General features: G+C 34.8%; 1 protein-coding gene and 1 non-coding gene across 2 annotated transcripts; one reads left to right on the top strand and one right to left on the bottom strand.

The window, feature by feature from the left end:
* The first annotated feature begins 27702 nt into the window (after positions 1-27702).
* On the top strand, positions 27703-41684 carry LOC122299563 (mitochondrial adenine nucleotide transporter ADNT1). Its single transcript, XM_043109937.1, has 8 exons — positions 27703-28116; positions 28984-29032; positions 29492-29655; positions 30216-30253; positions 30970-31082; positions 38449-38562; positions 39953-40297; positions 41320-41684. The coding sequence occupies exons 1-8, from the start codon at positions 27962-27964 to the stop codon at positions 41401-41403; spliced, it is 1062 nt and encodes a 353-aa protein (XP_042965871.1). The 5' UTR covers positions 27703-27961; the 3' UTR covers positions 41404-41684.
* Positions 41685-57150: 15466 nt separating this feature from the next.
* LOC122302058 lies at positions 57151-57258 on the bottom strand. Its single transcript, XR_006240307.1, has one exon. It is a non-coding gene; the product is annotated as a small nucleolar RNA R71 (small nucleolar RNA).
* Positions 57259-72089: the final 14831 nt, after the last annotated feature.

Genomic DNA, 72089 nt, shown 5'->3' with positions numbered 1-72089 from the left:
TTGGGGGCTTATCAAGCAATACAATTTGTACTAAAAATTGGTATTAAGAAGATAATTCTTGAGGGTGATACCTTAAATGTTGTCAACTAAATAAAATAGAGAAAGGATTATTGCCATTACTCGAGGGCCATTATGTGAGACATCAAAAATTCTCTTGCTCGGTTAGATTATTGGGAATTGGTTCATATAAGAAGGGGGCAAACATTGTAGTAGATGCACTAGCTACAAGTGCTATAAGTATTTTTGAAGAGATAGTTGAGTTAGAGAGTTGTCCTCCTTGTATTGTTTCTCTCATTTGAGATTTATTGATCAATGAAGAGTTTATTCTTCTTTCAAAAAAGTTTTAACACTTGAGGAAACTCTTTCTCTCACTCTTAAATAAGGGTAATTAGTAAATTGGATTCGGAAACCATGACATATGTGGCACTTCGTTCCTCGGTAAAGGACTTGGGGAGGATTCGCAGTGCAGAGGATGCCAGCCGATCGACAACATCTTGGATTTAGATCAGGAATAAGCATGCAAATTTTATAAGGAAGTGCACATATAGATAAATAGACATCTAATCGTAGAGGAATAAGTGAATGCTTAATTAGACACTAAACACTGTTTGTACCAAAGTTCTAAATCATATATAGACTTATAGTCGTGCGTGGCGAGAAATCACTCTCTAAGCAAAACACATGTATGCATAGTCATGACGAGGAATCACCTTCTGAATAAAACAAAATTATATAAGTATGGTGATGAATCACACTATGAGGAATTATCCTCTATGCAAATCTCAAGTATACATATATATTACCTAGACGAGGAATCACTATCTTCTTAAGCACATGAAACTCATCAAATCTCATATAACGACCTGGCCTAATATTCCTAAGGTCGGAATATTGATAATCTTATTTGGGCCTAAATTAGGTTTAATTGACTAATTTTAAACAAGCATATGGGATTGACTAATTTTAAATAAGTATATGTGCTATTATTTATCTAGGTTTGTGTCATGTTGAACCTAAATTAGACTATATATTATTTACTTAATTAAATTTTAAAATATTATAAAAAAATATTTTATTTTAACATATATCACCATTATGAATTTTATGAAATTCTATAAATAACATGTAAAATTTTAATTGAAGTTATTATTATTATAAAAAACTCTATAGCCCATCCACTAAATTTAATAATAATAATTCAGTTCAGCCCCACACATGTACGTTCATCTCCGTGATCTCCTTGCACCTAGGATTTCTAGAATCAGTATATATATATAAGGAGCAATACTACATACAGTCGTGAAATTACAAACGCAGCGCAATCGCTTTGAAAAAGAGTGGGGTCCACGAATTAAAAAGTTAGTTTTTTTTCATGTAGATCCCATATTAATTCATTTTTTTTTCAAAGTGACTGCACGCCGTTTGCATAACCACGACTGCAAATATCATTTCTCATATATAAGAAACGTTGCGCAACAGTCCGGCTAATAAACCCGTATTAGAAGCCCTCCTATCACAAGTTGACACGTAGGCAAAAACATGCTAATCCAATTAGACCTCACCACACACAAGCCCTCTCTTCTCCATCACAAAATCGTGCTGCTTTTTTTTCAAACCTCACCATGTTGGGGCAAGGCATTTGCTTGATACTGGCGATGCATTTCACAAAATCGTCATCTTCATCATAATCAAACATGTTGCTTGTTATGGGCGAGACATTTACAATAACAATTAGACCTGTTCTTCGAGAGTGAAGTACTCGTAGTATTGGGCAAGACGGGTAGGAGGACTTTGGCAAGAATATGGTTTTCGCACCACCCTTGTTGGCAAGAACATGGTTTTTCATGGCTAAGAAAGGTGATTTTGATGTTGCTGAGATAATTTTCACCATTTCCAATACTCAATCGAGATGCTAATATATTACCTTACATACGTTTGATTAAATTTCAATGAGAAGATGAATATGATTGAAAGTGATATTCTACTACTGGTTTATTGTTAGCAAAGATTTATTTGCTTGAAAGTGATATTAAATTTCTTGGACTTTTGATTTTATTAAATTTTTTTGAAAGAGATGCCTATGTTAAAGGGGTTGATGAAAGAAGCCCCTCACCACATTCAACCTGCTTGAAAGTGATAGTAAATTTCTTGGGCTTTTGATTTTATTAAATTTTTCCGAGAGAGGTGCATGTGTTAAAGGGGTTGATAAAAAAGGCCCCTCACCACATTCAGCCAATCTTGGCTTTTAGCTTGTTTCAATCAAACCATAGAAATCCTACAAGAGCATGCTGAGAGGATGCATAGCAAATTTATATCTTCACCTTTCTTTTTGGTTGTTAAAAGTGGAGAAAAAAGAAAATCAATTTGCTAACAATTTTTGGGGTATGAATTAAGACCCAGTTGTAGGGTAGAGTCCAAAGTGTGTGAAATGACACGAAGGGACCACTTGGAGATTTTTGTTGTGAAATTATAAGACTTAGACTTGGACTTTTTTTAGTTATAGAATTGTCAAAATTATAAGATTTAGAGAAGAAGAAAATCGTAGACATATAAAGCTAGCTTTGTCACATTTATTCATGAGCATTTAATTATATTACTAGAAAAATTGAGACATGTTTTATGCATCTTGTACTTGTAATTAAATGAGCTTCCTTATACTTGTAATTAAGTGTTAAAATTCAGATGAGTTTAATATAGTTATTGTGGTTGTATTGAATAACTACTAAATTTATAATGTGGTGGTTTTGTATTGTAAGAACAAATTTCTTGGGTTAATAGTGATGAATTTGAGGCTGAAAGTGTATAGATTCTAGATGATGTGAATGTCGAAAATGAGGTGAATGTCGACGATGGAGTGGATGTGGATGGAGGAGTCTCTTCGAGTAGTGGTAGTTTGTAGCCATACATTAGTATGGAATTTGAGGATGTGAAAGACGCCCAAAAATTTTACAAGGCATATGCAAAACGAAAAGGTTTTGCAATTTGGACGAATCATACTCGGTTGTCGAAAGATGATAAAACTCTTTGTACAGTAGACTATGTTTGTACAAGGATAGGATTCCGACAGGTTAGTTGAAAAGAAAAAAATCAAACACTCCCTAAACCTGCCGAGACAAAGATTGGATGTAAAGCAAGTAATAATGAAAATAAAAAAAGATGACGAAAAGTGGATAGTTAAAAAGTTTGTGGTTGGACATAATAATATTTTATTTACACTGAGAAGTACTAGCTTGTTTCGTGGACATATGAGAGTTACTAAGTAAAAAAAAAAATGATTTTGATGTTGAATTAGTCTGGTGTACCAACAGGAAAAATTATGTCGATATTGAGTAAAGAATCAGGTAGTGACTTTAATGTTGGTTGTATTGGCAAAGATGTTGAAAATTACTTAGAAACTAAAAGGAGAAAAATATTTGAAGAATGGGATGCACAAAGGTTATATTCTTACTTTATTGATTGGCAACTCAAAAAACGTGGGTTTGTGTATTCCATGCAAGTTGATAAGAACGGGTATATGGAAAATTATTTTTGGGCTGATGCGCGATCAAGAGCTGCATACCAATATTTTGGAGATGTTATATTTGATACCACTTACTTGACCAATATTTATAAAATACCATTTGTGTCATTTTCTAGAGTTAACCATCATCATCAGACCATAATGTTTGGTTGTGATTTGTTAGTTAATAAAACGACTTAATCATATATATGGTTATTGAGAACATGACAAGAGGCTATACTTAGACATGCCTCAAACACCATAATTACCGATGATGACAAGGCGATAGCTAAGACCATTGCAGAGGTACTCCCAAATACAACTCATAGGTTGTGCTTGCGGCACATTTTACAAAAGTTTTCTAAACACTTGACCCATATATATAACAAATTTCTGGATTTTCAAAAGGAATTTTGTCATTGCATCTATAAGACAATTACAATTGATGAGTTTGAGCAAAAATGGATTTCGATAGTAGTGAAGTATGAGCTAGGAGAAAATACTTGGCTGCAAAATCTTTATAGGTGACAGGAGAAGTAGGTACCAGCTTACTTGCATTCGACATTCTGTGCCGGTATGTCAACAACTCAAAGAAGTGAAAGCATGAACAAATTTTTTAAAGATTATGTTCATTCAAGCACCATGGTTAGTGACTTCGTGCGCTAGTATGAAAAAGTTATAGACACATGCTACTTTAAAGAGAAAGATAAAAATGTCAGGACTAAATCTACGCAGGTAATATTGAAGACAAATCTTAAAATTGAAAAAGAGGTGACAAAGGTTTATATAAGAAAATCTTTCACGTTCTTCCAAGTTGAGATGTTCGATAGTCTACAATACCAAGCAAAAAAATTGTCGAAAGAGAGTGAGACAAAGATATATGGATTGACAGCTTATGATAAAGACATGGTAAAGAAACACCTCTTTACCATGTGACATTCGAGGGTGATGAAGGACATGCAACATGTACATGCCATATGTAGGAGTTCGTGGAGATTCTTTGTAGGCATATCTTGTGTGTTTTTGGCTAGAAAGCAAAGTTATATAGATTACCACAGTATTATATTCTAGATCGATGGACTATAAATGCTAAGAGTCAACCCATTCCCGACATACTATGTTTTGAAGGGCAAGTTCGGTAAGGACAAGATGATGCTACAATGAGAAAATTCAAGTCAATAATACAACTTTATGACATTGTTGAACTTGCATCACAATCAACTGAAAAATATAATCACTTCACACTTGCATTGGAGAAAGTTCACAAAAAGTTACTTGCAATGGAAGATCATATAGAATGTTCACAAAGAGGGGGAGGGAACCAATAATGATCAAATTTTAAGAAGTCAAGTTGTATTGAACTTTTAACAAACGGTGTAAGACCCACCACAAGTGTCCACGAAAGGGCACCTAAAGTCTTTGAGAGCAAAGAACCCAAAAGAGAGTCAACAAACCAAGAAAAAACATTGTACCGTTTGTAAAAATGAGGGACATACTAGAAACAACTGTCCTTCAGTAATGTATTGTAGATTTCACTACTTTTTATTAATTTGTTTTAATTAAAGTTTTACTTTTTTTTAATTGTATCTGTTGTCGTTTATGTAAGGATATTGAGCATACACCTGAGGTCGAGAGCACTAAATTGAACAGCTAATGGAGTGACTAATGGAGCTTTGCTTAAGTCATTTTTTTTTTTTTTAATTTGAACTTGTTTTTAGTGTGTAAGTCAGTTTGAACTTATGTCTTTAGCATCAATTTTAATTACTCATGTAGTTCATTGTATAAGTCAGTGTGCTTATGTATTGATGACCATAATGTTATGTATTTATGTAATTTAGTTTGAGATTGAACCTGGTTATTGTTTATAAATTGAGGCTTTGTTGGTCAGAAAATATATTGTAAACATATTGTTTTTATGCAAAAATATTGTAAACTTAACATAAACGAGAGCACTGCCAAATGAATATGATTTTCATTACAAATCAGTTGCTCAAAACTCTCATTTTAATGAGAGTACTGCTTGACTTACATTAATATTTTTGGGATACCTAAATATTACAGCAAAATTGCAAAAAACAACAACCACGATGTCTACAATACTTTTAAGGTTCCATTATACTTCTTTTCTATCGCTTTATATTTGGTTTATTTGATCAACTGATATTCATGTTGTCGCCTCTCATTCCTTCGTTGAGCTAACTCCAACGTCATTTTGCAACATGCGTTTTGTTCACGTTTCAGATCAATCCATTAAAAAAAAACTACATTATTTTCCTACTTTATAGTTTAGACAGTTGTAAAATGTTCTCCCAAAATTATTATCCTGTCCAGAGATTCGGCGTGCTGATGGAATGTCACAGTAACAAAGTGGCCTGTCCAAACTTACCTAGAATTAGAACTTGAACTTGCCATTTGCTACAAATTATGGAAGAAATAAGCATATTGGGACAAACACAAAAAATATCTAAATAATATGATGTCTGTACCTAGAATTAGGTTGTACTACTGCAATTTTCAATGGCAAAACAATAATGTCTAAATAATATGATTTGCTTGATTTAAGGCTTTTTTTACATTGCTAGTAATGGTAGTAATCATGCCACACAGATAAGTCTAACATTTTAACCTGCCCCCACCACTTAAACAATGAAAGTAAAGGGAAAAAAAAAAGAAAAAAAAAAAGCAAGGTTTAGACAACTTTAAAGGTCCCGATTAATCACATATCTTCCAAGGCATCAATATTCATTACTCAACCCTTGTCCCTTTGGTGGGACAAGCACAAAAAATTTTCAGGGTGTGGCAAAGAAAATTTTACATATATTGAGTAAAAACTAAAACAGTTTCATCAGTACTTGTTAATGATTTGGAAATTTGAGTTGCTTTCCCTTTCATTCAAAAGCTCTATTTTACAGAGGTTCATGATTATAGTAAATTCAACAAAGTAGCAGGAAAGTCCAATGGTTGTAAGGATGACTGCAGCAAGAGATTGACACATAGGCTGAAGAAAAAATCATAGTTATGACAAATAATAACCATGTCCAGATATTAGAGACAGACTAGTTTAAGGTGCTTTCGCAAATCCAACTCTCAGATTCCCATAGTCCAACTTTTACTATCTACTAATGGGAACTAGTGTTGAGTGATTTGCCAATTATCTAAGTGCGCCGCATTTTTTTGTGATGGTATTTCAAAACCAAGTTCATAATATAAGACAGCAACACAGGAGGATAATTAGTGGTGGGCAAAATTAAAAGGTAGTTAACGTGGTATAGTTTTGATAATTTGAAGATTGTAATGATATATAGAAAAGATTGAAAATGAAATAAGTTACTATCATTCCTTTTTTATGATAGATTCTAATATATATGACCTCATTTTGAGTTCAATTTAGTTTTAGTATATTATCTACCAAAAAAATTGTTTCAATTAAACATAAAACAAATGTAAAATGCCTTCTTAGTTTAAATTTGCATTGAGTAGCAGGAAAATTGGGCAAGGTCAAAGACACCAAGAATGCGAATGAAATCCTCGGTCTAACTGTTTCCCTTTGGAAATCCATCATACATGCATATGCAAAAGTAAATTGATCATTCTTTAAGGCTTTGTCCAAAGATAAATCCAAATTGGCAGTCCAAAACCAGCCACATCATTGTTTAAGGCCACAGTCCTTGTCCAAAGATAAATCAAAACTCTCAGTTTTAGATGTCAATTTGTGATGAAAATTAGAAGATAAATCCAAATTAAAAGTAAAAAATCAGCCATTCATATAGGGCTTCTCGTCACTCTAAGCTAGCCATTAAAAACATTCACAGCCACAGTCCTTGTCCAAAAAAAACACTAAATTGACATGCTAATTAGGGCTTCATGCTATTTAAGCTAACCATTCAAAACATTCACAAACCCCTTATGCCACAATATTTGTTTCAAAAAAACCTCAAATTGAATTAGGGCTTCATGCTAATCAGAGAGAGAGAGAGAGAGAGAGATTACTGAGAGAGAAAGATGACATTATATAGTTCGATTGGGAATAGTCACCATCGTTCGTCACTGCCTGGGTCTCTGTCATCATCTAGGTTGAGCTCCCCCATCATTTGGATCGAGATCTTCAATTGTCGGGGATGGACTACAAGAAGTGAGGGAAGAAAAATAAATCGAAGGAGTGAGGGCTGGTTTTGTAATCGGGTGGGAGCATAAACTCACTAAACTCATGTAACATCTCATGTGTCGCATTGTGATAGGAGGGCTGCAAATTTGGGTTTATCAGCCGAACCGCTGCACAGCTTATATATATATATATATATATGAGAAATGATATTTGCAGTCGTGGTTGTGCAAGCAGCGTGCAGTCGCTTTGAAAAAAATAAATTAATATGGGACCCACATGAAAAAAAAAACTAACTTTTTAATCGTGGACCCCACTCTTTTTCAAAGCGATTGCGCAGCGTTTGCAATTTCACGACTGTATGTAGTATTGCTCTCTATATATATATCCATAAGGTTTTAAATTCACACACAACAGCCCATTCTAGAACTAGGGTTACCCTATCCTTCACAAACCATGTGATGTAGAGAGACCTCCACTGCATGATCCTCCATTTCCAAACCAAGAAGCAAGTTACAGTCAGCCATCGAAACAAAAGCACCTCTCACGGCAGCACCACACCCTTATTCACAAACGGATTCCTCCCTTGCCACTCCACCCCTTGCACCGCCCATCTTGGTTGTATCACACGACATGAAGCCCAGCAACCTCACGAGACACCAATGAAACCTTTGTTCTTACACCACAAAAACATAGTACGGCGCTTCCACCAAGCGCGAAAAGCTAGAAGGCCACAACCCGCCACTACCGTTCGTTGCTTCTCCACGGCAACATGCCAACAACCTCTCTCCTCCACCACATGATGCTCATTCACGCAAACCTAAAGCCACTGTCATGCCAACTGCTCTACCACTGACAGTATAAAGCTGCAATGAACCAACGTGCCCATGGTTGTCGTGAACTAGCGAAACTCCACAGAAACTGCCGCAGGGAGCTTCCAGCCACCCTAGTTCTGTCGCATGACATTGCCTCTCTCACTAGGCCCACAACGACTCACATCTCTTCCTTTACTCCTTGCTTCTTGGTATGTTAGCACCCATTAGCTTCTCTCTCTCTCTCTCTCTCTCTCTCTCTCTCTGTCTCTCTCTCTCTCTCTCTCTCTCTCTCTCTCTCTCTCTCTCTCTCTCTCTCTCTCTCTCTCTCTCTCTCAGTGCTCTGCCATCGCGCTTGCCACCGTTGATCTCAACTCAGCCACCCACGTTGCCCCTGCCTTCTTCCGCATGGTGTCCTCTGTTTTCGTTGGGTAAGCTATGCCGCACATCCCTCTGGTTCTACGATCAATATTTGATGTTTTAGGAGTGCCCTGGCTAAAGTTGGGACAAAATTTGACTAAGATATAAATTTCACTGGTGACTTTTCAATACCATCAAATAATAAATACTTTAAATATATTACTATTATATTAAAATATCGATTTTAACTTTTTCACTTATTTTAATTTTAATTATAATTTGAATATTTATTCATTATTATTTCAACATATATAATTTTTTAACAATTTTTTTTTAACAACGATCATATTCTTCCAACTAAGATATTTTTACAAACGTCATATTCTTCTACTATAAAATATAACATCTCCTAATTATTAATTATATTTGATATAGAATAATCCACTTGAAAGAGTACCAAAAATTTTATATTTTTTATTTCTGTTTTTATTTTTTATTTCTTTTTTAATCTTTTAAAAAAAGCTAATTAATGAATCCCATTTTGGAAAAATACTCATTTTTCTTTTCAAGAAAACTACTAAAATTTTGCATAAGACCGTTTTGAAAGGTAGTGATTTATTTATTAGAAGCAAAATCAACTAATTGATATGACATAATTCATTATTAAAAGTAAAATCAGTAATTTTTTATGCGAAAAAAATTATTTAGCCAGTCATTTGGGTTGGTCAAATTTGACCAATGAAAAAGAAAAATGATAAATTTACTATATATTTATTAAGTTTAGTGTAAAAAATTTTAAATCAACTTAATTATAGTTTGGCCAAAATTTAAATTTAGCTAAGCCTGGCCAATGCTCTAAGTTGCTTTTAGGTCATTAGCTCTCAGTAAGTACATCCATATGTTGCTATATTTACAAGATTTGCCATTAACCCTTGCCGCGTAGCCATCAGATAAAAGTTTTGAACCGTTTTATGACCAAAATCACGCTGACCTTTTTAGGATGGGCTTGACTCTTGTGTTGGGCTTAATTTTATAATGGGCTTAGTTATTACAGAAAACAGTATGTTATTTTAAGTTGGACTGGGCTTAATATTTTAAATTAAGCTTAGTTTTAATTAAATAATTATGTTAACCCATAAATCTATGTTTTACAGAAAATATTAGAAATTATTTATATTATTAAATATTAATTTTTTTAACTAGATTTGAGTAGTAAATCCTAAATGGTTTAATTATATAATGAGTCTATTTTATGAAACCAGTTTCCATTGTTATTTAACACATTTAAATACAATACGATTTCCTACTAAATTATAAAATGTTATTAGTATTAAATTATTGTTAGATTATAATAGTAGTTTAACCAGGATTTGAATTTTAAATACGATTAAGTTTAATTAAAACAAATTTTCAATGTTATTTTGTCAGATTTGATAAAATTATTATATTACATTTATAACTAGAAAATAAAGAAATATGTTAAGAATATTTAAATGATATTAGTATTTATTAGATTTCTTGTAAGTGTTAATTATAAAAAGTAAACATATTTTAAGAGTTGAGGTTTTCACGACTTGTTTTAATAGAATTGAATACATCCCAAGTATTCTACTAAATTATAATTTGAAAATAAAAATATGTTATTAGTATTTAAATAATTTAATATATAAGCATTCATTGATTTTATATTAAACAGAATATTTATTCATTATTTTATACGGTATGAATTTAATTAAGTGGGATATTAGGACATGTTTTCCTAGACAGATTTAGTGATGTTTATTACTTCTTTTAGGTGACGAGCTACGAAATAAGATTCAAGAAGTAGCGCAACAAACAAAAGCTTGATAATAAATTAGGAGTAGCACATTAGTTAGTCAAATAGATTATTATTAAAGCCAATTATTGAAAACTAGTGTTTATGAATCTCGCATGTTATGATATATGCAAACAAGTAATTTTATAGTTATTTATATTAATATATAAGTCATGCATCTCATATCGCATAAAACATGTAACCTTTCTTAAATTCAAGTGCAAGATTAAAAATATATATAAAAAAAGATTAGATCAGTTTAATCTGATGACCATTCAGATGCATGGTACCAATGTAATTTCAAGGTGAATGTGCAAGCCATGAACTTAAGCGTGGTCTATTATAGTATACCAAAATACTACTCAACGGCTCCCCTTGCAGGCATGGGATGAGGGGCTGGTGCACAACCTCTCACACAGGGTTAAGTGTGTTGATAAGTCATATCAGATAAATAAATTAGATCAGTCAGTTAATTCGGATAAATCAATCATGTATATCAATCATGATTTTAAACTCTTAGAGTGAAACATTTTATAAAAACCTTACGTTGTTATGAGTTTCTTACAGAGTTTTCGACTCATTTTAGTTTTATTTTATGTTTTTAATCACCAAGTGAAGATGGTTAGTACAAGTAGGCGGGCTAAACTTAGAAGGAGCAGTTGAATTTGAATTTAGTTCTAGGATTTAATTATTTATTTTCGTATATTTATTTATTTAAGTTATGTAATGTCTTGCTAAGCTATTTCTACGTAAGTACATGACATCCCTAACCCTAGGGAAGGGGGTGTCTCATCATATAGAATCTCATTTCATAACCTCTTATCACATAGACAGTCAAGTAGTAGATTCATTTTGCAGTTTGACTTGAGAATCACTCCCACCCAACCAATGTACAAGTTGATTTTCCTTTCAAATCATCCAACACACACTAAGTATATATGTTGCAGTAGGGGCACATTCTACCCGGCCAACTAACTCAAAGATACCACACATGATACTGTTAAAGTTGTCCCACATCAGTTGTGGAAGGAACTGATAGTCAGATTATAAGTATGAGGAAAAGTATCACCTTTTGAACTAGCTTTTGGGATTGAGAGAGACCCATAATCACCCAAGACTGGTATCAAATTCCATGTTTACCAACAATTTTAGGCCCAATAATCAGCTGAAGAAACGAGTTGTTTACTCTGACCCAAGGCCCAATGTGTGAGGGGGAAATTATTAAAAATTTTCCACATTGGTTGTGGAAGTGGCTATTGGTCAGTTTATAAGTATGAGAAAAAATCTCATCTCTTGAATTAGTTTTTGTGATGGGTTTTCCCTCCTATATGAAGGGTGGTCAATGTGTGACCATTAAGCCCACATGGAGATAGCGTTTAGGCCTAAATTAATTAGGTTTTATAACCTAAATATTGCTCTTATCATAGAAGAGAGAATGAGAGAAAAACATGTGAGTGATATTGGGAGAGAAAAAGACAACAACCAAGATAGAGGAGCTTGCAGCTTTAGTCATACGCATTGATTGGACTCGTTTGTGGTCTGATTGAGTTGAGATTTTGTATGCACATTTACAGCTAAAGGTTTTACAATTTGAATGATAGAGATTAGATTTGGATCAATATTTCCAATGTCGAGGGCCATGAATAGTAACATGTTTTGGTAAGATCTCATCTAATCACACTGTTTGGTTGCCAAAAAAGTATTTCTTGAGATTATTGTTGATTGTTTGCTTCTGGTTCTATCTATAGAGGCTAATTGTATACCCATTATTTGTTAATAAGAAGATTTAGGTGTACTACGGTCTTGTGGTTTTTCCTTCAACACTGGGGAGGTTTTCCACATACAAATTACTTGTCTCTGTGTGTGTGATTTTAGTTTATACTATGCTCTATTTAATTACTCCTAATAGGTTCATACAAAATGGGAGAAAATTAGTTTCGTTGTTTAGTGATTGATTTGGTTAATTCAAGTCGGTATTATTTTTCCCAATAAAGTGGTATTAGAATGGAGTCATAACTATTGAATATTTTGTGTTAATTAATGGAATTTAATTTGAGTAGAATTGTTACTTGAAATGGTTCTAATTATCATACTTGAAAAGGAAAATTGAAGACCTTTTATTTAAAGATGAATGAACTTTGCAACATCAACAAATTTGAAGATACATCAGGCAATGGGTAGATGATAATGTTTTGAACCATATTAGTTGGGAGACACATGCATGTACACTCTCGAATAAACTTAAATAGCTATATGCTTAGAAGATTGGAAATAATAAAATGTATTTGATCAAGCATTTGATGACTTTGATACCTGGATGGAATTCCATTGATAGATCACTTGAACACATTTCAAGAAATAATTAATCAGTTGGCTAGAATGGGCATCAAGTTTGAATATTAGGTACAAGGATTGTGTTTGCTTGGTACATTGTCGGGCTCGTGGGAGACATTTAAAATGTCATTATCTAACTCAACCTAGGATGGTATACTCAATATGGATATGGCAAAAAGTAGTGTTTTGAATGAAGAGATGAGAAGAAAATTACAGAAATCCTCTTTGTAGTCAGAGGTCTTTGTTATAGAAAAAATGGGGATGAGTAAAAGTAGAGGTCTGAAGAACAAATATAAGGGTAGAAGAGTCAAACAAATTTGTTAATGTTGAGTGCTACATTGTGGCATGCATGGGCATATCAAGAAATACTGCAGAAAATTGAAGAGAAAATATAAGGAGAAAGGGAATGAGAAGAAAAACAATAATGGAAAAGATGATGATCAAGTTGCCACAACCACTGCTGGAGACTTCTTCATTGTTTATGATGATAATGATGTTGTAAATATTTCTTCTCATGAAACTAGCTGGGTGATTGGTAGTGGTGCCTCCATTCATGCTACACCTTGAAAGGATTTCTCCACAAATTATATACCTGATGATTTTGGCACAATAAAGATGGGCAATGATGACTTGGCTAAAATTATTGGCATTGGAGATGTGTGCTTGGAGACAAATAATGACACGATGTTCATTCTTAGATATGTAAAACACATTCATGATATCCGTTTGAACTTGACTTATACAAGTAAACTTGATGATGAAAGGTATTGCAACATCTTTAGTAATGACCAATAGAAGCTTACAAGGGTTGCTATGGTTATAGCTCAAGGTAAGAAGGTTTCATCCTTGTACTCTCCAATAGCATAACAAATATTATGGAGAAGGAACTCACAGTATAATTGTGGCATAAGAGGCTTGCTCACATGAGTGAGAAATGGTTAACTATATTGGCTAAAAATAATTTTCTATCTAGAATAAAGAGTGCACTATTAAAATAGTGTGTTCACTATTTGGCAGAGAAGCAGAATAGTGTTTCCTTCAAAAGTTCACCTCCTTCAAGAAAGTCGAGTTTACTTGATCTAGTGCATTCAAAAGTTTGTAAGTCCATAAAGACAAGAACACTTGTTGGCTTATTGTATTTTGTGACTTTCATCTATGATTATTCAAGAAATTTGTAGGCTTGTAGTTATATATTGAAAAGAATAGATCAAGTATTGGAAATGTTTAAATAGTTTCAGGCCTGAGTTGAGAGACATACTAGAAAGAAGCTAAAGTGCATCCGAACTAATAATAGGGGAGAGCATTCAGGCCCATCTGATGTTTATTGTAAATATAAAAATAGTAGCATCAAAAGACACCTCCAAATACTCTCAGTTGAATGGTTTAACTAAGAGGATGAACAAAACACTAATTGAGAGAGTGAGATGTTTGCTTTCACAGGCACAATTCTTGGGACCTTTTTGGGGTGAGGCTTTAAAGTATAGTTGTAAATGTTCTTAATCTCATACCATGCGTTCTTCTTCAGTTCGATGTACTAGAAATAGTTTGGATTGATAAGGATGTTACCTATGATCACTTACGTGTCTTTAGATATAAAGTGTTTATACATATTCCTAACGATGAGAGGTCTAATCCTGATGTGAAGACCCAACAGCGCATCTATCTAGGTTATGGTCTAGATGAGTTTGAATACAGATTATATGATCTAGTTGATAAGAAACTAGTGAAAAGCCGATGCATTGTGTTTATTGAAGATCAAACCATACAAGATATTAAAAAGATAGATAGAGCAGTGTTTTGGTGCAATGATGGTTCAATTAACCTGGAACCACTGCCATTGATAGATTTATCAACACAAGTTGAACATGCTGTTGAAGATGAGCAACAAATTCCAAGTGATGTAGATACTCCTTTACAGAATGAGACCCTTGATTACTTGCCATAACCAGAGATACCACCGAATGTTCCACTCAGGAGGTCAACCAAAGACCAACGTCCTTTCATTTTGTATTCTACAGATGAGTATGTGTTAATCATTGGTGGGGGAGAGCCCTAGTTTTATGCAGAAGCCATGGAAGACAAACATAAGGCAGATTGGGTTTTCTCTGTTTGTTGTTAGAACTTAAAAAAGCATTCACACTAATGATAATAGTTCTAACATATTAACGAAGACTGTAATAAGTGAGAAGTTTGAGTCTTGTTGCTCAATTGCTGAGATGGTAAGTCTTCTTACATAGTCAAGAAGGGGGAGATTGTTTGTATTAGGTTTTCTCTACTATATAGAGGATGGCCAATGTGGGACCATTAAGCCCACATGGAGAGAGGATTTAGGCTTAAATTAATTAGGTTTTATAACCTAAGTGTTATTGTTATTACAGGAGAGAATGAGAGAAAAACATATGAGTGATATTGGGAGAGAAAAATACAACATCCAAAATAGAGGAGTTCGTACAGCTTTAGTCATACACTTTGATCGGAGTCATTTGTAGTTCGATTGAGCTCAAATTTTGTAACACGGTTAAAACTCTAGGCGCTATAATCTGAATGGAGATTCGATTTGGAGTAGTATTTCTAGTGTCAAGGTCTGTGAACATTAACCCGTTTTGGTAGGTCTTTCCTAATCATCAAGGAGTTTTTTCACATAAAAATTGATTGTCTTTCTGTGTGTGATTTTGATTTATATTGTGCTCTATATAATTATTCCTAAAGGTACACACAAAGGGAGAGAAATTATTTTCTCTGTTTAGTGATTGATTTTATTCCAAATCGGTAATTGATTTCTCCCAACTAACATGCCTGGGAATCTGTTGACTTGTCTATCAAGTGAGGCCAATACAAAAAAAATTCCCCTCCAGTCATCACGACGACCATTACTCATTTGTATGGAACTTGTGGAAACGCCTTGTAGAAATGGCTTAGGGACTCCTCAACCCATCCATAATGATTGACACACGATAAGACTCAGCACTTAAAATCACCACATCACTAATCTAAATCATTCAAACTTAATATCACAAAATCTCAATGTAAAGATCATTGTAAACATAATGAGAGAATATATTAATTATTTCATGAGAAGAAGATGGAGGTTATAGAATATGCAATGCTAGATCTCACAATATACCCACAACATTTATCTCATATTTCCTAGTACATGGATCTCTAAGACAATAACAAAATTTGAGGTCTGCATTAGTCACATTGATGGCTCGAACAGTAGTTGACATGAGAGTACCAATGCTATACAGTAAAACAATTCTTATTACCACACGTTATAACTAATAGTGTAATCATCATAAGAGGCATTTTAATATGCATAACTACAAGAAAAACAGAATTTGAAGACTAAACTGACTCTTTTATCGTAAATATAGATATATTTAGGGATGAGGGCTTCTCATTTTTCTTTTCATCTCCATTACTCTTTTCCCTTTTTATGTCCCTCTGTTAAGTTTTCACTCTTCAACCATCCCCTCACTGTGAGCCACTCTACGGCCTATTGCCATTGTCATATGTTCTTGCTATTGTTATCCTATTAGTCTCTTAAAGCTTTGCTCTTCAAATCCTTAGCTTCTCCTCTCCTCTCTATAAAATTTTCTCTCATTTTTGCCCCCTTACTCTCTCACTTGCATAGTCTCTTCCTTTCTCTATGTCACTTTCTCCATTACTTTATTTGGATTTGGTTGTTGAATCTATAAGTTTTATTCGATTTTGGTGAATCTAAAATTTTATTTGGTTTTTGTTAATTTTATTTTAGATCGGTTTAACCAAACCAATTGAAACCAACTAACGACAGTTAAGATCAGTGCTGACTATAAGGTAAACACCATTTAATGTGATTTTGGTCTGCACTAAAAAGGCTTGGCATCTTTTGAACAATTTACGGATTGAGTAGGAAACTAAACCAAAGGGCGGCAAAACCCCTTTGCACTAAAAAACCATAAACTGAAGGGTCCCTCAATAGAACCGATGATGTGCACCAATATGCATTTTGTATTTTTCTAATATTAAAATAAACACAAACAAAATGCACTATCAATGCACATCATCGGTTGACTTAACATTTCCCTAAATTAAATTAAGGACAAGTTTGTACACCCCTAGATGGTATAGTACCATTTTGAGTAATTGGATTATAATTGTGATGTCTATGTTATAAACCATCTTGAATTGTATGACCACATTTAGCTAGCCGTCAAACGCATAGTGCTAGTCGTCAAAAGCATAGTTAGCTAGCCGTCAGACGCATAGTGCTAGTCGTCAAAAGCATAGTCTCCTTTGTACTCTTATATATATCGCTGTATCCTTTAAAGAATATATAAATTTCATAACACGTTATCAGCACGATGCCTGAAAAATCTTCCTTCGGCCGCATATTTGCCGGGATCCAAGACTAAAAAAAAAAAAATATGAAGAAATTGGTTCGGAGTTGAGATCCGAGGGTGGTGCTGTTCTTGATAGGCCTTCGAAGAATCATCTTCCAGGACCTCAATGACGTTGGAACCTGAGGAACCATCTTCCAAAACCTCTCCACCAGTCTGTTTTACAGGAACCTGAGGAAGCTCAAGTACCTAGACAATGACGATCAACGGCCTGGGCTGCTCGCAGGTTTTGGGTTGTTCGAATCGTTGGAACGACTCCCGCCGGAGCGACGCAGCACTACCCGGAGCCCAGATCTGCGATAACTGTTGCTCGGAGCCAGTCTCTGTTCGGTGCGAAACTAACAATCTGGTGCTGTGCCAGGAGTGCGATTGTGATGCCCACGGCTGTCTTCCTCAAGATCTATCCCACACGCTGAACCCACGCTACTCACTCCAGACCCACACCACCTCCTGAATCGGGCCCTGAACTCACCCACACCACCTCCTGAATCGGGCCCTGAACTCACCCACTCCAGCTCATCGTCTTGGAACCATAACACCTATGGGATAACAGCTCAATGCTTAGTGTTTCTTTTGGTGCCTGGAATTTTCTACTGGCTGTTGGTTCTTCATCAATGCACTCTCTGTGTTTGTTTATTGCTTACAGGTCTTGTGGGAAGCCTACCAAACGTCGATGAATTTCAGGTGGAACACGTGGTCATATTCCGGGATCAGACACAGCGTCTTTGGCTTATTCGACGATTTTCGGTCAGAAAGTGCTGGAGCTAACGTCGGCAAGGTCGATGGTGGAGATGCAGGGGATGTTGGTGAACGTGGAGGAAGCCAGTTGTGCAAATGATTCCGGATCTGAGGCTCCAAGCACATGGACCAAGTCCTCTCCCACCTTTTCACCAATTTTCCTCGCGCCCACTTCCACAGGGTTGCAGATCTGTTTTTCTTTCATTTAGAAAGACCCATACTGGATCTCCTCCTTTTGTCGGTAGCAGAAAAGGAACTTGGCATAAAAGCCAAAAGGTTGCTGGAATAAGCCGCCCATTATGACTTCTCTTCTCTTATATTATTATATTTTTCTATCTTATATTTTTATATCTTAAAAAAAAAAAAGTGAGAGGAAAGTCATGGAGATGACGCACTCTTCACTAACCATTTTGTCCTTGTCAATGGAGGTGGCTTTGTTGCTTGGTGCTATAGCACATTCTACCGACGAGATAAGCCCACGTTTTGTGATAAGACTTTATTTCAATTACGTCACTATCAAATTTTTTATTTTATTTTGTAGGTGCACGCATGCAAGTTGACATTGTGGTTGAGAGAGTCAATGGGTGTTGCTGTAAAGTTATTTTGGAGGAGAATTTCCAGTGAATTGGTAGTTGAGCATGTGAACCAGCATCTTTGTCCTTTTTGATTGTTGAGCACATGACAGAAGTAGAGCTGTGATCAGAATGAAAGCATGCAGCCGACCAACTATCTTTACAATAAAATAAATAAATAAAAAATTAGGTTGGTAGGTGCTTATGGAAGATGAATCTGATTTACGAGATTTTGGATTTGTGCACGAAAGGTCAGATGATACTGAAGATAGTAGTCTTCTATTTCAAGTAAGTTTTTCAATATATTATTTGAAATCTCTAAGATACAAGTTTTATTTACTTTTATACTTGTTATAAATTATTGATGATATGATTTATCTGACTATGGAAATGGAGTATCCCTGAAGGATTATCCTAAATCAATAATAGCTTTTGAGTATCTCATAGTTTAAATGAGTGATACGTGTACCAAAAGCTCATTATGATTTATGTACCTGAAGTTATATAATTGAAATTGTGGAAAGAATATATATTTGAATGAACGTCTCAAATGTGCTCCTGAAGTAGTAATATCGAGTATCCTCCTGAAGTAGCAATATGAAATGCAAACGTTCATAATATATTCTAAATTTATATCTGGTCTTTCAGTGACTGAGCAAAATAATGAGCTTTTAATAAAAATCATTAGTCACGTCTTACTAGATCTACATCATTCCCTAAAGTGAATGATAATGAATTTATATCATTCTATTCCCTGAAATGAAAATAATGATGCGTTTTATTCAAAGAAACTGAGAGATTAGACGTGATATGATTTCGGGCCAGAAGCTCGTATTGGAAAAGCTATAAGCTTTCTCTTTGAGATGATATTATACAATTATTGAATCAAATATTATGATACATCAAAAAGTGATATGATTCAAAATATTTGTATCTTTTCATGGTTATCTTGATCATCTAAAATCAATTACGATAAGTTGAATGATTTTCATATGGACGTCCATAAAAGAATCAGAAAATTTTTTTACTATAAAGTCTTACTACCAGAAGTGGAAAGAAAAATTTGCTTGAAGCAAATAAGATGAAATTATTCGACGTTATCTTAATTATCTTATGTGAACCAGAAGTTCAGATGATAATTAAATTTTGGATGCAATAAGATAAAAATGTCTCATATTCTAGCTGCTAAAATCCCAACGAAGATTGAAGTCTCTGTAGGACAATTAAGAAATTCAGCAGTCTAAAAATATGTCTAAAAGCATGTGAGACCTATTGATACAAAAGATACTGCATCTCAAAAGAGAAAGGCACAAATAATTGGTGCTCCTGAAGAGGCCATACCCACAAAACAAGCAATAAAGTCCATCCAAATTTTCTGTATAAAATTCTCCTATATAAATCTCCTGAAGAGTGCCTCCTGAAGAGATTTTTCATGAAAATGTCTTCCCTTGAAGAGTGACAGGTACATGAAAATAACGATATCTCGATACATTTAATGAGTAATGGAGAAATTATGGAGAGAAATAAAATCGTTGTCGATAACATATTTCCATATGAGATGGCAATTGACATTACTAGAAGTAATGGAGAAAGTGAATCAAGCACCGTCGAAGAATACGACGTAAAATATTGGCCAAATTTGAAAGAAACAATTCCTGCAGAATTGATTCACTAGTAAAATATGATACATCGGGACTTATAATCCAAACACCTAAAGAAGTGATGCTTATTGAATGTCAATGAGTATTTATAGAAAGGAAATAAAAATGTGATATATAAATCACAAGTCAGTTTCTCAATTCCTGCAGAATTGATATCACTAAGTAAAATGTGATAAATATGGACTTGAAGTCCAAACACCTAAAGAGGTAATTTTTGTTAAATATCAGTGGATATTTATATACATGATATAAAAAGTCTGAAACTTTTAATATGAAAATGTGATATAGAAATCACAAGTTAGTTTCTTGAAGAAACAATATTGATATGCTTTTAAAATAGTTGAAATCATGTTGAGATTTTTATTAACTTGAAAGTTACCGAGAGTTTGGATATGCATGATCAACTGCATATTTATGGATCATTGAATCATGATATATATATATATATGAAAATCCTTGAACGATAAAAAATACCCGAAACTTCTAATATGAATACATCTAGAAATATGTATTCTATCAAGTTTCAAAGATCTTTATATGATCTAAAGCAATTCAAATGCAAATGGAAACAAGCTATTATTGCAGTTTATATATATGATTTAAATGTCATTGAGGCTCCAGAAGAGCTCATGAAAACTGCACATATTTGAAATATAAATCTGAAATGCTTGCGGTTTCAAGAGGAAGATGGATGATATTATTAGTTCTGAAATACCATCTTTTAAATACAATTAGTATTTTAGATTCATATTATGGATTTGATAAGAAGTGTGTATTATTAAAAAAGAAATAAAAGGGAGCACACAGAATATCTACCAGAAGATAGAAATACAAATATGAATATTTGTGAAATATTATTTTATTATCTTGAAGAAAAAATTACAGAAATTTGAGGCACTTTGCCTCATTCTTCAAACGCTCTTGTTCTTCAAGAATCTGCATGACATCCCTATCTAAAGGGATGTGCAATCGAAAAGAAGATTTAAGCAAGAATTTTAAATTCTTATTCTCTTGTTTTATTGCTCCTATCTTCATGTTGGACTCCAGAAGAAGTCGCTGAAGGATAGCAATATTCTTGTGGAGTTTGTCAACTCCACAAGTTCTAGATTGCAGTTGCTGAGAAAATGCGACAATGGATGATGAGTATTGGGTACCGAAACTCACAAGCTCATAAATAGCTTCATTATCTGACTTATGAGTCAGATCATTATATTGCATGATAGCACCTGTGGTAGAAGTAGGAACAACTGATGAACGAGGTGCAGAATACCTCATATATTGACCCTGAGAAGATTGCTGAACCATTGCAGAGAGAGATTGCAGAGTAAAAATGCAGTATGATTACAGAAAAGTGAAGAAGATGAGATGCGAATGAAGATGAGATGAATATCTCTTTTATAGAGAAAATTATGATACAGCATCTCTTGTGAAGTAAGAGAAAAGAGACAAAATATAGCTTCATAGCTCTGCGGTGCCTGACACCTACAGAAGAGTTAAAAATCCGCAGTGCTTGTCTGATCTAAAAAGCTGGCTACTGTTTTTATTGAAAAAGGAGATTAGCGGTTTAATGTTGATGAATTCTCCACTAACTGTGTTATTTATAAGAACTCCAGAAGAGTACAACTCCAGAAGAGTAGTGATGAGCAGAAAGATCTAGTTGTGATTATTTTATCAACATGGATCAAGTCCACAGTTAGTTGGATGTACAGATGCGAGTTATCTTTCAGATCCACACAAGAAGATCATTGCAATTCATGAGAAGAAAATTAAAATTGATGTCAAGAAGATACGGTCAAGTAATAATCTGGCAGATTTATTCACTAAAGCATTACCAACTGCAACATTTAAGAAGAGTATGCAGAACATTAGAATGCGGAGGTTTGAAGACCTGTTATCATACACTTTTCAGGGGAAGTAATGTCTTGAAGACTTGTGCTGGTTGTACTCTTTTTCCTTAGTTAAGGTTTTATCCCACTGGGTTTTCATTTGCAAGGTTTTAATGAAGCAATCCTAAAGTACTCGACGGTACACATGAATACTGTACTCTTTTTCCTTCGCCATTGGTTTTTTCCCACAGGGTTTTTCCTTGGCAAGGTTTTAACGAGGCATATTCTTTAAATATGATCATCCAAAGGGAAAATGTTATAAACTATCTTGAATTCTATGACCACATTTAGCTAGCCGTCAAACGCATAGTGCTAGTCATCAAAAGCATAATTAGCTAGCCGTCAGACGCATATTGCTAGTCGTCAAAAGTATAGTCTCCTTTGTACTCCTATATATATCGCTGTATCCTTTAAAGAATATATAAGTTTCATAACAATCTAGACATATATGGACCATGTGATGTGAACCAGCGGGATCAGACTTGGTTCGCCTTTGGAGCCCATCATTATTTATCTTTTATAGCCTTGAACAATTGAGCGGGTCTCAATCTTAATTAAATGGTCTCCATCCCATAATCAAGAGTTGTTGTACATATTTATATTGTTACCTTTAAAACTCAATTCAAAATTATCAAAATATAAAAATAATAAAAAGTAGTAAACGATATGACGTCAACGTTTAATCGGATAAAAGACTTGCTACATTTGCACGATCTTCTACTATTGTTGTTTGAGATTGCTTGTTTAATCTTTCTTTATAAGAAAAGAGAAGGCATTTTAGCATTTGATGGACACAAAATGCCCCTCTTTTGGTTGATGTTGAACAGTGCATGCTTTGCTTTCATAGATGAATATTGAATTTGTCCTTGGGTCTTTAGCCATCTTCTAATTTTGTGAAGCCTCCTTTTAACTCCTTATATTTTATTCTAAACGCTTACTGCATTTATGTTCATGTCGATTCATGATTCTCGTCCATTACCTGTATATTGTACTATAAAGAGACATTTCGAATTTCATTTAAGGTGTATTTTGGTTATACATTTAATATGAGATGAGATGATATATTTTATTGAAAGTTAAATAAAATATTGTTATATTATAATTTTTTAATATTAATTTTATTTTTAAGAGTTGAAAAAATTAAATTTTGTGTGAGAATTTAAAAAAATTATAATGATTATATAAGATAAAAATAAAATAATTTAATTTTTTGTACCAAACTATTGTTTTTCTTCATGATGAGGCAACTAATTAATTAAATACGGAGTATTAAATAATTAGGAGCCACTTCTCATACATGGCTATGCATATGATTCGGTAGAGAGTCAAACAAAATTATCAAGATTTTATTAAATGATCAATATTTAATTTATAGATCATGCTAGAGCCACCGCCAAGTTTAAGAATTATTATTATTTTTTTCAAATCAATTTTTATTACTTTTCAATATTTTAAAAAAATATAAAAAATTTATAATAATATTAAACAATTTTTTCTTAATCATTAAGACAAAGAAAAAAAAAGCCAGCAATGACTTAAGCATTTCTCTTAATTTATTTTCAAGTCTTCATTGTACTTTGACATACTAAATAGATTTTTTTTATATATAAATAAAATTTTATTGATCATGATGATATATTAAAGCTCAAATACACACAGCATATTAAATAAATTTTAATTAAAATTTATTAATTATTAGACTAGTAGGATTAATGATGTCATTGGCGTGCCTTCCAACTAGTTAAATTAATAAGGCTGAAAATGATGGGAGTAGGTACTGCAAACGAAAAATTCTCTCCATCATCTTTATATTATATATAATTTTTTTATTAAATATTTAATATATAAATAATGAGTAAAAAAAACTTAATAAATTAAAAAAAATTAAATTAATTTTTTAAAAAATATTTACTAAATAAATAAATAAAAATAAGTACAAAAATTAGTATGTAGTGAGAATGAGTAATTTTTTATTTTATATTTTAAGATATCATTTTATTCTATATATATTTGTTATTTTTTTAATAAATTACTAATATTACATAAATAATATGAGACAAAACAAACAGAATAACATAAGTCCATAATAAGAACACTCACAATGGACATTGTAAAATACATATTTATTTAAAATATAAAGAAATGCCCTCAAAAAACACCTCCATTGGATCTTCTATTTTAAAAATGTTTTACATTTTACTATAGTGTTCACTCTACATGTAGAAGAAGCTGTTCAGAAATGTAAATATTTTAAATTTATTTCTCTTTTCTCTGTGGGTTGGTTTTCATCATTGATAATTAGATAAAATAATTGAAATGAATAAAAAAAATAAAAAGTATAATATTTAAATGATATAAAAAAATAATAAATAAGTTAATATATGGTATATTGTAAAAGTTAATATATAAAATAAAAAAAATAAATTTTAATAATATATTTTAAAAAATAAAATAGATAAAATATTGGGAGTGCTCTGTCGAGTCAAATTTGCGTGGCTTATCGGGGGGACCAGGGGCCACGCCATCATGACTTGACGAAAAAGGAAAGCACAAGACGGGTCCACCCAGCCAATGCGCATTATGCAACGCCGTCGAAATCTATTTTTAGGTTTCCGTTAGTGTTGCAACAAACAAGTCTGAAACCGTACAAACCTTAAAGTCACGCGTCCTAGGTTAATCTACTTTGTAGATGCCTCCTGTCCAAAGTGCTCACTCTTGCCCAACACACGTACGTACGTACGTGTGTGTTTATATTTATGTTTTATTTTTCTGATGTACTAATAACTAAAATGAATTATAATAGCTCGTAGAATTTATTTGAAAAGTAATTGAATTATGTTATATATAATTATTTTTATATATTTTATTAATATGATTAGTTAAAATAATTATTTTATATTAAAAAAATGAGCCAACCAATCATATAATTAGAATAACAAAAAGTATAAAAAATAACTGCATATAATTTTTTTATAAAAAAATAACGTCAAATCTATTATAAATTATATTACCAGAACATGTTTTATTTTCTTTTATTTTCATACAGACTCAAATTTATAATTTCATATTCAATTAATTATGTGAAGGTAAAGATCTTAATCTTGAGATTTGAAGGTTTTGTTTGTAAATATAAATATTTTTGATATTCTCATACTATTTATAAATTATTTAGTATTATTTCAATATTATTTATAAATTATTTACCAATTATTTGAATTACTCTTAATATCCAAATAGAGCCTTAATTTCAGTATTGATGATATCAATAGTTTTACTTTCTTTTTTATTGTTTTATATTTTTGTGATCTAATGAATTATTTTTATCATCTCAAGTTGTATTATATTTTATAACTACACTAGAGAGAAAAACCCTAGAGAGAGAAGCTCCTCCATCTCTCTAGAAACCAGGTAGCTTTTTCCGTACGAGGGAGGTGGGAGCTTAGGCTTCCCCTCCTTCCAACTCTGTTTTTCGTTTATTTTAGTTTTCCTTTTCCGGTTCCTTCTCTCTGTTTTGCTTTTGGTTTTTCCGTTTACAATAAGGCGTTGGTTTGGCGGTGGTATGGTGGTCGAAAGTTCCACCTCCCGGTCAAGGAGCCCGAAGTCATCCTCCAATATAAATCTCGCGGTTGGCGGTGTGATGGTTGCACGGTGGAGGAGGAGAGTTCGACTCCAGTTTTGGCTGTGGAATGGTGTGGTCTGAAGGTCCTTTGAGTTTGACCACCGTATCTAAACTACGTAGCTGGGCGTGGTGGAAAACAGAGGACCTCTGGTGTGGGCGGAGTCCGGGCGATTTGCCGTTAGAAGTGATTGGTTTGCTTGCAGGCTTGGAGGTAATACCGTGGGGTCTAATGTGCTCTGTTTTACCATGGAAAACAGAGTTATTTTCGGGATTCATGCTAAGGTGCAAGAGGGGATAATTAGATCTTCTAGGGTGGAATTCGAACGCTGTTCACGGTGGAGATTCTCTTGGGTGGAGGCCGGAGAGGGGGTGATGCAGTTATTTGAGGTTTTGTTCGTTTCGGTTATGGTGTTTTGTCTCTGAAAATAAGCTCTCAGTGCGTTTGGTCTCTGGTTTTGTTTCTGGTTTTTCGTCTATTCTAGCCGATGTGGAGAATGGCTTGTTTTGGTTATGGGCTGGCGACGGTGAAGGTGACGGAGACGGCTTGTTTTGCCCAAGCACTCTGCGAAGTGGTCACGTTTGTTGGTTGGTTTGCTGTCAAAAGACCATACGTAGAAAGAGAGTGACGGTGTAGTGCATGACGGTAAATTAGTTTGCTGTGCTGCAGGTTACCGTGAAGATTGTGGGGTACTGTCAGAAAATCATGTGTAAAAGTGGTTGGGCAAAAGGCTAGTGGGCATACAGCCTAGAAGAGCATATAGTGTTTTCAGTGGTTTGTTAAGTTTGTTTTTTATATTTTGATAAATTTTTTTAAATAGGCAAGTACCTCTCCTCTTTTGAGGATGAGGGTTGTGAGTCTTCTCCTCTTTTAGAAGGTGAAGGTTGGGTAGTTCTTCTCCTCTCATGGAGGGTGAGGATGTTTTGTGTTTCTCGTAGACAAGTCGAGATGGACACTTCTGTTTAACAGAGTCTCGCTTCTCAGTATGGTGTTGTCATTAGAGAGTTTAGAAGTTTTAGACATTGTCCGGCGCAATGAAAGTTGTGTGCGGGGGAGCATTCATCCGATGGATAGTTGGCTTGTAAGCGGGGCTTGTTATCTGTTATTATTGGTCACAGCTGTAACTTCCTTCATTCTATATTGAATTGAAGTCTATTTCAAAAAAAAAAAAAAAAGTTGTATTATATTTTAAGTAGTATTTTACTTAGAGTCATTTTATTTTTAAATTGAAATATTAAGTATACTATTTACATAACTTAAATAATAATATTTTAAAAAAAATGATAGGTACACCGACGAAGTGTGTAGCGATTATGTTTCTTTTTTGTATAATTTGTTTTGTTTATTTTTAGTATTGTGTTTGTTTATTTTTTTATTTTAAAAAAATGCATAAAAATGCTTTAGAAAAAGAAACAAAAAAAATTTACACTGTCGGTAAAATTCCTCGATGGGTTTTCTTGACTCTACCATTGTTTAATATTTAATTTGTAGAATTAAAATTTTTAAAATATTATCTTTTAAATCATTTTTTATTTTAAAAGAAAATCAAATTATATTATACAAACACTTATAATAAAGTTTGTTTAAATAGTAGTTTAAGAGGCCATTAGACCAAAAAAACACTTTCAATCTATTTTATTTTATTATTATAATTTTTTAAAATTTTTATATAAAATATAATAAATAATTTACTTTTTTAAATTTTAAAATAATAATAATATTAAAAATAATATATTAATAATATTTTATTTAATTTTTAATTTTTATCTAAAATTATTTTAAACCATTTCATTTTATCTCATGATTAAATAACTTGGAATTATTAATTTATTAGTGCTCCTTTCTCAACAACCCCCGTAGACGACACTTCCCTAGGCCCCACGCAAACGGCGTCACAATCGCACGGTTAAAACCTCACTCTGCACTCCTGAACCGTCACTACCACACCTGCGACTGCACAGTGAACTCTGAACCGCGGAGAGGCTCGAGCCTTTCAATATCATATCACCGGACATCTGATCCGTGTGATCACCGGAAAAATAACGAAGACGTAAAGAGCCGATTTCGTCAGCGAAACGAAGACGTTAGGACTCTGTCTGTTTTCGCTGTTCTATCCTCCCTGAGAGCCTTTTTTTTTTTTTCTTTAACTATATATATATATATACACACATATTTTCTTCCAATGGCTTCGGAGGATGTGAAGAGCGAATCAGCGGTGTCAACGATCGTGAATTTGGCGGAGGAGGCGAAACTGGCTAGAGAGGGTGTGAGGGCTCCGAGCTATGCTGTTCTCAGTATTTGCAAGTCTCTGGTCGCTGGTGGGGTCGCTGGAGGCGTGTGAGTTGCATTTTAATTCTTTTGTTTTTCTTTTATACGAGTTTTTCTTATGAAGGAAATGGAAACGGAACTCCTGGGGCGGGGGGCGGAATCTTTTGTGGTCTGTTATTTATTTAATTTTGCCTGACTATTGGAAAATCTGGAAAAGAGGATGGAAGGATTGAATCTTATTAGCTATGTAGTCAAATGCCTTTTGCATATTTGGATTGCTGAGGAAAAATGGGTGATCAAGACTGAAAAACTGATTCTTTTGTGTTTCTGGTTGTTTACTGGTGAAAACAAAAGGAAACGAAATCTCCCGCACATGTGAAAAACTCCTTGAGGGCCTGTGCACACCTGGGATTAGTTGGGATGCCGTTCCCGGACGGTACCAATTAAAAAAAAAAAAAACCAACCTAATCTCTAACCTCTCCAAGACTCAAATGCTTGGTTGTGAAAATAAAGTAGGATAATCAACTGAAACTGAGATTTTTATTAGTTGTTGGGAGAAGAAAGAAATTTAAGATTGTTACTTATCAAAAAAAAAAAAAAAAAAAAAAAAAGAAATTTAAGATTGTTAATATTTAGTTGCTATTCCCATATGGGACCTGAGAGAAAAGAATCATCCCATTTTCATAAGAAGTGACTAGAAAAACTTGGAAATTACTTTATTTCCTCCAGAAATTTCCAAGTTTTATAAAATGTAGCTGCCTTGGCAAACTATGGTATCACTAACTTCTAACTTGCTGTGGTGGAAATATTTATTAACCAGTTCATGTTTGCACCTAAGCATTGCTGAATGATGGCTGAGACAGCATGTTGCACATTTCTTTCCCATTCTCACGGTACTGCCATTCCATAGAATGACCAGTTTTCATGTCTATGCAGGTCACGCACAGCTGTTGCTCCCTTGGAAAGATTGAAAATACTGCTCCAGGTTGGTTTATATTCAGTTATTCTTTCTTTTAGTTGCAATTCATAGTTATGCTTGTTTATATATGCAGTCACTTTGACAGGACATTTCCCCTTCTTTACATTATTTCATGTCATATGGATAGAAAGGATCTATGGGGAACTATTTAGAAATAGATATTGTGAAAGAGCCATTGAGACCTGATAGAAAAATTCTATGATCATGCACCGATCTTTCTTAGGATCATGAATCCCAAATTTTTTAATGAAGAGGAGAGATCTAATTATTTTAGTGTCTATAATTAATTTCTTCAGTGTAAAGGCCCCATTAGTAAGTGCTACAAGATCTTGCAATTTGGAATATATGTTTATGGACCCAAATTCATTAGTATGGAAAATTTTCTTTTCCAAGTGAAATTTTTTTGATAAGTGAAATTCTGAGGGAAATATTTATGATATGTTAATTAGCTCAGGCAATATGCAGGTTCAGAATCCCCATAACATAAAATACAATGGAACAATTCAAGGGTTGAAATATATATGGAGAACTGAGGGTTTTCGTGGACTGTTCAAAGGAAATGGTACTAATTGTGCACGTATTGTTCCAAATTCTGCAGTCAAGTTCTTCAGCTATGAACAGGCTTCAAAGTAAGGTTTTCTGCTCAGAACCTATGTTAAGTTCTGCGTTTTGTTATCCATTATATGCTTTTAATTTGTCTTTGTGGATTTTATTTTGGGGTCCAATATATGAATTTTAATCTCCTATTGTTAGCAAATTCAGTGAAACATGAACTTTTTTTGATTGGTAATTCAGTGAAACATGAACTTGAGCCAAACTATGTTTGTTGGTTGTGTTGTTAATTTTAAAGATTTAGCTGTCATGTATGAATTTAGTGATTGTATTTATAATGCTGAATCACATAAAACTTTCTTAAGGAGATGAAAACTATTATATATTATATACCCTTAAGATACTTTCTACATTATGTGCTTGTCTGGGTCATATCAATATGAAGTAATGATATTGTGTGATGACCTAAACTTGAATGTTTTCGCCATTAACTCCCATAAAGTAGTATAGCTATGCATTCTATGATATTGCATAGGCGTATTAGTAATTGTATGGTTAGAAAGAGAATATCCATTGATTAGTGAGGACAACTGATTATGTTTATTTTATTTTATTTTATTTTTTAATTTCTATGTAGGGGAATCTTGCGTCTATATCAGCAGAAAACTGGCAATGGTATGTCCATCTTGACCATAATATTTTCACATTAATGGGTTGTGTAATTTTTTTTGCATTAGTAAGACTCATTGGGAGACTTGGTTGAAACATAATAATTTGCTTTGATTTGAGAAGAATGAAGAGACGCAGGGGGGGGGGGGGGGGGGGGGTTGGGGGGCGCTATACTTGATACAAGAACAATGGGATGGGCTGTCATACCCCATTCTGATAAGGGTAGGTAGTGTATGCGACCTCACATTGCTTGGGAAGAAGAAGTTTTTACTCTTTAAAATGGTTCCAATGTGGCTCCAATTGTATCATTGACTAGTTCTTTTAGAGTATAAACCATGTGGCTTGGGCCTTCCATTGGGGCGTTACAAATGGTATCAGAGCCATATCAACCATAAATGTGGGACTTTAGCCTTGCCACCTACGACAGACTGGCCAGATGAGGACGTCGGGAATTTGAGGATGGGAGATTGTGATACCCCATTCTGATAAGGGTAGGATTTAATAAAGCATGAGCATACATGTGAATAGTGCATTCTCTTGCTTTGCACTTGTTTCTACTATTTCAGGTTAGAACCTATAAATTTATGCCTATGGCCTACAGATGGACTTCATTATTCTAATTCGATGATGAACTTTATTGTGCCTTAGGATTCATAAATGGAAAGATGGTAGTTAGTGGACATGCCGGTTGTATAATGCACTTTTCTCATTATCTCATGCAGAAGATGCTCAGCTCACTCCTCTCTTGCGTCTCGGGGCTGGGGCATGTGCTGGAATAATTGCCATGTCTGCAACTTACCCAATGGACTTGGTACGAGGCAGGTTAACTGTACAGGTACATAGTTTTCTAACTCTAATAGCTTGAAGTAAATACGTTCTTGGAAGTTTCTGTGAATCAGCATCACTATTTTATTTTATTTTATTTTTTATTTTTTATTTTTTTTAAGTAATTGAAGATTTTATTGTTAAAGAACGAAAAAGGGATACCCCAAGGACACAACGTTATACTACGGATTCACTTTTTTTTTTTTTTTTTTTTAAGGGGACCACCTAACTAAAAGTAGAAAAAGACGTTTAAGAAAGTCATGAAAACTCAGCCTGTTAAAATTAAGGCAAGCTGCTCAAAGGAATAAAGTATTGGAAAAAAAAAAGTTTTAAGCTCCTCTATCAGCTACATTTGATCTTCAAAATTTGTGCAATTCATGTCCATTTAAATTCACCATACTAGATAGATAGGGACCATCTTTCACACCATTGCACTTTATGTGCTTCAATATAATCCCCTCCAATTGGCAAAGAGGTCTACTATCCTTCTGGGCATAAGCCAAGACAAACCCACTAGTCCAAAAAAGTCATTCTGCTCAATGACAATCTTGCAATGGAGTGAAGGTGGTCCACAGATTTCTCTCTTACACCTACAAAACTGATTTTTCATAGTTGTTAACTTAGGTTATATATGGTGTGGATTTGTTTAAGGAAGTATTCCATGCAAAAAAGCATCCTTCAGAGATGCCTTTGTTTGCGGAATACTCTTTCAATTGAAGGACTCATTTGAAGATAGTTTGCAAAATACTCTTTCAAGGGAAGGACTCATTTAAAGACCTTTTAGAAAGATCGAATAGTGAACTTCTCTTTCTCAGAAAGGGCCCAAAGAGTCTTCTTGGTGCATACAAGACATAATCTAGTTGTAACATCTCGCTAGAAATTCAAAGGTGGAATTTCTATCAGTATTAGGAATCTCAAAGTTTTCACGAATCAACCACTCGCGTAGGTTTTAGTCTGCTATTATAGTCAGTATTACCACTCACTATTTTATTTATTTGCAGTAGTTAGAAGTGTCAGAATGAGATATAGTTTGCACCTTTAGAGACTTAGTTGATTATTTAGGGTTTTATGGCACAGTAATTCCATTTTCAGTTTTATGACAAAATGCTTGTTAGAAAACGCGTTTTGTTTATTTTGAGGCAGTTCGGAATTGATTTTCGATAAATGAATTGTACAGTTAGGTTAGTGTGTATGCTTAAAATTTTACAGTGCAAAGTTTATTTTTACTTTTCCTAGAGTGAATTGTAACCTCAATAGCATCACCAAGTGCAGTATTTTCAAAATCATACCGTGAAATGTCCAAATTAGGTTAGAGAAGTTTTATTTGGACACTTGACAAAATTTTAGCTACACTTGGTAAATAATAATGGACACTTGGTATCAAGAGGAACATGAGATAGATTATGAAGGAAATCAAGGTGTGAGATCATGCCACCTAAGCAAAATCCTATTCGATCAAACCATCCCAATTGTGCCAAACCAAAGAAGGTTTCAACCCTAGTGAAATCCTAAACTTTTAGAATCCAATTGAGATCCAAAAAACTTGGTTGAAACCGAAACTCTAAATAATTTCTCAAACCCTAAAGTTGGTCTCCAAACCTTATTTGATCTGATTTCTAGCATTGTGTTTAATAACTTGATTAAATCACTTCCACATGTTATTAATTATTCAAATTCATGTTATGACATAATTATCCAAGTTTTTAAACCTTGCAAATTTGTTTGGCCCAAGAAAAATTGGATTTGAGCTTGATAGCATTTCAAACTCTAGTGTATTAGACTTGCAAGTCATCCTTTCATTCACTTTACTCTTTTTCATTTATGTTCTTGGAAAGAATACTTAGAAGCTCTCTCAGGCAGTTTTCTGAGTCTTTTTGTGTGCTGATTTTTGAACCCTTGTAAGTATTTTCTCACAATGATTCCTTCATGAATATTGTTTGTCTTTGAGTCTAGTTTCCGTGGGTATTTTGTTTGTTTGATTTTATGGTCATTTGATTGGTCAAAAGTTGTCTTAACCATGGAAAGATCAATCTGGGCGATAATCTGGATACTGTGTTGTATTTTGTAGTTTTTAACAAAGCTAATGGATAAATCTTGATACGAAATTTTTATGGAGTATTGTCAACGTGTTTATAAGAATGTTTGTTGGAGATTAGTTGCATGATTAAAACTTTTGATGAAATATTTTCTTAGATTTAAAATGTTAGAAACTGGAAGACAAAAAATAGTTTTTATTTTAAGAAAATTTGGATCTTTTGTGGTCTATTCTTATTCCAATGGTTTTGATAAATTTATTTGATATAACTCTTAGGATGTCAGCCAGAAAATTTTGTATTAGTTTCAAACATATAAATTTTTATGCAAGGGAGTATTCGGTTAGGTCAAAAGTTTGATGTTTTCGGTTAGATCCATGTTTTGGTTAATTTTTAACTATGTGATTTAAAGTTTAATGCTTGGATCTACTTTATGTCACATTTTTGAACTATATGATGTTTTGGTTTGAAGATTTCATCATGGTATGCGTTGGATCAAGTGTTTGATCAAAGCAAAATTGATAAAAAAAATTCTGGTTTTGACTAAGTGTTGGAGCGGAGTACTTCAAGTGGATTTTGTGATTTCTAGTGACTTTTATGTGTTGATTCAAAGCATGTTAGTTTTTAGGAAGGTGTTATGAATATGTTAGAAGAAAGTTTTGGATTCTTAGGATGTTAGTCCGAAAATTTTGTGTTAGTTTCAAAAATATGAATTTTTATGCAAGAGAATACTTGGTTTGGTCAAAAATTTGATGTTTTCAATTAGATCCATGTTTTGGTTTATTTTTAACTATGTGATTTAAAGTTTAATGCTTGGATCTACTTTAGGACACATTTTTGAACTATATGATGTTTTGGTTTGAAGATTTCATCATGTTATGCCTTGGATCAAGTGTTTGATCAAAGCAAAGTTGATAAAAAAAATTCTGTTTTTGACTAAGTGTTGGAGCCGAGTGCTTCAAGTGGATTTTGTGATTTCTTGTGACTTTTATGTGTTGATTCAAAGCATGTTAGTTCTTAGGAACGTGTTATGAACATGTTAGAAGAAAGTTTTGGATTCTTGGAGTTCTTGGAGACGTTTTGAAATAGGTTAAACCTCGAGATTCAAGGGTTTGCCTTTTAGTTAAAAAGGTTGGATCTTTTGACTAAAAAGTTGTGTTTAAGAGAAGTATATTTGTTAGATGTTTTAAGCATGTTTTCAAGCTTAAGATAGGAGGATCTTTGTTGCAATATTTCGATTTGATCATGAGTTTTGAAATTGGAAGAAATTGGAACAAAAATAAGAGATGGCCTTTGGAAGTTTCAGCCCTATAATGTTTTTCATAGTTGTGTTTGGTTTTAATTTTTTCTAAGTTGATATTTGAGTTTAGGACAAAATTTACGTAGGGAATGTAAAGTTTGGTATTTTTGGGGTTAGAATGTGAAATTTTTAAGTTATGGGTAAAATGATTATTTTCTTACATGTAGAGGGTAAAATGGTAATCCCACTCTAAGTTAGAATTTTTCGTGTTTCTAATTGTTAGTGATAAAATTTTTAATATTTAGAACTCTTACTTACAGTTTCTTATGTTTCGTTCTTTGTCCCGTAAAACGCGACGATGACTATAAGTTAACTTATTACTTACTGTTAGATTATTGTGTATGTGTTGGTAAAAGAATTATTGGTTATTTACTTATGTTATCATATATGCCATGTCATGCCATGCAATGTCATTACACGTTTATCTGTTACATGAAGTAGTTATTTGTTATGTGTTATGCTATGTCACATAATGTTGTCTGTTACGCATTATGCCATGTCGCGTAATGTTATATGTTACATGTTATGCCATGTTACATTACGTATGTCATGTCATTTATCATTTCATTTCACTTCACGTCATGTCTCGAGTACAGTGTCTCTAAAACAGTATTTTTCCAGTAAGTCATGTGTGGGATACTCGTGATGTAGTCACTATGATTGTCCGAACATCTCCATTTATAATTTATGCGAGGTACTTTCGGCGTAATCATTTTGATTGTTAGAATACCTCTACTCAAATGCTCTTGGCTTAATCATTTTGATTGTCAGAGTATTACTAGGTACTCTTGGCGTAATTATTCTGATTATTAGGGTATCTGAATTAAAATATTCATGGTGTAATCATTTTGATTGTCTGAGTATCTCTGATGGAATATGTTGGGCGGAATCATTTTGATTGTTTACCTGACGAAACGACTAGCGAAATCATTTTGAATGTCAGAATTCATTTCACGGTCAGTTCATGTTTCAAGTTCACGTTCAGTCATGTTTCAAGTTAACGTTAAGTTCATGTTTCAATTCACGCTTAGTTCAAGTTCAGTTTAAGTTCACGTTCATGTTTAAGTTCATGCTCAAGTTTAGTTTATTGAACAAGATTCCAAGTTCATGTATTTCATGTTCAAATTTATGTCATGTCAAGTTTAGTTTCAGTTCAGTCTATGCTCAAGTTCAAGTTATGTCAGTTCCTGCCGTGTTAAATGTTAAGTCACATCAAGCTTATTTATGATCATGTATGCATTCATGCTGTTACTGCCATACATGCATCTTTGACCTGTATGTTAAGTTGGGAATGGTAGTCCATTCTCCCTAGGATGGTAGACCATGTGTCAGGATTAGGAGGTGCACCAGAGGTTGATCGACTGGAGACGGTGATGGCACGACGCGAAGCTCATAGCCTCAATGCTCCAATTTATCATTAGTATTATGGCATTCTTGATTAGGTTGTGCGAGTTACTCATTGGATTAGCCTAGTAATTGCTTTAGTTTCTGCTTGTACTTAAAGAGCTCGGTCTCCAGTACTCTTATGATTACAGACCTTTTGGACTTGTGCTGTAATCATAGATGTTCAGCATTTTAATATGTATGGATTATGTTTTAAGTATTTGGGATATCTTTAGTTTGGTGTATAGTATTACTTAAGAAAAAAAATTATCCGCTGCGAATATTGTATACTGCTAGATGTATGCTAGTTGCATTGCATCTTTAATTGTCATGAATGGGGGCAGGTAACATTGTTTTGCAAGTTTCAACGCTGCATATGTCCGTTCAATCCCAAGCGGAATTTGGGAGAGTCACACTAGTGAAGTAAAAGAGATTGAAAACCTTCATGAAGGCATTAACCTCTCAATCATGAGATATAATCTTAAAGAAGTAATATTCCTGGGTGGAAACAATTGGAGAACTCCAATAGATAATCCATTTAAGCCTTCTGTGTATCTGCAGTATTATAAAGTTCTGGGAAAGCTTCAAAATAATCCTCTCCAATTGGCAAAGAGGTCTATCCTTTTGGGCATAAATCCCTTGCCAAACCCACTTGTCCGGAAAAGTCATTCCGCCAAGCAATGACAATCTCACGATGGAGTGAAGGTTGTCTACAGATTTCTCTCTTGCACTTACAATACCAATTTGTCATATTTGTTAACTTAGGTTATTTATTGTGAGGTTCTGTTTAAGGAAGTATTCCATGCAAAAAAAAGCATCCTTCAGAGATGCCTTAGTTTGTGAAATACTCTTTCAAGTGAAGGACTCAATTAAAGACCTTGTCGAAAGATCAAACAGTGAACTTCTCTTTCTCGGGAAGGGCCCAAAGATATAATCTAGTGAAGTAGAAGATATTGAAAAACTTTGTGAAGGCATTAACCTCTCAGTCATGAACTACTCTGAGAGAAGTTACATTCCATGATCTGTATAAAAAGAGTAACATTCCATGACGGGAGCAAGTGGAGAACTCCAAAAGATCAGCCATTGAAGCCTCCTGTGTATCCTCAATATTATACATTTCTGGGAAAGCTTCTATATAATCTTCTCCAATTGGCAAAGAGGTTTACTATCCTTCTGGGCATAAAGCCTAGCCAAACACACTTGACTGAAAAATTCATTCCCCTAGGCGATGACAATCTCACGATGGAGTGGAGGCGGTCTACAGATTTCTCTCGCACTTAAAATACCAATTTCCCAAAATTGTTTCCTTAGGTTTATATGGTGAGGATCTGTTTTAAGTATTCCATGCAAAAAAAGCATCCTTCAGAGGTACCTTAGTTTGCGAAATACTCTTTCAAGGGAAGGACTCGTTTAAAGACCTTGTATAAAGATCAAACAGTGAACTTCTCCTTCTCGGAAGGGGCCCAAAGAGTCTTATTGGCACCTGCAAGACATAATCTAGTGGCGTAGGGGAGATTGAAAAACTTTGTGAAGGTATTAACCTCTCAATCATGAGCTGCTCTAAAAAAAGTAACATTCCCTGGCCAATATTGAAAGAGTAACATTCCATGACGGGAGCAATTGGAGAACTCCAATAGGTCGGCCATTAAAGCCTCCTGTGTATCTGCAATATTATACACTTCTGGGGAAGCTTCTTTGAGTGCTCTGTCAGCACATCATAAGTCATGTCAAAATCTAGTCATAAAGTCATCATCCACCTCAAGTCTGGTATGACTAAAAAAGGCTCTCCTCCTCCTCTCCTCTCTCTCTTTCACATAACCTCACCCTGTACATACACCTCATTAGAACACCACCCACCCTAAGAACAGCCATGTTAAAACCCCAAAGCCACTTCCTTGGAAAGTTTCGTATTTCTGAACTTCCCTAAAAAATCGGGGAGCACACTCTAGCCTCGTCAACCAGGTCAAATTCAAAGTCTTCACTGAACTTGCTCCATAATTTTTTTTGCTGAAACTTCTCTATACCATTGACCATGCTAGTGGCCAGTGGAAAGGAAAAATAGGGACAGGAAATACGTAGACAATTTAGAGAGTACACTCTCGATCAAGGTGATTCTAACACCTTTTGATAAATACATCCTCTTCCACCCATTTAGTCAATGCTTAGTTTTCACATTCACATTATTCAAACAGACATAATTCCAAAGGTCGGCCAATATGTTTATATAGATAGAGGATACCTTGCACCCTTATAGCTAGCCATACTATCCCACATTAGAAACATTACCCATATAAACCAGCTGTGATAAATTCACTTTCAACCCAAAAACAGCTTTCAAATATGAAAAGGATGATGGTAGTCCGAGTTTGCCCCGCAGAATATCTAGGTATCATCGGCAAATAAAAGATGAAAAATGTTAAGTACAACATCATGCTTGCTTGCTCCCACATAAAAGTCAGAGAGAGCTTCGATTAATGGTAGCGGCAAAAAGAGATTACAATGGTGGTTTAAATTTTTGATGTTTTAGAGGAAGCTTGTTTATCAAAGTAAATGGAAATTCATTTCATATAAAATATCCTTGCCTTTTGTGATAATTAGTTATTTTGCATAATAATTTCCACTTTTAGTGTTTAACCTTCTCATGGGTCTTATATTTGCAGACACAGAATTCTCCATATCGGTACAGAGGAATATTCCATGCTCTATCAACTGTACTCCGGGAAGAAGGCCCACGTGCTTTATATAAGGGCTGGCTTCCTTCTGTTATTGGAGTTGTAAGTAATTTTTTATTCATATTTGTTGCCATTACTTTGGAGTAGATAATTACAACTAGGATCATTGTATGGTGTTCTTGATCGTTGAGGATGTAGGAGATAAAAAGCACAATATCTCCCAGTAATCATATTGACATCTGCATGCAGCTAAAGCCCTGGTCATCTTAGCAACCATGCTGACCTTGTACTTTTGGCAATGTTTCCTCTACCCATGATTATATTTTTCTTTCTTCAAAATAATAGAGATGGTGATGAAATTTTAGGCCTCAACATGACCAAGTATACCTTAAGTCTGGTATCTTGATTGAAAAGTATGGCTAGACTACAAATGGTTACTCTCATGTTGTGTATTAGTCGTTATTTATGTTAAATACTTTATTGTATGGATCTTTATATTAGGCCTTGTTCACTTTCACAAAACTTTCATCTCATCTCATCTTAATCATTACAACTTTTTTAAATCCCCATACAAAATAAAATAAATAATTCAACTTTTTCAAATCCCAATACAAAAATAATATATTCTAATAATATTTTATTTAACTTATCTCAACTCATCTCATATCATCTCATCTCTAAAAACAAACGAGGCCTAAGTTGTCATTCAAGTTGCAAGGATTATTTATTTATCCTTTTAGAAGGACTAAATGGCTTAAGCTCATGACTCTTATCTGTCTATTTCTTTATTCTTTTAGAAGGACTAAATGGCTTAAGCTCATGACTTTTATCTGTCTGTGCCTTCTATTAGAATTATCGCAGTTGACCATTGTCAGATTAGAATACTAGTTTGTATAATCTTTGTCACAACATTCCATATGGAGCTGTAAGCCATGAGTTGAATTCTTGATCTACGATTTTGAGTGCTTCTTGTTCTAATATGGTAGAAAGAATTGATGGGAAAGTTGGAGGAATGTTCCTGCGGTAATGCTGAAAAAAAAGGAATGGAGATGGAGGAGAGAGAGGGCTGGAAAACCTCTAATAATTTTGCACTCTAATAATGGCCTGTGCTTCAGTTGTTTCCTGTTTTTGATACTGTATAACCTCCATGCACAGAAACACTTGCATGCATAAACACGCGCACACAAACATCTGTATTTATTGGTGATAAATTTCAAAACTTAATGTTGGTCTAGATTTTCTTCTGCTGTGTAGATGTAACTGAGAAATAAGAGTTTAATGAAGGATGGAGAAATTAAAATATCAGATGCCTTCTGTTCTTGTCCCCTTCTCTGCTGATGCTTAATATGAATTACTCATATTCTTTTTAGGCACTTTTAGTTTCTCTCATGAGATTTACTTGTAAAATAATTTGTCACCCAATTTTTGTGTAATCTTGGAAAGATGTACTCTTGAAGTATGCGAATTTATATTTTTCATTTGATGTTTGCAGATTCCATATGTGGGTCTGAACTTTTCCGTGTATGAATCTCTAAAGGATTTTTTAATTCAAACTAAACCATTTGGACTGGTTGAAGACAATGAGTTGAGTGTGACAACACGGCTGGCGTGTGGAGCTGCTGCTGGAACTGTTGGACAAACGGTTGCGTATCCTCTCGATGTCATACGTAGACGAATGCAGATGGTGGGATGGAATAATGCTGCTTCTGTTGTTACTGGTGATGGAAGGAACAAGGCCCCACTCGAATATACTGGTATGATTGATGCATTCAGGAAAACCGTTCGACATGAGGGCTTTGGGGCATTGTACAAGGGTTTGGTCCCCAATTCTGTGAAGGTCAGTCCCCTAGTATATGTGATCTATATTTTCCCTAGTATATGTGATTTATGTTTTGAGAAGTGTGGGAATATTCTTAGGTCTAATTGGTTTGACACTTTCCAAATAGAATTTTTGTTTTTGATGGTAAAATTGACATTTTCGGTTCACCTGCTAAGGGAATTTCCATTATTCCTGACACCTTGGCACTTCTTTTCACTGGAATATAGAAATATCAAGATTTAGGACTAAAATCCCACTGGCCGAATAGAGGAACAAATAAAAAAAGAAAAGTGCCTCTAAATATTATGAATGGCTATGGCACGTAGACCTTTTATTTGGCCGTCAAGCACTCAAGCCTGCTATCTGTTGTTTACGACTTATGCCTGAATTATTGGGCTGCTTTCGAGGTTTTAACTTATCTGGGAGTTTTGATCCTTCGAATCATTATAAGATTTAGAGTTGTGTTTATCCAAAAATTTGGTTGAGAACCGACCATCTAGTCTTAACAAATTTGGGCTGTGGGATCTCCAACATAAGGTTCATCCAGATGTGGGCCCCTAAGTGCTGCATTTATCCCTTTTGTGGAGGTATTTATTCTTCAGAGTCTAGGATGTGGTTCCTTGTACGTGTAGAACAACTACTGTGATTGATGTTCAGGGTTTGAAGTGAAGGATGGTTATACAACGAGGTTGGTCCTTTGTGCCTCGGGGAGTCATACCTTTTTATGACCTGTAAAAGCGTAGTTTTCCTTTTCAGCTCTTAAATATTGAAAATCGGTACCTTGCTTGTTAAATTTACCCACAAAGTGTGCCTCTAAGATGCGAATACACCCATGATTGCCTACAATTTCCACTTTCTACGGTCTACTTAAGGTTTACGTGGACTTTTTTCTTTACAAATCAAGTTTTTGAATGAAATGTTACTGATAAAAATTCAGATAATTTAGTTTGTTCATGAAATTAATATCCATCTGTCAGAGTTTAATGAACATATCTTTCCATGCATTAAGTACTTGCTTGATGTGCTGCCTACTTTTCCAGGTAGTTCCATCTATAGCTATTGCATTTGTGACATACGAGGTGGTGAAGGACATTCTGGGAGTTGAGATCAGAATATCAGACTGAAGTGTGATAATTATTGAACAAATATTCTCTTTATTGTAGGTAAGGAAATAGAGAGGTAAACTAGGGGTAATTTTTTCCTTCTCGTTTCTCCAATAATGAGTTAGAAGCATGCTGAAGTCTGTTTATAAATGGTTTCCCTTGTTTTCCTATCGATGTTTCCTTCTGGATATTCTTTAGCTTTCGGCTTCTTATCGATATGCCAGGTCAAATAAATATTTTGACAATGCAAGAACGCATTTGCATGCCCTTCCATAATAACACAGAACGCTTTCTCCATGATAGTTACTGTGGTTCATTCCTGAGCTCTCTCTCTCTCTCTCTCTCTCTCTCTCTCACACACACACACACACACACACACAGATCGTTTGTTTAATTGGGGATGAAGTTGAAGGCTGAATCTATCTTTACGGTAACAGAGTTACAGAGAAAATTACGAGGATGAATAATGCTCTATTCCCAAATGGTTTCAGTATATTATGTAATTTTATCTTGTGGGTTTGAATTACCTGAAGGATGGGATTAGAGGTGTCCCGAAATATAAACTCAATTTTTCACATTTGTCACACTACATTATATATAGGTATTTGATGAGAAAACAAAGAGAGCAGAAACTAAGAACTGTTTTGTGGTTTGCTTTTCACCGCAGTCGATTATGAGAACATGATATGCATAATAACATTTTTCTCAGCAACTGTAAGGTAAGCATTTTTGCCTCTTTTTCGTTTTCTTTTTTTAAAATTATTCTCTTGGCAACGTGTCTTCTTCTTCATCTTGGAAGAAATTTTCTATTGGGTAGAGCAAGACGAAGCCATCATAAAAAATCTTTGATGTTGGAGAATAGGCTGTTGAGAAATAATACATTATCAACATCTTCATACTGGATGACAAGAAAGATGGAGCTTTGTTTGTAACCGAGACTACTGTACATTTTGAAGGTCTGTAAAAGACATCCAGTAATGGTATCTGGAATCAGGTGTCGTCGTTTGAAACCTTGGTGTTTGTCAAAAGAGCTAGCTACTCATATTTCTTCCCCCACCTTTGGGTGAGTTATCTTGATATGCAAGCTTTGGTTTCATGGCCTCTTGCACTTTTCCGTAAACTTTGCTCGTAATTTTGTATACCTTGGTCAGTAAAAGTTTAGGCATGTTGGCGGTCAGTTTAGAAAAACTCGAACTTGATTCGATATAATTGAGCCAAGGTTAACCGGACAATTCCCTTGAATAGGCTGGAATTCAACCCTACTTTCATACCTCCCTTTGACCAAACAAATCTCTAGCCAATCCTAATTCGATATCAGGTTCACCCACCAACGACCAGAACGATGAGTAGAATTCCCAGTTGCAACTATATAATGCTTCGAGTAGATGCCCGTTTTGGCCCAAAATGGCCAGAAACAGCTTCTGGGCCATTTTGGGCCCATAAATTAACAAAAAGACAAATTAAAACAAAAGAAGTTACATGAAGAAAAATAATATACATGATACAAATTTAGAACAAATGAATTAATGAAGTACTACTATAGATTACTAGTCTACTACCTAATAAATTAATAATAATAACTAAATTATTACAAAATTTGAGACTAAACAATTACAAAATTACAAATAATTGCTTCGAAGGGAGATTGTATCAACATTACAAATCACTTAATACATTATACAAGTACAATTAATTCACAAATTTCAATATACTAAGAGAGCTATTTGACTGTGACATTTGGGGCGGTCAAGGCGGGTGGTTGAGGGTGGAGAGACATGTAATGAGTGCTGCATGATGTAACTGTGAGTGATTGTGTGAGATCATAAAAGCTGAAATAACATTAACAATTTAGTAGGAAAATAAATTAGAATTATAAATAAGAAACAAAAATTAAAATTACAAACATACATTAGAAATGAAAAAATTAAAAACTAAAATGACTAACCATGATGAGATGGAGATCAAGATGAGGTATTGAGAAAAGATTATTTGAATTTTGGTCCATGAGTGTGGGATTAGGATTAACTTATTGATATTTGAGGCTTGAACTGCATATATTCATATTGTATAAACCATATGTAAATACAAAAATCAATTATATACAAAAAATTATATAAATACAAAAAATCAATAAAGGGACAATACAAATTGTACAAATCTATGGACTATGGCAAATTGGCAATGGTGGGTCCAATAGCACGAAGTCATACTGCAGCGGGGGCAGACGTCGTCTAACTCTTCTCATGTATTGCTACAACAATTAATTTCGAAATTAATACCCATAAAATCAAAATGAATATAAATAAATCAAAATAATAAAATGAAATCAACAATTACTAAATCCAGGTTGATTACCACCCTCTTTCTTGTCGGTCTCCTTAAACTTAAGAACATTTGGAACATGAATTTCCTTTCACATCATCCAACTCTACATGCATATCAATGCCTCCTGCAACTGAACCCCGGAATAGATTCAATATGCGTCCTTTGATACTAAAAGCCGACTCTAAAATAATGGTGCTGATAGGAATGACCAAAATATAGCGGAATATCTCTGCAAGGATGATATATTTCACGGCATTCATCTTTCACCATGCCAATATATCAAAGTTATCTAAATGTGGGAGAAGATACATTTCCAAATATCTGTCTAGGAGAAGATACATTTCCAAATATCTGTCTATCTCTGATTTTGCCTCCGTAGATTAACGAACTAGTAAGGGGTTTGTGAGAGGCTCTGACTCCACGCCATCCTATTCTTTTTCATTGCCTTGGTGTCTAGAGGAGGCATTGGGGTAGGTGTAGGTGTAAATGCAGTACCATCCTTGATTGCAGTAAACTCATCAAACAATTTACCTAAGATTTCTTGGGCCATTTCACCAATAAGCTCAACCCATGCCTTCCTATGCGCAAGTCCCAAACCATAGACCATGCCATCAATCTTGAGATAGGGATCAAGAGCAAGAGCCACATATTAAAAAATATTTAGCCTACTCAAATCTTCCCAATACTTGTCATATTTGACCCTCATTGTCAATGCCATCTCCTGCATCCTAAAATAGTCACCCTTACACATTTCATCAAATTCTTCTCTAACCCTACATATTTGTTGACAAAACTCATGGGATGTAGGGTATAAAGAATTAGATAACTTCAATATGACTTTGTAGAAAAGTCTCAAAAAATTTATAAAAGTAGAAATTACCTTCCAATCATCATCATCAGGCTTTCCTAATCCACAGTGCTCATCAAAGTATTTGACAAATTGAATGTCTTCATCACCCAATAATTGAACGACTGTCTTATATTCTTGGACTGTCTCCAACATCATGAAGGTTGAGTTCTATCTTGTAGAAATATCAGTATAAAGACCTTTCTGGGATGTTATGCCCACATTTTTTGCAGCAACCTTGCATTTCTCCAATTTAACAGGAAAATATCTCACAAATTTCACAACCATTTTGACTCGTGCAATCGAGTCATCAACATCTTTCAACTCATCAATCACAATTAGATTCAAAATATGTGTAGCACATCTAACATGCAAACAGTCATTGTCCAAAACTGTCTTATTTGCCTTTTAAAAATAAGTCTTTAGATATCCCAAGGCAGTATTATTAGAAGAGGCATTGTGACGCCCCCAAATCCCCACGCCCGAACACGGGAAAATCGAGACGTCCGGATGGTGACAACCCGGACCACCATCCTAACGACGTGTGCCAAGTGTGTGCAAGAGCGACAAAGTGCACAAGACAAACGCAGCGAGAAGCAAGTCAATAATTAAGTACCAGAATTTTTCTTAATGTAATACAAACTGTTTAAAACATACTTAAATAAAATATTACAAGAAACACAAATACAAGTTTGAAAACAGATAAAAAGCACAGCATCAGCAACCCGGCGGAGCCGCATCCTCGGGCTCAGCCTCCTCCTCCTCTTCCTCGAACTCTGCACCAAAAGCTACGGAACCAAGAAAGGTTCCGCAGGTAAGTATGACCCAAACACTACCAGATGAAAATACATACAACCCAAACAACAAGAAAACAAGATCAAACAAACACACGCCCCGCTACACATATATTTTAACACGCACGCCAAAACCCAAAAGGCCCACCAACCTCCATAAAGCCACACCTCGCCATTATCCCAGATAATGGCCCAACCCACCATTTTTCCCAGAAAATGGATCATAACTGAAAAACCATACCACAACCCGCTCCGTATGCACCATGATCTCCCCTAGGGATCATCCGCACACCCTGGCTCAGTGCCACACCGTAGAGAACGGCTACGCGTGCGACACCTAAACGAGCGATGCCCAGACTCGTGCCATGCACGTACCGGGCCGGGCCATCCTCTAGCCCTCGCCAGCGAAGGGCCACGGGATCGGTGAATAGAGCGATGCCTGGACTCGTGCTCAGCACGTACCGGGCCAGACCCATCCTCTAATTTCCGCTCCCGGAGTCAGTGAGTAGAGCGATGCCTGGACTCGTGCTCAGCACGTACCGGGCCAGACCCATCCTCTAATACTACTCCGTCATCGCGCAGGGCCTCAGAATCGGTGAATAGAGCGATGCCTGGACTCGTGCTCAGCACGTACCGGGCCAGACCCATCCTCTAGTACCGAACTCGTCAGCGCCCAGACGACTACTCAGGGGATGTCACTCAGTATTGACCGCTCCCGAGTGACCAGAGGAGCTCCACCGTGATAATAACCCATCACGGCTTGGGCTCGTGAGACACACGCACCCAAACGCCAAAACGCCGATAAACATGATGCACATGCACGCGATATGCAACGCACACAAATAAAATGCAACGCACACCACACGGCCCAATCGAAACTACCAATAACAACCAACCAAACAAACAATTAAATAAATAATTAAATAAATAAATCAATTGAATGAGCAATATATATTAAAATCTGAAAATAGGGTTTGGAAAATACTTACAGCGCTATACGGTATTTTTAGAAAGCTCGCGGCGTTGCTAACGGCGGAAAAACAGCAACGTCACAGTGAAAATTCACTGTGGCTGTGGGTCCGAAAAACCCACTTTTGAATGGGGACAAACTAGGACACGAGATTGATAGGGAATGGTCTAGAGGTGGTTGTGAAGCTAATGGAAGCGACGGACGGCCGTGGGTGGCGGCGGAATGGCTGGAAATGGCCGAAAATGGCAAATCGGAAAACAAGCTCGTGGGAGCTGCTCCGGTGGTCGATGGAGGCCGGAAATGGGTGGGTTAGGACGGCAAGAGGTCGGTGATGAAGTGGTGAAGAAATGGTGGCCGGAGGTGGAGCGACGGCGGCGGATCGGAGTGAAATCCGTGCGCCCTTTGGAAGCTTTTTCCGGCCAAATGGCCGGCCGGTTGGGGGTGGTTTTCGGTGGGGAGGTGCACCGGAGGGAGGGGAAGAAAATGGGACCGGTGGGAGGTTGGGAGGTGGCCGGACGGCGCTGGGCCGGAGGAGAGAGAGAGACGACGCGGGAGAGGGAGGGAAGAGAGAGAGAGCACGGGGGGGGGAGCCGATCGGGGAGAGAGAAAGGGAGGGAAAAAAAAAAAGAAAAGAAAAAAAAAAGAAAGAAGAAGAAAGAAAAAAAAGAAAAAGAAAAAGAAAAAAGAGAGGAAAAAGGGAAAAGATGTAGGGAAAAGATGAGGTCCAAACCTCATTCCGGAAAGCAAAACTAACCCGCCAAAAAGATTAAAAAAAAAAACACAAAACAACTAAATAAAACACAACACCAAATAAAATAAATTAATTTAAAAACCAACTTTAAAAACGCAAATAAATTAAAATAAATAGCTAATATATTAATTAAAATAAAGACAATTATTTCAGCGAAAATACACTCAAAAACGGGTCATCACAGGCATTATCAAACGTCACTGTCAAAATTCGTGCCAACCTCCACTCTTATATTGCGGCTTCCAAGGCCTTCCCAACCGTCTCACCCTTATGATCGGTTATTTGACAAAATTTCACAATATTTTTGTAAAATGTCCAATCAGAATTAATGAAATGCACAGTCAAAGACATGTAATTAAAATTTTGGACAAATGTTCAAATATTGATAGTGAGGCAAACTATCGACCCACCTATTGGCCTCTCAACAAATCTCTCTCTTTTGTATACATCTTTTTAACCAGACATTTCAACTCGTCTCTCTCTACCTTAAGCATAAATATGAGAGAAGAACGAAAAAGAAGCTTGAGATCGACTGGTTCAAACTCGATTAAGCTCTATTCATTTCTTAAACTAGTTGTTCGTCAACAAAAAATTATAATTAGTTATTAATGATACAACTTCTATACAAATCCTTGTATAAACTCGTATAAATTCGAATAATTTCGTATTTACTTTTTATAATATTAATTAGCTCCATCATTAAAATAAAAATATTTCACAAGTATAAGAAATCATGTTCCTTATATTAAACATGTTTTTATGAATCTAATTATTAATATTGGTATATTTAAACTTTAGAAAGATATTAATAAAAATTCAAAGTTTATTTGTCAACATTGTACATAAAATTATCAAATAAAATATAAATACCCTATTTACACTATTGGCATGCTCAAATATCAAATTAGCTGTCCAATGAATTCAAGCTTTCAAAATTTGTCCAAGGAAAAATATAGTTGTAAGCACAATTGTGCACTAATCTGTACACCAATGTGATGTGATTGGTCAAAAAGTAGATTTTATTGAAAACAGTGTTAATTTAAATTTTAAGTATAAATGAATTAGTATTGGTACACAGATTAGTACACGACTGTGCTTGTATATAGCAAAACTCTTTGTCCAAAGTATTCGTTTTCCTCTTTAGCCGACTCCATGGTTTGCCCATTAGGCAGTTGTCTAAGGCCCTCTAAAGAGCAAGGCCCCTAAACATTATAAATGTCTTAATATATTTTGAAAATAAATTAAAATAAAGTCTAAATAGGATAAATAATGTATTATTACTATAATGGTGATGATAGAAAGTCTAATGAGTGAAGAAAAAAAAGTTTACAATTCTTTTAATAAAAAAATGATTGGAAGGGATATTTCTCCCATTTCTATGACAGGGCCTATACTTGTGAGAAGTATAGGCCTCTGAGCTTGAGGTTTAGGTATGCCTAGCCTGATCCAACCTTTTACGGGGAAGATCTAGAACATAGTATATGAGGGGGGAGTCCTACCCAAATTACATGCGAAGAGGATATGCCGAATTAAATGTGCTGACATGGCATGTGCGTAACAAATCTCGACAAAAGACCCTATTGCGGAGAAGGGACTGCCATATTGAATTTGATAGTGAGGAAATCTGAGTGGACATGACCCCTATGAAGAGAGAACATGAGGTAGAGAAAAAGGTAGGTTATGGACTGGATCACTCTCTTTAACTTCTCACTTCTCTCTTTTCCCCTCTCTAGTTCTAAAGATTCTAACTTGGCATCGGCAGTGACACGTTAGCACCCAGCCACCCTTTCTTTCACCTTATAGGTACCTAGAGCATCATCACTATGAGTGGCTACAAAATATGCATTAATAATTGGCATCATCTGTGAGGTAAAAAATTATTTTGGTCTAATAGCATTAGCGTGCCTTATGTACACCAACCACAACTCACTCCTAAATGGCCTAAAACTAAGAAGATGCACCCTCCAACCAAGAAGATATAACAGTAGAGACAGAGGAGCATGTGGCAAGGCCTGCGCCTGAAGTAGGGAACAAGCGTCGGGGCTATCTCCAAAGGCAAAGGAGCTCAAAGACGCCAAGGTAGGGGAGCACATGGTAGAACTAATTCAAACCGCTCTGCAAGTTCTTCCCCAACCTCCCACACTCATTGCACATTCAAAGAGGAGGGTGAGATTAGGGAAGAGGATGAGCAACGGGACAAGGTCCCAATTAGTATGGCTTTTCACTGAACATCAAGATGTATTTGCTTGCCACCATGCTAATATGCCTGAGATTGATAGGAGTGTAGTCTAACATTGCTTGAGTGTGAACCTCGATGCAAGGAACATCAGAAAAAAGAGGTAAAGCTTCAGAGCAGAGAAGTGCATCACAATAGTAGAGGAGGTCGATCGGCAACTGGCTACGAGATTCATCTTGGAAGCCCATTACTCGGAATGGCTTTCCAATGTGGTCCTGGTACAAAAGTTGAATGACAAGTGGAGGATATGTGTAGAGTTCACTGACCCAAACAAGGCATGCCTAAAGGACAGCTTCCCTTGACCGCGTATCGATTTAATCATCAACTTGACAGCTGGACACAAGATGCTAAGCTTAATGGATGCCTACTCTAGGTACAATCAAATTCATATAAGCTGAGAAAACAAGGAGAAGACTGCTTTTATTATGGACAAAGGTGTCTATTGCTACCGAGTTATGCCCATCAACCTTAAGAATGCCAGAGCCACCTATCAGAGGTTGGTTAATAAGATGTTAAAGAACAAATTAGTCACGGCGTAGAAGTGTGCATTGAAGACCTATTTGCCAAGAGCAAGGAGCTAGAGGGGCACACCGATGACCTAAGGGAAGCCCTTCACAGTCCTCCAAGAGTACAGGATGAAACTCAATCCTGTGAGGTGCGCTTCTGGGGTAGGATCGAGAAAGTTCCTCAGGTTCATGGCCTCGAATAGGGGTATCAAAGCTAATCCAAAGAAGATCCAACTTGTAATCAACATGAAATCTCCTTGGACTGTCAATACCTAGAGTGCGACACATTTGCACCCAGCCACCAGCTCTACCACTCTCCAAGGTACCTAGAGCGCCATCACTATAGAAACACGCATTAACAATGATATTAGGTGATGTTATGTTAAAATTTAATAGTCTCATATTAAATTTCTATCTTTGATTGCAATTCACATTAAGTTGCCTTTGCTTTTCACTACTAGGAGTTCTCGCCATAAAATGAAACAAAATAAACAACACATTTGAAGAAAACTCAATTGATTGAAGTGGTTTGTTAATGTCGTGTTTCTTATGCCTATTGGCCAGGCTCCAGTGACTTGAGTCTTTGGTCTTACAGCTACACATTTAGAAAAAACACAGAGAGTTGGGGGTCTTGGTTGAGGCTGGGGAGTCTCCAATACTTTTAGTATCACCTTAGTAGTTTGTGCGATTGAATAGAGGAATTAGAGAGCTTTCTTTGTACCTAGGGATCAGCTTTTATACTAGGTTTTTAGGGGGAGCATCGCCCATACCCCATGGCAGAAGTGTGTGTCTCATCAATTGTTATTTTAGTCATATTCCTTTAATGCGGCATTACTTCTGGGGTGGCGCAATGAATACTGCGTGGAGTCTTGGGATTAGCGTCATTAATGCGGCGTGGCTTCCTTCCCTTCTATTTTATGGGTGCATGCCGTTAGACTCATCCTCCCTTGCTGTCAAAAGATTAAGGGCTCATTGCGTTTATTGCCCACCTGCTCGGATAGGTTCCCTGAGGCTAGGTGCCGTAGGGGAGTGCTGGCGTGACGTGTCCCTTCTTTCCTTGCATTTTGGGATTGTTTATGTGATTGTGGCCATGACTCGACCTTAGCTTTGAGGTCGGGGGCCTTTAATGGGTTAAAGGGCCATCTAATCAGGCTGGGCTCCCTATATTTGGACTTGTCTATTGGGCTTTTGGCCCGAGGGGAGAAATTCCCTTACAATTACCTCGCCAATTCCTATCAGATTAGTCCTATGGGAATTTCTTCTTGTCTTTGTATTCATGTCTTCCTGTGATTTGCCATTTGATATCCTCCATTTTTGAAAAAATGGAGGCCATTTTATTTCTCGGCTCTTCCAAGTGTCAAGTCATTGGAGCCCCTTGCTTGGTCTTTTTGTCATTTAATGCGGCATGTGGTGGTTTCCCTATCAACTTTATTGGCACGTTTTATGACAGTTGAGTTTCGTCACACAATTGTGTCCATTCTATCCCTTCAACGTCAATGGTGTTGTGTAGCTCCGTCTACGTCACATCATAAAGTACATGCTGTAGGATTCGGATTGGGCCTGCTGGTTTCATGGGTCGCATGTGTTCCCACGATCCTGGGATGCCTACCGTCACATGGAGCCTATATAAGCATGATTCTGCCCTCATTTCCCTCCTTTACTGCATTCTCATCTCCTTGTGCCCTAACGTCCTTGTTTTTCTGTTCGACTCATTTCTTCTTCTGTCACTCCTTTCAACCTCACTCTCAATGGCTTCCTAGAAGGCCGTTCAACCCAAGATTCCTGTGGATTTAGATCACCTCAAGGTTTGTATTGCTAAGCAATTCTTCATCAGTTATAACTGGCACTCAAAGGCTACCACCAAATTCTAATCGTCACTGATTTCCACCTATCACGTCCCAAAGGAGGTGGTTTTTGAGATCCCCGAACCACGGGAAGGGGCAATTGACGACAAGGGTTATGCCTCACATGTTGCCGTCTTCCCTAGCATGTTCTCCTACCGGTTGAGGTTATCATTTCCTCAACCTGTTCGTGATGTATTGGATCATCTGGGATTAGCCCCCTCTCAGCTGCATTCTATGACGGCACACCTTATTAAAGTCAGATGCAAAGCACATTGACCTTATTGGTCGTGAATTTCTTCTGACCCACAATCTCATAAAATGTGAAAGAACCTTTCCAGTTTCAGGGTGATGCACCCCCTCATTGTACTAAAGCCACACTATTGCAAGGTTAAAGACTGGACCAACAGATTTATTAAACGAGTTGTTCGTTAACAAAAAATTATGACCAAGTATTATTAATACAACTTGTATACAAATAATCAAATAAAAAATAAATAATCTATTTATTTAAATTAAACAAGTTTGAACTTGCTGAAATATTAAATTAGATGTCCGTGAACATAAAATAAAACTTGATAAAAAACTAAACTTGACTCATGTTACAATAAAAATTAAACAATTAAGGATTAACTACCGACTATATATTCATTCAAACTCGGCTCCCTTCTACCCTTGTGAGTGCGTTAAAAATCTTTAACTAAGGACATTGTCGAAAGATGGTTGGCTCAAAAATCTGATTTCCCTTCTACCCGACTCCCTTCTACCCGTTTTGCCTTGGTGTGCTTTGTGCACCTAGTGTAGAATTTTTAGTATTTTAAATGATATCTTCGAATAATATATCTATTAGGCATGCATGGCGGCATTTAATAAGTTCTTGAGAATCTATTAATGGAATGATTGATTTGATCAAAGTTAAAGGTTTAGAGATTAAAAAGCTCAAAATTAGAGTTTAAAGTGCACTTTGATTTGTCTAAAAGAAAAATCACATAGACTATTTTAATATTTAACCATATTAAATAAGGAAAAGTTATGTAACATTTAAGCTATGAAATTCTTTTTAACAAGTAAAACACATAACAATAGGGAATAAAATATCTCAGACCAGATAAAGAGCCTAACCCATGATCAAAGGGCCCCCACTAAAAGACAACATAACGAAAGAGGAAGAGGGGAGAAGGAGAGGACAAAAGTTGAAGAATAATGGTATGTCAGAAAAGTTTGAGAGGAGACGTAAATGAGAGAAGATGTGATATAAAGTAAGGGGGAGTAGAGATTGAATGTGCCTTCTGCCAAATGACTAAAGGGACTGACTTCGACTTCAACTTCTCCAACTTCTTCAACCTCAAACCTAGAGCACCAACGACGGGGTCACTTTTTGTGATACTCTGTATTTTAGTGTATTTTGATTGAATGATTATTTTATTTTATTTAAAGATTGGTTCTCTTGTTTTAAAATTTAGCCTGTTTCTCATTGGTTTATTTTTATAATTTTTAAGTTGTAAAATTTATTTTGATATACTTTCTTAATATTAATTATTGTTTTGTATTTAAATTACTCTTTAATTTAAATTAGTTTATTTTTGGGCTTTAAAATTATTGTGTTGTGAGCTTTTTATTATTACTTTATTTTAATTAGTCACTGCATTTAAATTATTTTTATTTAACTTACTGTTTTGAAATTCTTTTTGTTGGATCAATTTTGTGACCCAAGTTGTGAGGATTGAACCTTATTTATTTTCCTTAGTTTTTCTTTTCCTCCTCTTTTTTCTTTCTCCTTCTTTTTTTTTTCTCCTTTCCTTCCTCTGCTTCCCTCCATCTGCGCGTGAGCCACCCCCTCCCCCTCCCTGTCCATTTTTCGTCAGCCCTCTAATGCACCGCCGATCGCCCATCCCAATCTTTTCCCCTCCGGCTGGCAAACACCCCCACCTATGGCGATATTTGACCTAATTGTTTTAGTTTGAAGCCCCAAGGGTATGAGAGACAATTCTTTAAGGAATGAAATATTGTTGGGGTTGGGAAAAAATATGAGAGTTTTGTATAAGAGAAATGATACTTGTAGTCATGAGTGCGCAAGTGCCACTTAATCATTTTGAAAAAATTGAATAAATATGAGACTCATATGAAAAGAAAATTAATTTTTTAATAATGGATCATACTCTTTTTCAAAATAATTGCACAATGCTTATACACATCACGACTATATGTAATATTATTCTTTATATAATAGGCTGCACGACTTAGAAAAAATTAGTTCTCAAACTCATAAACGTGTACCTAGACTTAAGAAAATTTGGGTTCCTAAAGTTGACACCATTCATCCATTGAGTGGGAGTGGTAATAATCTTACCTAGCTAACATTAGGGAGACACCACATCCCTAGCAGTAGTCTTACAACTCGATCATATATCCTAGGGAGACACCACATCGTAGCTTTAGGTTGTTTTGCATTTTTCCTTGTTTTATGCTTGCTTTGCATATTTTGGCCTTTTTTTTTAATGCATTCATAATTAATTTCAATTTTTTTTTTAATGAAAAATGCCAAAAACAATTATTTTATATGAGTAGTACATTATGAAAAGGGTATCATGTTTTAAATATTTCAAATGTGTGCATGATATGCATCTTACATGTAATTTGTGTTTTGCATCTCACAATGCACAACCAGCTTAATTGATCAACGCTTTACCACTTATGTGAGATTTTGGGAAAGCAATCAGAGTTGTAGGGAAACATAACTTGTGGATAGAACTGACCATGGGCTAGATGACCTTTATTATTTCATACTGTTATATGCTAAAATAAAACTGCTCAATACAAAATACTATATAGCCCTGTTTCCAAAAAATAATGGGAAAAATAAATCAAAGCACTTGCGTATGGAAAAATGCCAAAGCTCAAAAGTGAAGAAAAAGATGAGGAAAAAAAAAAAAAAAGAGTAGCTCATTGAAAGGGAGAAAAGCAAAATTTCCTAGGCCCTAGTAGCATTGAGTTTGACCTTCTATTCCTAGGAGCTGTTTATTTTTTACTAATAATTTCATGTTACAGCCTGATAAATGGTCAATTATATGGTATTAATACTCTTAAATATCTTGGGTTAAAAGAGTTTTATGTGTTAAAATAAGAGTATTAATTAGATAATGTTATTTAACTTTGTTTGACATGTGAAATGATTTTCTTGTCCTTAATTAAATTCATATGGGCTCATGTAACTTATGATGTCTTAGGATTTATCAAGCTTAGAAAGAAATTATCACTAGGAGGCCCACGAACAAGAGCTGCAGCTAGGAGAGGTTGTGGTCCCAAGATGGAAGCACGCCTCGTGGACGCGAGAGCAAGGCTGGTATGTACAGTAGGGACGTGAGGCTTGATTGCCTAAAATGCTGGGACATGAGGACAAAAAAAAACAAGAAAAAAAGGAGAAGCATGCGGACTTGCGGATTGGAGCAGGAGTTGTTACGCTGGTGCGAGGCTTGCCTCTTGGACATATATGCTGCACCTGGGATAGGTAGATGTGACCCTGGGTGGGGGGGGGGGGGAATTTTTTTCTTCGGGTTTGGAAGTTCAACTTTTTTTTTCTTTTATTCCTTCAGTTTTCGTTAGGCTAGATATCTCCCAGTTTTAGGTTTTTTTTCTTAGTTTTCATTTCAGGCGACGTCTTCTTGATTATTTTTTTTTTACTTTTTTGAACGGCATTGATTTGGGAAGAGTTTTATTTTTCTTTCAGTACTTTTCGTTTGGACGGTGGAACTCTCTCTCAGCTTTATTTTTTTAGCGTCGTTTCTTGTGGCTGAAACTCTTCTTCTCGATTTTTGAACTTCAACTTATTTTCCTTCAGTTTTTTCTTTTTTGTTTCTAACGGCGGCTGCTTCAACCTTTACTTTTCTTCTTGTTTTTATGTTTTCTTTGGGTTAGATGGCATTCTCATTTCCGTTGAGATTCTTTTTTTTTTTTTTTTGCTGAGTTTTATTCTCCTAAGGCGGCGTCTTCTTCATTTTATTTTCTTGGGAACTGTGGTTGTTTCTAGTGAGTGAATGTTTGAGTTCTTTTTCTCTTCAATTCCTGCATATTTCCAAAGAGCATTTTTTATGCACTTTAGGATTGATCTCATTTTGGATATTTTCTCAGATTTAAATATGACTTTGTTTAGATTAATTTTTGTTGTTAGAAATATCATGTGTAGCTAATTTTTGAAGCTTAGGTTATGGAATGAGACTTAATTTGTTTTGGGTTCTAGTTCAATGTAATATTTTGTTAATAAATGTTGGTTTCACTATGTTACTAGTTGGATTTAATATTGAAAATAGATTGCGGCTCTTGCTCTTGATTTGTTGTGGACGAAAGGCATAACAAAAGTTTGAAAATTATCAAGGCTTCTATCAGTTGATTGTTAATGTGTGTTTGGCTAGTAAAGTAGAGAATCCCTTAGGAAAATATTGCAAAACTTGAATATAACTTTTTATCTTCTGTTATCAATATCTTGATTGGATTGTTAATGGAGAAAATTATTTAGGAACTGAAACAAAGAGAGTCCCATATCCAACCCAAGTATTTGTTAATTTGTCTTTTTTATTAGAAACTTTAATTCCAATTTTGACTAAATTTTTGTGGAATTGGAATTCATAATTTTTTTTTCTTAACTCATTTTCAATATTTTTTACATTGCATTTTTTTTATCTCTCATAATCGACACATTTTGTTTTATAACAAAAATCTAAAAAATGCTTTGATAACCCTTTGTTCCTGTGGAATACGATCTTGAACTTATCTTTAATACAACTTAACACTTCTACACTTAGAAGCACATTCGAGATAGAGTCAAATTTTTGGCGCCGGTTCTAGGGACAACAGGTGCTTATCAAAGCATTCATCTACTACTGAGAGCACATTTGTAGAGTTATGAACCTCTTCACAGCTTGGGCGACATCTGATTTTTTTTCCTTTTCTCTGTTTATTTTTTATTGTCTTTGATTTTTTGCTCTTGTTTGTATGACTGGTTAGACTAGAGACCATACATCTCGACTGTTTAAGACAGAATCATTGACATTTTTTTTAACTCTACATCACATTCTCTTTAATCATCATCTGACATTGATAACATCATGGCTGAAAATGAACATCATGATAGGGAAATGGTAAATTAAAACAGGACACCTAGAGAGTATCTTCTACTTGTTAGGACTATCACCTCTTCTTGCATCATTTTACCTCTTAATGCAAATGCTTTAATTTCAAACTTGGGATGATTCTATTGTTACCACACTTTCATGGTATGGAATCCGAAAACCCCTATTTGTAGGTCAAAGAGTATGAAGAATTGTGTTCCACATTTATGGATAGAACATGCATTGAAGATGTCATAAGATTGAAATTGTTGCCATTTTCCTTGAAAGACAAGGCTAAGACATGGTTGAATTCCTTAAGACCAAGATCCATTGGGACTTAGTAAGAAATCAAACTGAATTTTTAAAGAAAATCTTCCCCATTCATAGAACCAATGCCTTAAAAAGAGAAATTATGAATTTTTGCCAAAAGGATGTGGAAACATTTTATCATTGTTGGGAATGATTCAAAGACCTTTTAAGTGCATGTTCTCACCATGGATATGAGAATTGGAGGGTCATTAGCTTTTTCTATGAGGGTTTGGAACAAAAAATGAGGCAATTTGTAGAAACCATGTGCAATGGTGAATTCTTCAACAAAGGGCCTGAGAAAGCATTTGAACATTTTGACTATTTGGCTAAAAATGCCCAATCTTGGGATGTTTCTGACTTGTATGATAGATCTGAAAATAAAAAAATATGTTAGTGGATGAGGTAAATAGCACTTGAAAGAATATGATGATTTACATGCTAAACTTGAATTGATGTCTAAAAAGTTAGTCTTTAAAGCTTAAGAAAGTCAATGAAATGCATGTTTTGCCATCAATTTCTTAAAAATGCGACATATGTGAAGATCCAGGGCATATGAGTAATGCATGCCCAACAATTCCTGCTTTTAAAGAAGTGTTGCTTGATCAATCTAACCCAATGCATATGATTTATAAGAATTTTTCTGGACCTTATTCTAATACTTACAATGTAGGTTGGAGAAGTCATCCAAATTTCAGCTGGAAAAATGAACAACTTGGACCATCTACACAAGGACAAAGTCAGTATACCCCCTATGTAGTAGCTGGCCAAGGCTTGGGACCCTCTTATTTTGCAAATCAATCCCCCCCAATGCAGAAAAAGGGAGTGGAAGATTCCATTCAGCAGCTAACTGTTACCCTACAACAGTTTATGTAAAGTCAGGCCACAGTCAACAACCAGAATGCCCAAGCCATCAATGACATCAGAGGGACCCTTACTAGAGTAACCACTACTCTAAGTAACCAAGAGAAGGGAAACTTTTCTACTCAAACCCAACCCAATCCACAAATGCAAAGTCAATCATCTCAGAATAATGGTAAGGGGCCCATGTGAAATCAGTAAAAGCTATTATAATTTTGATGAATGGTAAGGTTGTGGATATCCCTGCCCATAGTGCAAGAAAGTCAGGTAAATAAACTAACCCTCCTCTAGTTAGTGGTGAGCGAAGCACTTCAAATTCAAATAGTGATGCATGTCTCATATCTGCACCTTTTCCACATCGTTTACTTTCTTTGCATAAAAAAAAACAGCATGCTAAAATCTTTGAAATTTTTAAGTAAGTTAGGATTAACATTTCACTTCTTGATGCTATTAACCAAATTTCTGCTCATGCTAAGTTTCTAAAAGATTTATGCACTGTGAAACGTAAACTAAATGTGCAAAAAAATACTTTTCTCATTGAGCAAATTAGTGCCATTTTTCAAAATCACACACCACCTAAGTACAAGGACCCTAGATCACCTGCTATTTCATGTGTCATTGGAAATTCTAAGATTGGTTAGGCCTTGCTAGACTTAGGTTCGGGGGTTAATTTTCTACCTTATAGTGTGTATGAACAATTGAGGTTAGGGGAATTAAAAGCCACTTCATTCATTTTGCAGCTTGCCAATAGGTCCATAAAAATTCCTAAATGTATTGTTGAGGAAGTCTTGGTCTAAGTAGATAAATTTTATCAACCTGTAGATTTTGTGGTATTGGATATGAAGTTGTCATCCCACTCAAACTCTTCACCACCTATGATTTTATGAAGATCATTCCTAAAAACTTCTAATGCTGTAATTAATTGTAGGAGTGGTGTTTTAAAACCAAGTTTTGGAAATATGACTTTAGAATTGAATATCTTTAATTTGTGTATGCAACCTCAAGAACTTGAAGACGTTGAAGAAGTCAATGCATCGGAATCCTTACTTGCTAAAAACTCTTTGTTAAATTATAATTGTGATGAACTTTGGGAGAATTTAGAAGACTCCCTTGATTTAATTGAGTCCACTGATCAATTTTTTTTCTCTTTGTGCTACAGGAAATTCAAATGAGATGCAGTAAAAGTTCAAATTTGAGCCACTACTAACACTACAAACCTCAGCACAACTCTCCAATGGGAAGACCCCAATGCTGGAATTAAAGCCACTACCCTCGGAGCTGAAATACGCTTACCTCGGACCAGAAAAGTCATTTTTAGTGGTGATTTCTACACTTTTAACTCTTGACCAAGAGAGCAAGTTGCTGAAAATTTTGGCATAATACAAATTAGCCATTGGCTAGTCGATTGCTGACATAAAAGGTATAAGCCCTTTTATCTGCATACATAGGATATATTTGGAAGAGGACTCAAAACCCTCTAGAGAGATGCAAATGAGACTAAACCCCACAATGAAAGAAGTGGTAAAAAAGGAAGTTTTGAAATTGTTAGACATAGGCATCATTTATTCCATTGCTGATAGCAAATGGGTTAGCCCAATCTAAGTTGTTCAAAAAATATATGGTATAACTGTGGTAGAAAATGACAAGGGAGAATTGGTGCCTACTAGGGAGACCATAGGTTGGAGGATATGTGTAGACTATAGAAAATTAAATGCTGCCTCTAGAAAAGATCATTTTTCCTTACATTTCCTTGACCAGATTTTAGAAAAAGTGGTGGGCCATGAATATTATTGTTTTTAAGATGGCTTTTCTGGTTATTATGAAATAGAAATAGCCCTTGAGGATCAAGAGAAGACTACTTTTACTTGTCCTTTTAGGACTTTTGCTTTCAAGAGAATGCCATTTGGGCTATGCAAGGCTCCAGCCACTTTTCAAAGCTGCATGTTAAGCATTTTCAGCGACTTGATTGAGGATATTGTAGAGATTTTCATGGATGGTTTTTCAATTTTCGGGAAAACATTTGATGCATGTTTGCCTAATTTACAACTTGTTTTGAAAAGATGTGAAGAAAAATAATTGATATTAAATTAGAAAAAATGCCATTTCATGGTGAGACAAGGGATAGTTTTGGGGCATATTGTATCTACTCGGGGCATAGAGGTAGATAAAGCTAAGATAGACTTGATTTCAAATTTGCTTGCGCCTAAAAATGTGAAAGGTGTTAGATCTTTTTTAGGACATGTTGGTTTTTATAGAAGGTTCATAAGGAATTTTAGCTTTATCTCTAGACCTCTTTGTCAACTTTTAATGCATGATGTCAAGTTTGAATGGACTAAAGAGTGTCAAATTTGCTTTGATCAGCTGAAAACATTTCTCACCACGACACTTATCCTTCAGCCCCCTGATTGGTCACTTTCTTTTGAATTAATGTGTGATGTAAGTGACTTTACTATAGGGGTTGCACTTGGACAATGAAAAGATAAGTTGTCATATGTCATATACTATGCTAATAAGACTTTGAATACTACCCAGAAGAATTATTGCACCGTAGAAAAAGAATTACTAGCTATAGTCTTTGCATTAGATAAATTTAGATCATATCTCCTTGGTTTACCTATCATAATATTCACTGATCATGCAGCTTTGAAATTTTTATTGTAAAAAAAAAAAAAGACACCAATCTGAGATTGGTGAGATGGATACTCCTATTGCAAGAATTTGATCTCATAATAAAAAGACAAGAAATGAGTAGAAAATGTGGTGTCGGATCATCTTTCTGGCCTTACACTTGAAGTTTATGAGGAGTTTCCTTTAATTTATGATTATTTTCCTGATCAACAATTATTTTCAATTGAGACTTTACCATGGTATGCTGACCTTGTAAATTTCTTAGTCACAGGAAAGACTCCACCTCATTGGAATGCTCAATACATCAAAAGGTTGAAAGCTGAAGCTAAGTATTTCTTTTACGATGATCCCTAAATTTTCAAGTATTGTTCATATCAAATCATTAGGAAGTATGTGCCTAATAATGAAATTTTTTGTGTTTTAACTTTTTGCCATACGGAAACTTGTGGTGGGCATTCTTCAACTCGCAAAACAATGGCTAAAATTCTTCAAAGTGGATTTTTTTGGCCAAATATGTTTAAGGGCGCCTTTAGTTTTTGTAGAACTTATGAACTTTGTCAAAAATTAGGAGGAATTATTAAGAGAAATATGATACCTATGCAACCCATACTAGTGATTGAAATTTTTTATTATTGGGGAATACATTTTATGGAGCCATTTCCTTCTTTTTATGGCTATTTATACATTTTACTTGCTGTTGACTATATTTCTAAGTGGGTTGAGGTAGCTCCTTGCAAATATAATGATCATCAAGTTGTTTTAAAAATTTTGAAAGAAAACATTTTTGCAAGGTTTGGCATGCCTAAAGCCATAATCAGTGAAAATGACACCCATTTTTGTAACAAGCATTTCTCAAACTTAATGAAGAAGTATGGTATCCATCACAAATCTCTAGTCCCTATCACCCTCAAACCAATGGACAAACTGAACTAGCAAATAGGGAAATTAAAAATATCATTGAAAAAACAGTTAGCCCAAACAGGAGGGATTGGTCTTTGAGATTGTCTGATGCCTTGTGGGCTTATAGAATAGTCTTTAAAACCATTTTAGGCATGTCTCTATATAGACTAGTGTATAGTAAGGCTTGCCATTTGCCTATAGAGCTGGAACATATAGCATATTGGGTCATTAAGCAATGTAATTTTAACATTGATGAAGCTAGCTAGTGGTATGAGAAAATTGCAACTGTTTGAGTTGGATGAGTTGAGGATGGATGCTTACAACAACTCTAAGTTGTCCAAAGAAAATATGAAGAATTTCCATGATAAACACATCTAATGTAGGACTTTTGAGCCTGATCAACAATGTTATTGTACAACTCTCGGTTACACTTGTTTCCTGGTAAGTTAAGATCTTGGTGGAATGGGTCTTATGTGGTACAAACTGTTTTTCCCCATGGTGCTATAGAGATAATGAATCCTTTCAATGGTAACATTTTTAAAGTTAATTGTCAAAGGCTCAAGTCTTTTATTTCTAACTTTGCACCTGAGGAATCTACTCTACATTTGCTTGATCCTAATTGATGGTTATTGATCTATCCATTTCTTTTCATTGTTTTCTTTTGTTCTTCAATTTTTATTTTTATTTTAGCTGCATTCCTTTCAAAGCTCTCCAGGTAATTCCTTTTCCTCTTGCCTTCAAATTTTCTTTTCCTATTTTGTTCTTCTTATAGCTCTTCTGTTCCTTAACTGCTCTCTTTGTGTAAATTCTTTCATTTCTTTTGCATCATTGAGGACAATGCTACAATCTAGTTGGGGGGTGGAAGAGAATTTATTTTTCTATTTGCATGTCTTAGACTTATGTTGGTCGACCTTTGGGGAGTGTTGGTAATTAGTTCAAAGCAGATTAAATTCTCTATTTTTGAATTTTACATGCTGGAAAGTGAACTGAAAAATGATTTGTTGAGGTCATGGAACATGTGGAATGTAGTGCAAATATGAGTATATGTCAAATGAATGACTTATCCATTTTATTTAGTTGTTAAACCAAGGGAAATATGTTAAAAGTTTTGCTAAAACATACACAACACATGCCCGGAATGCCTAGAAAGACTACCTTGGGTCATTATTTGTTGATTTACACTTCAGTTGTTTGGGACTCTAATGAACCATAACCTACTGACTTAGGAAGAAATCTGAAGTGAATTAAATGAGAAAATGGACAAGCTAGGGATCAAATTGAAAAAAAAAATTAAAAAAAAATTGAAAAAAAAATCATAAATAATTTGTATATTGGGAAGGCTGTCTATTACTGGGGTTCTTACTAAACAAGAAATCAGGTGCCTTTTAAAGTGTAATAGCGTGAAAGCCGCCACTATAATAGTTTTGAATTAGAGTAATACCATGTGGTTTTCTCAGATTAGCTGTTATGATTGAAACTGTTAAGGCCTCTTAATAGTCGATCTTGGAATTCTAACCTCATTCCCATGAAGAAGTAAGCTTTGTTACATGTAATTCCCTTGGTTGACTAACTAAATGGTGTATAAATCTTCCAGTTGATACAAAAATTCAGATTAATCTATCTCCAATGTTCTTAAACTCAACAAGTCTATTTCATAGCATGTAATTCTCAAAATTTCTGAAATTGTAATTGATAATTTCACCTTTATATGATTTTATTCACTTTATTTGCTAGAGACTAGCAAAAAGTCAGTTGGCGGGGTGTGATAAATGGTCAATTATGTGGTATTAATACTTTTAAATATCTTGGGTTAAAAGAATTTTATGTGTTAAAATAAGAGTATTAATTGGATAATGTGATTTAACTTTGTTTGGCATGTGAAATGATTTTCTTGTCCTTAATTAAATTCAAATGGGCTCATGTAACTTATGATGTCTTAGGATTTATCAAGCCTAGAAAAAAATTATCACAAGGAGGCCTACGTACAAGAGCTGCAGCTAGGAGAGGCTATGGTCCCAAGATGGAAGCACGCTTCTTGGCTGTGGGAGTAAGGCTGGTACATGCAGCAGGGACGTGAGGCTTGATTGCCTAAAATGCTGGGACATGAGGACAAAAAAAGAAAAAGAAAAAAAAAAGAGAAGCATATGGACTTGCAGATTGGAGCACCAGCTCAGTAGTTCCTGCGAGGCTTGCCTCTTGGACGTATATGCTGCAGGCGTGACCCTGGGGGGAGATTTTTTCCTTCAGTTTTGGAAGTTCAACTCTTTTTTCCTTTTATTCCTTCAGTATTTGTTAGGTTGGATATCTCTCTGTTTTAGTTTTTTTTCTTAGTTTTCGTTTCATGCAGCGTCTTCTTGATTGTTTTTCTTTGGTTTTACTTTTCTAGACAACATTGTTTTGGGCAAAGTTTTATTTTTCTTTCAGTCTTTTTCATTTGGACGGTGGAACTCTCTCTTAGTTTTATTTTTTTAGTTTCATTTCTTGTGGTTGAAACTCTTCTTCTCGGTTTTTGAACGTCAGATTATTTTCCTTCGTTTTTTTTTCGTTTCTAATGGCGACTGCTTCAACCTTTACTTTTCTTCTTGTTTTTACATTTTCTTTGGGTTAGAATGCATTCTCATTTCCGTTGAGATTCATTTCTTTTTGCTGAGTTTTATTTTCCTAAGGCGGCGTCTTCTTCATTTTATTTTCTTGGGCACTGCGGTTATTTCTAGTGAGTGAATCTTTGAGTTCTTTTCTCTTCAATTCCTGCATATTTCTAAAGACCATTTGTTCTACACTTTAGGATTGATCTCATTTTGGATATTTTCTCAGATTTAAATATGGCTTTGCTTAGATTAATTTTTGCTGCTAGAAATATCATGTGTGGCTAGTTTTTGAAACTTGGGTTGTGGAATGAGACTTAATTTATTTTGGGTTTTAGTTCAATATTTTGTTGATAAATGTTGATTTCACTATGTTACTAGTTAGATTTAAATTGAAAATAGATTGCGGTTCTTGCTCTTGATTTGTTGTTGATGTAAGGCACACCAAAAGTTTGAAAATTATCAAGGCTTCTCTCAGTTGATTGTTAATGTGTATTTGGCTAGTAAAGTAGAGAATCCCTTAGAAAAATATTGCAAAACTTGAGCATAACTTTTTATCTTCCGTTATCAATGCCTTGATTGGATTGTTAATTGAGAAAATTACCTAAAAATTGAAACAAAGAGAGTCCCATACCAAACCCAAGTGTTTGTTAATTTGTCTTTTTTATTAGAAACTTTAATTCTAGCTTTGACTAAATTTTTGCAGAATTTGAATTCATACTTTTTTTTTTTCCCCTCAACTCATCTTCCATATTTTTCAGATTGCATGTCAGTTTTTTTTTTTGATCACTCGTAGTCAACGCATTTTTTTTTTTTTACAACAAAAATCTCACAAATGCTTTGATAACCCTTTGTCCCTGTGAAATACGATCTTGGACTTATCCTTAATACAACTTGACACTTCTATACTTGAAAGCACATTCGAGACAAAGTCACAGCCCAACCCCGCTCTCACTATTAGGATAATAAGCTTCTCAATTGAGTGGGGTTACACTTTTATGCAAACACTCATTGCATTCTATAACATATAGTACTACTTATGTGGTTTACTGAGATATGATGCCATTTTGCATATGTTGCATGTCTTTTTGTGTGATTAAATTAATTTCATTAAATTTATAATTGATCACGTTTGTTTTAATTTTCTTCTAATTTAATGTTTTATCATCCATTATTGACTTAAGACATTTTGACATGGTACTTGAATTTTTGTGTCACTTCACATTAGCAATTAATAATCCAAACTAAGTTCATATAATGATATATCTGAACCATTTGCCATTTTGTGACAAAAGGTCCCATATACTGTACTCCCTAACTTAGGGGGAGTTGTACTATTTAAGGGAGTTGGATGATAAATATAAAGGGAGAATAGTTGATGATATTGACATTATGCTATTTTGTTATTATGTTCTTATTTTTATTTACTTCCTATTATCTATTTGTTCTCTAAACGTTGATGTGTTTATTGATGATTTCAGAACAATGGGTTAAAGTTTTTGGAATCCACTTTGACATTTCTATACATATAACTTGTTTAGTCTTATTTTAAGAGTTGGTTAAGATTAGACTAAATAATCTGTATTAATTAAAAGTTTTCTCACAGAATTGTGAAAAGGGGAGATTAATAGTATAAGAAAAAAATATGTTATCATGTTCTTATGACAAGAATTAGTCTAATTGAGTTGAAAATATGTTGAGTGGAGTCTAGGTTGCAATTGGAACAAAAAGTGCAAAAATTACAAATTCATAAAACCTTATCAGATTGACCTAATAGGAATAAAATAGTCAAAACTTTTGATTTTTAGAAAGGATTGAGGTGATATTGGTTTCTTTAGAAATTGAACTCATTTATTGACAAATTCATGTTTAAGAAGGATCTTCAAATTCCAAAATTTAGGGGATCAAAAGAGCTCAACAATATCGCGACCAAAAAACTAGACAAAAAGTTCTCTTGACTCTTTGCTTGAACAATAATTTTGAGATTCACTTTTTCATTAGGGTTTAGACTCCCTAAGTAGTCTAGTCATGCTCTAAGTATATATAGAATAATATGCACAACTTTTAGGTCGTGGATAGAGGCTAGAGTTGTCATATTCATTATATTCTTAATAGAGAATTCTAAGGAGATTTATTGCGCAATGAAGATCACTTCTCTCTTAATAAATAGATCTCCCTTAATAAATAGATCTCCATCATATTGTGCTTGTTTGAGCATTATTGAGTCCATTGGTGTGGACGTATTGTTTGGACGGAAGGATTTCCAGAGTTGCCTTCAAAAATCAATTTGGTGCTCATTGTTAACCTATAGAAAGACCAGTAGTTTGGAGTTGCTAGGGTGTAAAGATCGAGTGGGATACTTGTAGTATTAGAAGCCACATTTAGTTACTTCAAGGGTTTTCTAAGTGTTTCTAAATTGGTTGTAATGAACTTAATTTCTATAGTAGATTTTAGGTGATGACTTACACCCATAATGATTTTAGATTTTGAAGACATTCTTCAAATGAGTTTCCACTTCATTACCAAAATTGATGTGTTGGTTATTTATTGTGATATGATTATAAACTTAAATAATCCTGTAAATTAAAAAAACACCTATATATTCACTCCCTCTAGGTTTGTTTGGGAACTGAAACCATTGATTTTTCACTACCAATCCAAAGAAAACTTGTGACAACAAAATTTGTTTAAGAATTTTTAATACCTACCATAGTTGTCATATCTTTAACACCTTGGACAAGTTGTAAAAGATTTGCACCAAGATGTATGGTCGTTTTCTTGAATATGATAATTATTATGATAGTAACACCAAATGTCAAGAAATTGATTTCTCTTAGATTCTAGTCATCAAGAGTAATACTAATATCAAGTGTAGCAGGTTTGATGCTAGCTGTCAAGATCCAAAGGTTGTGAACAAGACTAATAGAAGCTAAATTGTCTCCATGAAAGGTTGTAGAAGATGTGAGAATGGGCTTTTCACTTTCTTGGTCCTCTTTAATAGCAACTTTTTCTTCTTTTGTTTACCCTTTTTCTTCTTAGCTACTAATTTTTCTTTTCCTTTTGCTCAACCTGTAGCCTCAACCTTCTCTTCTTTTAATTCTATAGAGCACAAATCTTTACTCATGGTCATCTCAAGAAAGAGATACACATCTTCAAATAACCTTGTTTTTGTTAGCATAATATCATCTTCCAAGATAAATTCTTTGTGCATAAATTTTTGTTGTTCCAATGGATATATATGTCTGAATATCTTTATATGTGTATTCAATGTTCATTATTATACCCAAATTTGTTATGATCTTAACATTCCTTGGTCCTGCACAATCAATAGTCCAATTACCCAAATTTTATCCAATTAGGATTGTATCCAATTAGAGCTTAAACAAGAATGTTATTACCTTGAGAGTTAAAAGCTTAACAAAATGTGTTTACACTTTCTTGTTCCTCCTTAATTAGTATCCAATTAAAATTCCTAGATACTAATTTGGCTAAAACTTTAACCCTTAAGATCATAACATTGCATCATGCTTCTGAATCAACATCCACTGCGGCTCACTCTATCAACACTAACCAAGTGGTAGCTTTTTTCCTTTTTGACATTTTGACTCATCTATCAATATTCAATTATTAATACCATGCCCATAAATAGTACAAGGCATTTTTGTTAGAGATGCAGTTTTTGTCAAATCTGAATCCCATCTTTTCATTGAATTATTGTCCCTTTTTATACACTTTACAGGAGAATATTTTCTCTTACAATTTGACCAATAGGAAAATAATAAGAAAAAAATACATATTCTAGAATATGCTATGGTGATGCTAGAGAATCATGCATAATAGACTTATCTAGGCTAATACGTCCCCTCGAGTCCAATGGGGTTTCTACAATAGTGAGGCTTTTCCTAAAATTTACAAACTTGTTTGAAACCAAAGGCTTGGTAAACACATCAGCCAGCTGATCTTTCAAACTGCAGAAGGAAACTATCAAGGTCTTGGCACAACATGATCATGAACAAAATGGTAGTCAATATCTATGTGCTTTGTTTTTGAGTGATAAACAATGTTAGCAGACATGTAAGTTGAGCCAATATTGTCACAACACAGGGTTGGTGATTTGGATAAAAAGAGACCTAACTCACGAAGCATGGTTTGCAAACAAATTAATTCAGCAGCTATGGATGCCAGAGCTTTGTACTCTACTTCTGTGCTTGATCTGGTGAGAATTTTTTATTTCTTAAAGCTCCAAGATATGAGATGATTGCCCATGTACACACAAAAACTAGATGAAGAATGTTTGTCTTCTGGACACCCTGCCCAGTTTGCATATGATTAAGCTTGAAGAGTAAAGAGAGATGAAAATTTGAACATCAAGCCATAATTAATCATGGCTTTAAGATACCTCAGTATCCTCTTCATTGCAGACCAATGTGAGAGCTTGGGAGAGTGCATAAATTGACATACTTTAGTCACTGAGAAAGATATATCAAGTCCAGTGAAGGATAAGTATTATAAGCCACCTACAATACTCCTAAACAGTGTACTGTCATCAAATGATGGAGAATCAAACTTAGAGAGTTTGATTGAAGCTGCCATGGGGGAGGTCATCGGTTTAGCATGCAACATATTACTTCTAGTAAGCAAATCTTTGATATACTTGCATTGAGATAAAAAAAACAATCTAGAATCAGAGTAATCAATCTGAAGGCCAAGAAAATATGATAGTCTGCCTAGGTCTTTAACAAGAAAGGCAAGACTCAAATCATCCAGAAAGTTGTCAATAGCACTCGGTTTGGATAAAGTTAGAACAATATCATCAACATATATAAGCAAAAACATATGCAGATCACCATTATTGAAGATGAATAAAGAGGGATCAGATTGTGAGGTAGTGAAGCCATACGCAATTAACCAAGAGCTAAGTTGTGGAAATCAGGCCCTCGGAGCTTGTTTCAGACCATAAATGGCCTAGAAAGCATTCTGTATATCCAATTAGCGCAGAGGCTAGCCATGACTGACAACAATAGAAAACACCAAGCTAATAGTAGTTGGTTTCACCATTGGACTAAATGTATCATGATAGTCAAGGCCAAGTTGTTGATGATAATCTTTGGCTACCAACTTGGCCTTCCTATGCTCAAAAGTACCATCAGAAATAAATTTGGTGCAAAATACCTAACGAAAGCCAAAAACATTGTAAGAGGGATGAGAGGGTAACAAACTGCAGGTGTTGTTTTGAATCAGGGTAGTGTGCTTTTGGGTCATCGCTCGAGCGAATGAGGGTAACGATCGGTGCAAAACTGCAAGTGCACAGTATTGTAGTTTTATAATAACGTGATGAGAAGAGTATCGTCCTGAGGGATTGGTACCATACTTTTGCCAAATACCAAAATTATACTAATCTCGATTTTATCTAGAGGAATCACTAAGATTTTTGTAGTTGCAAATTAAACTAAAATCAACTCAAAGAGAAATACGCAAAGGAAATAAAACTGACGTTCGAAGATCAAATTAATGGGAAAGAAAACATCTAGGAAATCGATTTCACCTAATTCTTCACTATACTTTTCTCATCCAACTAATTTAATTTAATTCTTTTTGTTCATTATCAAATCTCTAATTCATCCAACAGCCTTTTTCAATAGTCAATTGAAAATTATTCTTGTTCATCAATTCACACAAGAATATGCAAATTAATAAAATAAGAAAGCAATAAGACCAATGATTTAAATACTACATAGATTCATACAAGTTTTCGATCTCTATATTCACCTATGCTGAAATATTCAAGATTTACCCTATGATTCCCTCTTTCGATAGCAAATCACAAGATTAAATATCATCTAATCAATGGCCAGTTAATTAGAAGCAATAAACTCAGAATAAATCAGATAAACAAAGAGAGAATTGCCTTAAATTAGCATAGACAATCAAGCATAGTTCGGAACTAGGTTACATCGTTTTCCTAGAACAAATAAAATTTCGCTCATGCTAGAAATGGAATTCAACATAACGAATTCACCATAATTGTTCTGAAAATATTGGAAGAAAATAAACGCTGAAAAATACTCCTCGCAGCCGCAACTTATTTTCAAAAACTCAAGGAATTGATTCAATGCTTTTCTTCCGTCTGTGCTCTTGTATGATTCCAACGTACGTGCAATATATGGAATTCTCTCTCCAAAACAGATGAATTGAATCCTTCTAGCTGTGTTTTTCTGTCTCAAAAATTGTTCTCCAGTCAAAAGGTACAACCATAAAGTGAAAAATCACTTTTTATGTGGTGTGACGGCAGAAGACCCTAGATCTGTCAAAATACGATGTTCGCTCGAGCAGGGTGTCGAGCGCACATCAAGCGTTCGACTCTGCCTGATTTCACTCGAGCGGCCAATGTCTCCACTCGAGCAATCTTTGTTTTCTAGCAACCTGCTCGAGCTCACTGTCGAGCGGCAGTCGAGCCTTTGAATCTGCCTGAATTCGCTCGAGAGGCCAAAAGCCTCCGCTCGAGCCATCTTGTAAAATCTGCAATATGAAATTTTGTAAGTCATCAAATATTCCCAAACTTACAACTTTGTTTGTCCTCAAACAAGAAGAAAAGCAAATGATAGTTTAGGCAATATCAACTCGACCCCAAAGAGAAGTATCATCACTCACCAAACTTTTATGAATTTAGATTTCATCACTAGTATCTTACTCTTTTAACATCAAAGATAGCAAGAAAATCAATCAAAAATTTTACAATTTGTCAAGCAAGAGTTAGGCGTTTACTTCATCCTAAAGTTAAGACCTTGAGTGTGTGTGTGTGTGTGATATAGTCAATTTAACCTCAAACCACCTGCAAATTCAAATAAAAGTAAAACAACTAAAATTAGAAGAATTCTCTCAAAACTTAACCCCATAAGTCCAGTTTTCAGAAATCATCTCCACTAATGTAGTCAACACAAAAAATCAGAGATCAATAGGTCTTTAATAAGGTTATAATGATAGGCCACAGGGTGAGGGTTAAGAAAGAACTGGATATGGAAAATCAAAGCAAACTAGGAAAATATTTAGTGAAAAGAACACTAAAAGAGATACCCACATGATTCAAATCATAGCTCTTTCTTGGCAATATGCTCATACTTGTGGCATTATTGTTGCTGTAATCACTGAAGCAATACCAACAATTCCTTTAACAAAATCTGAGGTGATACATACTTCGCTTAGTGACTTTTTTTTTTCTTTTGTTTTGTTTTTTTTTTCTCTCTGTTTTTTTTTTTTTTACTATCTTTCTTCTCTTCTTCTTTGATCAAACAGAGAGAGCAAACATAATACAGTTCATCATGAAAAAAATTTTCTCTTTTAAATATAACTCTTCACCAAAGTATTTTCTCAAACTATCAAAGGTAGATTCATTGTTTTTCAGGCTTAGAGTGGGCATGGTTTATGTAGTTCAAAAAATAAATAAAGGCTTATGAAGGCTCAAGGGGGTTGACTATGGAAACACACCATGTAATAATTGCATGATATTTAGGACGGTTGGGAAAACTTTTTGGTTATGCTAAAGAAATGTCTAGATCATTTCTCTAATATTTGGTCTCAACTAGGATTTCGCCTCAATGACCCATCAACAGATTCTAGAGCAAAGCAAAATCGAACTTCCCTCTTTCAATTAATTTAACTTCTTCTCTTCATAAGCAAAATGGAATAAGAGAAAAAATGATTATGTGCTCAATTATGTTCAAGGTCAAAGATTTAAACCAAAGTACCCACAAAACTCCATTTGACATAAAAGAAATTTTTGAAAATTTTTCTCAAAACCATCTTCAATCACAAATTTCAAAGTTATAGTGAATTAAATCTTACTCCAATGCATGCTTGGTAAGAGAATCAGACAACCCATCAACAACCTAAGACTTAGAAAACAAGAGGATCAAATAACTATAGGAGTTTACACCCCCAAACTTAAACTAAACAATGTCCTTTTTCGATAGTCAATTGGAAATTATTCTTGTTCATCAATTCACACAAGAATATGCAAATTAATAAAGCAAGAAAGCAACAAGACCAATGATT

Source organism: Carya illinoinensis, chromosome 2 (genome assembly GCF_018687715.1).
Source record: "Carya illinoinensis cultivar Pawnee chromosome 2, C.illinoinensisPawnee_v1, whole genome shotgun sequence".
Lineage (NCBI taxonomy): Eukaryota > Viridiplantae > Streptophyta > Magnoliopsida > Fagales > Juglandaceae > Carya > Carya illinoinensis.
Note: the sequence above shows the minus strand (reverse complement) of the source record. Positions and strands in the feature narration are given on the sequence as shown.

Coding starts and splice junctions, on each gene's coding strand:
- LOC122299563 (XM_043109937.1), top strand. CDS start 27,962: ATGGCTTCGGAGGATGTGAAGAGCGAATCAGCGGTGTCAACGATCGTG. Junction 28,117..28,983: donor GGTGGGGTCGCTGGAGGCGT/GTGAGTTGCATT, acceptor ATGTCTATGCAG/GTCACGCACAGCTGTTGCTC. Junction 29,033..29,491: donor GATTGAAAATACTGCTCCAG/GTTGGTTTATAT, acceptor GGCAATATGCAG/GTTCAGAATCCCCATAACAT.